This window comes from Carettochelys insculpta, chromosome 1 (genome assembly GCF_033958435.1).
Source record: "Carettochelys insculpta isolate YL-2023 chromosome 1, ASM3395843v1, whole genome shotgun sequence".
Taxonomy (NCBI): domain Eukaryota; kingdom Metazoa; phylum Chordata; order Testudines; family Carettochelyidae; genus Carettochelys; species Carettochelys insculpta.
In genome coordinates this window covers 310572689-310644777 of record NC_134137.1, presented here as the reverse complement: position 1 = coordinate 310644777, position 72089 = coordinate 310572689, and the positions used below count along the sequence as shown (strand labels likewise).

At 43.5% G+C, this 72089-nt stretch overlaps 1 protein-coding gene across 1 annotated transcript; it reads right to left on the bottom strand.

The window, feature by feature from the left end:
* Window positions 1-21211: 21211 nt before the first annotated feature.
* TSPAN8 (tetraspanin 8) lies at window positions 21212-52447 on the bottom strand. The gene is made up of 8 exons (XM_074984037.1): window positions 52388-52447; window positions 39127-39189; window positions 36120-36248; window positions 33729-33803; window positions 33529-33636; window positions 29708-29857; window positions 27562-27645; window positions 21212-21329 (listed from the first exon to the last, which is right to left on the bottom strand). The coding sequence occupies exons 1-8, from the start codon at window positions 52445-52447 to the stop codon at window positions 21276-21278; spliced, it is 723 nt and encodes a 240-aa protein (XP_074840138.1). The 3' UTR covers window positions 21212-21275.
* Window positions 52448-72089: the final 19642 nt, after the last annotated feature.

Here is a 72089-nt window from a genome sequence, read left to right as displayed (position 1 = left end):
TTATAAAAATCAAATTCCATCCAAAAATGGGCTGTTCACGAACACTTGAAGAAGAGCCAATTTTGACTCTGAGAAAGTGCTCGTGAAATCTTTTGTCCACAGTTTTGTAACTCTTCTGCATATCTGCCTAGCATATGCTCTATATTAAAGTTATGGCAAAGGTTTTTCTGATATATTGCATTTCAAATATACATTTAACAACTTGTGTTGATGCAATTTAACAAATGTAAGCCTCTGTGCACCCTTTGTTGGGTCTCAGTTCTCTGACGGGGACAATGGTAGCTAACCTTCCATGGGCATCAGCAGAAGTTCCACGTGTGGAATGAGAGGTGAATACTGCTGTATTGAGAATCACCTGGTGCTCTGTGACAATTTGTGCTTTCCTACTAACCAAATACACTAAATCTGAACCCTCTGCTCAGAGGTCACACTTAAAAGGTCTGTTGTGAAGAGAGACATTCCTGCCTTTAACATGGACCAGACCCTTTGAAAGGGGGATAGCTTTCAAAACAGAAGAAATGACTAAAATGTAATCTCCATAGTACAGTTTCATATCCTACATGGTGCACACATCTGATGAAGTGGGTCCTTGCTCACGAAAGCTTATGATCCAAAATATCTGTTAGTTTATAAGGTGCCACAGGACTTCTTGTTGTTTTCGAAGATACAGGCTAACTCGGCTACCTCTCTGGTACTGTGGTGCTGTAGTGTAATGGGTGTCAGTGTGAAACCATTTGCAATCTTTTGTTTCAGGTGATGAACATTAAAATCCTTGTACAACATTGTAATGCATTCAAAGGTCCCGTAACACTTCCTGTCAGATTAGCTCTTGAACCCTCCTTCAAGGTGCCTGAACAAATTCCAGGTCAAGTATGGCTATGGTCTGAAGAAGTGGGTCTGTCCCACAAAAGCTCATCACCTAATAAATTATTCTGTTAGTCTTTAAAGTGCTACTGGATGGCTTTTTTGTTTTGATAGTATATAAACTAGCACAACTCTCTCTCTGTTACAGCTCAAGTATCTGAGAGTCCCCTTGTAATTGCAACAGACGTTTACATTCACTCTTTGTTCTGAAGTGTTGTGTAGTGTTGTTGTGTGGTCTACTCCATCAGTTTGTCTGTCTTTCTATGTAGTCTCAGAGGCACATAACAACATATGATCTAAACAACCCCCTCCTTTAAGTGAAAGAGAAAGTAGTCGTACTTAATTTCTTACTTCATAGGAGAGTGCAAGGTTTTCTTCACTACTATGTGTTCACATTTATTATCACTTTCTGTGACGAGTCTAGTGTACAAGTCTCCTGGCAGATTTATTACCAGAAACAGCGACATATAAGCAAATACTACAGAATTTTGATGGAAAATGAATGCAGCACTTGTAAACAGAGCCATGTGCATGGGAAACTTAATCCAGTCAGGGAACAGAAATGAGTAATGTGATGCATCTGAGCGGTGAAAACTCAGCAACACAGCCCAAATGTCAGATTGTCATTACACGCAACTACTAGCAAACTATTTTTAGACCAAGAATTATGTAAAGCAATTATTTGACAAATATTTTTAGATGGCAAACCACAAATTGCTTACAGACAATTTGCAAATAAGGCAAAAGGTGGTGTTCACTCAACACATTGTTTATTCAACTGTAGAAGTGAGACCACACAAGATTTTTTTCCTGACCTTGTTTTAGCTTTAGGCGTGTAGAAATTCATACCAATAGTGCCAATGTTGATGACTCTAATGTTTCAGAATTTAGCCCATGCTGAAATTCATGTAATTAATGGAACAGGGACGGTTAGAAACACCTTAACATTGTAACGTTGTATAAGAACAAAGGAGACAGAAGCAACTGCAACAACTACCATGGAATCTCCCTCCGAAGCGTCACTGGTAAACTATTCGCTCGCGTCATCCTTGGCAGACTCCAGAAGATTGCTGAGAGGGTGTACCCCAAATCGCAGTACAGATTCTGCACAGAGAGGTCTACCGTTGACATGGTCTTCTCTCTAAGGCAGCTGCAGGAGAAGTGCAGGGAGCAGAGGAAGCCACTCTACATAGCCTTCATCGACCTAACCAAGGCCTTTGACTTGGTCAGCAGGGATGATCTGTTCAAACAGCTCCACAAGATAGGCTGTCCTCCACGGGTACTCAAGATGATCCAGTCGTTCCACGAAGACATGAGAGGAACCATCCAATATGACGGCGCATTATCGGATGCTTTCAGAATCAAGAGCGGCATCAAACAAGGATGCGTGCTTGCTCCAACATTGTTTGGGATCTTCTTCGCACTCCTCCTGAAGCATGCCTTTGGATCTTCAACAGAGGGCATCTTGCTGCACACAAGATCTGATGGGAAACTGTTTAATCTTGCAAGGCTGAAAGCTAAATCCAAGGTGCAGGAAGTCCTCATCAGAGACATGCTGTTCGCAGACGATGCTGCTGTAGTGTCTCACACAGAAGACCAGCTTCAAAAACTGCTGGATCAGTTCTCCAAAGCATGCAAGGACTTTAGGCTTACCATCAGCCTAAAGAAGACAAACGTACTCAGTCAGGATGTTGCTGAATCCCCATCAATCAGCATTGACAACTATACATTAGAGGTCGTCCATGAGTTCGTTTACCTTGGGTCCACCATCACTGACACCCTGTCGTTGGACACTGAGCTAAATAGGAGGATCGGAAAAGGGGCCACAACTCTGTCCAGACTCAGCAAGAGAGTGTGGAATAACAACAAGCTGTACACTCACACCAAAATGCAAGTCTACAGAGCGTGCATCCTCAGCACCCTCTTTTATGGCAGTGAGACTTGGACCCTGTATGCCCGCCAGGAAAAGAGGCTGAACGTCTTCCACTTGCACTGCCTCAGGTGCATCCTTGGAATGTCATGGAAGGACAGAGTGACCAACACCGCCGTCCTCAAGCAAGCTGGAATCCCAACCATGCACACCCTCCTCAGGCAGCGTCGGCTCCGCTGGCTTGGCCATGTCCACAGGATGAATGATGGAAGGATTCCAAAAGACATCCTGTATGGTGAGCTAGCCTCTGGCAAAAGACGTCCCAGATGCCCCCAGTTGCACTACAAAGATGTCTGCAAGAGAGACCTCAGAGAGGTAGACATCGAGCTGGACAACTGGGAAGATCTAGCAGACGACCGCAGCAGATGGAGGCAGGGGTTACACGAGGGCCTTCAGAAGGGCAAGATGAGGATCAGACAACTAGCAGAGGAGAAGCGAGCGCACAGAAAGCACACTAAGGACTTGCCAGACACCCACCACATCTGCAAGAGATGCAGCAAGGACTGTCACTCTCGTGTGGGTCTTCACAGTCACAGTAGATGCTGTAAATGAAGTCCTCAATTGAAATTATAAAGGGCGTGATCCATAGTCTATGCAGACTGAAGGATGCCTACTACTATGGTATATGGAAAATCTTTGCCAATAAAATAGAGTACAACAATATAGTCAATATTTACAGGTTCAGCCTGGATCTCTCTTATCTGATAAACCACTCTAGTACCAGGCACCAGGCAACCACAGAACAAGCATGCCTATGGGTAATGACAACTATTACTCTTATGCAGTGGTGCAGTGGACCACTCCAGAAAAGGAGCAGCAAAAGCACTTTAGAGGGGCTCTGCAGAACCCAACCAATAGGAGGAGGGTTTATTAGGAAAGCCAATCAGGGGAAGGCTTGTTGGAGTAGTCCATATATAAGGGGCTGCTCAAGAGAACAAAGCTAAGTCTCTCCACGGAGAACAAGAGGGACGGAATGGCTGCTTGAGGACAACTGCGCAGACAAAGCAATGCTGCGTAAGGTCAGTTCTAGGCTCATTGCCAAACTGAGACTCCCAATACATGGGCAGAGGAGGTGCTAGGGCTACGGGGAAGTGGTCCAGGGAGGCATGTGGCTAGTACAGGAAAGACTGAGGACGTCATTGTGTGGCTGCTGCTAAAGAGTCCCTGGGTTGGGACCCAGAGTAGTGGGTGGGCCTGAGTTGAGAACCTGAGATGAAATATGCTTTACAGATTGCATTACCTTCTCCAGATCACCCAGTTTTATCCCTTTCCTCCACCTCGGCATCACCTCTTCCCTCCATTCCACCCTGCTCCTCTCTTTGCATAGATTTTGGATGAGTCAAAAGGCCTGCAGAGGCTCTGGGGAAAGTGGGATACTTCTGTGGAGGTGACCGAGTCTCCACTTGGTGGAAGGGAAAGAGCTCTGCATCAGGGCCTAGGTGCATGATTTCCCCTTCCATGCACAGTTTTTAAGAACTGACTCCCACTGAAATCAAAGGGAGGAAAGGGTGCTGGCCAAAACCAGACTTGCAGTCATCTCTCAGCTCCGTAAAGAACAAAAAGATGGTAAATTAAAAACACTGCACAAGACCCAGAGGCATTCAGTGAAAGGGGCTTGGAGTTCAGGATGCTGGCATTGGAGGGAAAAATATCCCAGTTTATCTGGTTTATAATTATCATATTTATTTATATTTATCATAATTATTATTATATTATGAGATTATCTTGCATAAAATCAGAAGGAATCCAAACCTTTCAATCATTTCTTACAGACTGAACACTTCCCTAGTTCCACAGATCTTTGACACTTCCTGGTAGAAATGGATCCTCTGAATCTGAACTTTTGTGGGGGATTCAAATCTGAATCCCCAGACAAATAAGAAACTTTGGCTACGTCTACACGTGAAGCAACATCGAAATAGTCTATTTCGATGAGTAACGTCTACACGTCCTCCAGGGCTGGCAACGTCGATGTTCAACTTCGACGTTGTGCGGCACCACATCGAAATAGGCGCTGCGAGGGAACGTCTACACGCCAAAGTAGCATACATCGAAATAAGGGTGCCAGGAACAGCTGCAGACAGGGTCACAGGGCGGACTCAACAGCAAGCCGCTCCCTTAAAGGGCCCCTCCCAGACACAGTTGCACTAAACAACACAAGATCCACAGAGCCGACAACTGGTTGCAGACCCTGTGCCTGCAGTATGGATCCCCAGCTGCCGCAGCAGCAGCCAGAAGCCCTGGGCTAAGGGCGGCTGCCCACGGTGACCATAGAGCCCCGCAGGGGCTGGAGAGAGAGCATCTCTCAACCCCTCAGCTGATGGCCGCCATGGCGGACCCCGCTATTTCGAAGTTGCGGGACACGCAACGACTACACAGTCCCTACTTCGACGTTGAACGTTGAACGTCGAAGTAGGGCGCTATTCCTATCCCCTCATGGGGTTAGCGACTTCGACGTCTTGCCGCCTAACGTCGAAGTTAACTTCGAAATAGCGCCCGGCGCGTGTAGCCGTGACGGGCGCTATTTCGAAGTTAGTGCCGCTACTTTGAAGTAGCGTGCACGTGTAGACACAGCTTTTCTCTGTAACTGGTAGAAATATTAATTCAAATTTAATTAGCCACAAACCTTTCAGAATGGTTGAAATCCTGCCTACGCTAACTTTTTATCAGCTGAGTTTTCCTTCATAACAGAGAATCCTTGGTTGCACAGTTAGGGTACTTTTATTGGCATAAGGAGACTTAAACAGAACCCAGGATCTGGTTTCATGAACAAGGAGGTTGTGCAGTGATGGACAACATATTGCACTGATCTGTACAAAGCACAGTTGGACCCAAGTGTCTCAGAGGGGCTGATCAAAGAACTGGAAGAGATATCTCCACTAAGCATCGAGAGCAAGAACAGTATTTTGAAGGAGGAAGCAGAAAGAGTGGTGAAATGACTAAAGAACAAGAGCCCTGGAAATGATAAGATCATGGGAGAGACGATCAAATATGGTGGAGAAAGTATGATTCAGGAAATACACCAACTATGTAATATGACATGGAAAGAAGGGAAAGCACCTACGGAATGGAGAAGATCCATGCTAATGACAATACATGAGAAAGGAAATACATTGGAGTGCAAGAACTACAGAACGATTGCCCTAACAAGTCATCTAGACAAGGTGCTGATGAAGATACTGATGGAGAGATGAAAATTGCAGATAGAAGAACATTTAGCAGATGAGCAAGTGGGATCTGGGAATGCTAGAAGCGGCAGACAGCAGATATTGGCACTAAGACTGATAGTGGAGAAAGCTTGACGAATGAACAAGAACATCTACAGCTGCTTTGTCGATTTTCAGAAGGCATTTGGCAGTGTAGATCAGAAAGTGACTTGGGTAGTGTTGGAGTCATACGGAGTAGATAGCAGACTGATATGGTTCTTGAAGGATTTCCACAACAATGTGGATGCAGTGGAGAAAACCTGCAGAGAGTAGGGAAGTTGGTTTAGAATGAGTAGAGGTACCAGACAAGGAGAGCTGATATCACTGAGCATCTTCATCATGAACCTGGAGAGAGAGATGAACAAGATCAAGGAAGAGATAGAAAGGATATCTGTGCATGGGAAAAGAATTTACAACTTGAGGTTTGCGGATGACATAGTTATCATTGAGGAAGATGAGCAGAAGCTAGCAAAAACAGTGCAGGTGCTAAACAAGGAAGGGAAATGGTAAGGATTGATTATGAACATCAATAAAACAAAAACAATGGTATATAGTGATAAGAAAATAGGAAGGAAGATCAGTGTAGACGGGATTGAACTGGAGAAAGTAGAGAAGTTTATGTATCTGGGAAGCAACATAATATATGATCTAAACGGTAAGAAGACTAGAATAGTGACTAGAAGTGACTAGAATAGTGAAAGCAAGAGTGCATTTAAAGGCAATGGATAAAATAAGGAAAAGCAAAGTGATCAGCTTAGGAACGAAGCTGAGCATCTTGAAAATGAGTATTCAGCAACATGTTGTATGAAAGCGAGACGTGTGATAACAAAAGATTTGAAGAGAAGGATATGGGAGTTTGAGAGAAATTATTAAAGAAAGAACATGAGAATGGGATGGATGCAGAAGGTCACCAACAAGGAATTACATAGGAAGATACAGCCAACAGAGCACATATTGCAGAAGGTTATACAATGGAGGTTACAGCTATTTGGGCATATCTGTGGAATGAACGAAAAATCAAGACCCTGGTATTCGGCACAATGGGCGATTTGAATAGGAGAGGCAGACCGCACAGAGAGTGGGTAGATGTTATAGTAGATTGATGCAAACCTAGGCTACAGAAACTAAGCCACTCTGCACTGGACAGGGAAAGATGGAAGGAAATAATGAAGGAGGCATCAGACACCAATGCGTGCTGAGCCCATGATTGTTGATGAGGAGAAGGAGGAGGAGGATCTGGTTATTAATTCTGTGGTTTCAATCATATTTCAGGAACTAAACTGCTAATCCTATTAATTAAAAAATAAAATCTGCTGCTTCATTCAATCCATTTTTAAATAGTGGGTTCACATCCCTGGTTCCCTTCCAAGTGGAAACTTATTTCTCCAGCTGCCTGGGGATTTCCCTGGCATAACTGGGTGGCATGCGCTTGGCACATCTGACTCTGAACCCTCTTCCTCTCAAAGCCTGGTGGAAGAGTGATGCTGAGGTAAGACTGGAATTATTCTGTGATCCCTGCTACCAAGCGAATTTGGGGCAATCCTTGGTCTGCCCCAATTTAAGCTGTAGGTTGAATTAGCTCCAAACATCTCTAGGGAATGGAGAAACAGAAGGTGGCTTTAAGCCCACATTTCCTCACACAGAAATGAGCCCTGACAAGTCTGAAGATGTGACCCTGTATCTTGACTCTGACTTTTACTGGTTGCCCCATTTTTTGGTGGTCTGATTTTCCTTTCACTTCATTTCCACAGTCAGCATTTATCTCCTACAATACTATAATGTTGTGTTGTTATTCTTTCTTGCCAGGTGATTGGCATTCCAGCCTGGGACATGTTAATCAGCCCTTGCTTGTTGTAATGTTCCTGAAAAGGTTTTTCTGCCTCAGATTTTACTATGAACTATGAACCTTTCCTTTTCTTGTTGTGTATTTCTCCTCCCCAAAATGTTAATCCCAGCTGAGAATAATATGTTCTGCTAGAATATCTTTAACTAGTGTAGCTAATTATTATTTGGACATAGCCTGACCCATACTCAAAATCATGGTTGTGGCAATTAGATATTTCCTTTGGTTTTGGCATGATTCATCACTAGTTTATATTAAACAGACATGGCTTTTAGTTGAGTCTCAGCTTCTCCTGGAAAAGGAAGGGTTTTGTTGTCTTTCCTCTTACCACTCCTTGTCTTATGCACTGAAAACTTGTAATGATTTGCATGTATGTTTGCTGCTCTTCCAAAGGGCTCAATTCTTGGCCATGTATCTTTCCTCTGTTTATTCAACTCTATTGGGCCAAATAAGTATTTGCCATGACCTTGAATACACTTGCTGTCCAAAAATACAATGATTTATTGTTCCATTGAGGTTTTACTGTCAAGTGCCATTTTTGAATATTCCAGATGCTAAGATTAAGTAGTGGATGTGGTATCAGCGATTGGCCTCTTCTTGCTTTAAAAATTTAGTTAATTGCTAATGCAGAAATTTACTTTGAAAGAATATCAGGAAGGATCCTTAAACGAGTTGCTTGGCTGACACTGAAATCTCTGGTACAAACTTGTGGCTCTCCCATGGACATTGAAGCATGGAAAATGTAATCAAAACAACTCTCTAGTCAGAGGCACATCTATTAATGGGCTGAATTAATTAATTAAAGGGATGTTTGCCTCAAATTCTGGAATTAATGGAGTATTATAAGCAGAGTCTTTTGGTAGTGTTGTAGTTGTGCTGGTCCCAGGATATGAGAGAAGGACTGTGGGAGACAATATAAAAGATATTACCTCACTCACCTGGTCTCAGAAATGGTTGCCTCCAGCTACCCACTTTTCTGTTCCTACTTCCTTCAATGCTTTCAGCATGTAGTACCCAGAGGCACTGAGACTTCATCTGGGGTGAGTGAAGTCTCTGCTCTACAGCTTGGGCTGAGCGCTAGCTGGCCTTTAGCTCATGTGGTAGAGTGCGGGATGTTAAACCCTATGCTCACAAGCTCTATCCCTGGGGCTGGCAACCTGGGTCTGTTGGCATAACAACTGGTGCATTGGCCAGGAAGAACTGCTGGAAGGTCTCAGAAGCTCAGGAAGTGCTCCCTCAGCCCAGGGAAGCACGTAGACACCCAGAGGCACAAAGACCTCATCTGAGGTTAGTGAAGTCTCTGGTCTACAACCTCAGCTCAGAGCCAGGTGGCCTTCAGCTCATATGGTAGAGTGCCAGGGCTTTAGGCCCTATGCTCATAGGTTCTACCCCTGAGGCTGGCGACCTGGGTCTGTCAGTGTTACATGTATACAGATCTGTTTGTTTCTCATTTACTACAGTGGTCTCACTTAATGTCTGGTTATTTTCACCTTAGGTAAATAGATGAGACTGCCTAGCAGTATCTATAGCCAAACTATGTTTGCTATGAGGAGCACTACAAATACGGAAGTAGTTGTATTTAGTTTCATATATGAAAATAATAAGCAGGAGGTTTAAAACAAAGTATTTCTTCACACAATGCACAGTCAGTCTGTGGACCTCTATGCCAGATGATGCAAGGCCAAGACTATAACAAGATTCAAAATAGAACTAGATACATTCAGGGCAGATAGATCCATCAATGGCTATTAGCCAGGATGGGCAGGGATGATACCCCAGCCTCTGTTTGCGATAAGCTAGGAATAGGTAACAGGAGATGGATCACAGGGCCTACACCTACACTAGAGAGTTTTGCCGACAAAACCCATGGAGCACCCACACACAAAATGCCACATACGCGGTATGGCGACAAAACTCGGCTCTTTTGTCAACAGCCTTCTGCCCCTCCCCCCAACATCTTTTTCAACAGAATCTGTCATAAAAAAGGCTGTGTGGATGCTCTCGGGGCTTCTCTGTCGGCAGACAAGGCTCACAGGTCACTGGGCAACTCTATCTGCTGTGCTTCTGGTCAGCCACTCTGTCGAGAGGGGGCCGGGCTGTTTGGCCACTCTCTGTCGATGGAGTGGATCGCTTTTCCAATTCGCTTTCATGCGTGGGCGAGAGCTGCTGGCAGAAGTTTCTTTTCAAAGATCTCTCCCAAGAGTGACTTCTGTCAACAGATTGCTGCTGCATAGACATGGCCTGCGTCGGGGTGAGCAACCTGAGGCTCCAGGGCCGCATGCAGCTCTTTAAGGAATCGGCTGCAGCTCCAAGTGCTGCGGCTGCTGACTCCTCCTGTGGCTCCTTGCCCTGCTCCTGCTGAAAGAATGGAACTAGGTTGAATTGGTTCAGCGACCGCCATTAAAACAATTCAATTTAGTTCCACTATTTCAGCGGGGGCAGCGCAGGGAGCCGCCTGTGCTGTACTGGGGAAAGTGAGCAGCGGGAGGGGGTGGCCAAGTCTTCCAAAGCCCGTGCCACGCAGCTGCGCTAAGGAGGAAGAGGTGGGAGGGGCCTTCTGCAAGAACAGTTTCCCTCCCCGCAGGGCCAGTGCCACCTCCCGGGCAGTGCGGCCCCCTGCCCCCATCTCATCCTCACTCTGCAGCAGCCACCAGAGCCTGGAGCTGCATCTGGCAGTGCAAGGTCAGCTCCCCCAGGACCTGACCCAGCTCCCCTGCCCAGCCTCAGGACCTGGTGAGTCTGGCACCGGCGCCACTGGGTGGGGAGCGGCTGGGAAAGATGCAGGCACTTTCTGACCTGAGAAGTTTGAGGGAGAGCCAGAGCACATGCAGGGGGAGACCAGAGGGTGGGAAAGTAAGTTCTGGGTTCAGTGGGCAGGTTGGGACAGCGCAGCTGAGGCAGGTTAAACCTGGGGTTGGGGTGGGGATTCAGCGCTGATAGGGGTTAAGCCTGGACATTAGGGGGGGTAGAATGGGGCAGGTAAAGCTTGGGGATGGGGGAGGATTTGGGAGCTGAGGTGGGCAAAGCCTGGAGGTGGGGGTTACCTAATTTTCTCACTGGTACAAATAATTGTATGTTCCCTGTTCTTAAAATAAGGGTAATGAAAAGCATAGTTTGATGTTAACTATTAAGCACTGTCTCATAGCCAGGTGCATTGCGGCTCATAGAATCTTAGAACGCGAGGACTGGAAGGGACCTTGAGGGGTCATTGAGTTCAGCCCCCTGCCCTCATGGCAGGACCAAGTACTGTCTAAACCATCCCCGACAGACATCTATCTAACCTGTTCTTAAACATCTCCAGAGATGGCGATTCCACAACCTCCCTAGGCAAATTTTTCCAGTGTTTGACCACCCTTGCAGTCAGGAACTTTTTCCTGAAGTCCAGCCTAAACCTCCCTTGCTGCAGTTTAAGCCCATTGCCTCTTGTTCTATCATCAGAGGCCAAGTAGAACAAGTTTTCTCCCTCCTTCTTATGACACCCTTTTAGATACCTGAAAACCGCTGTCATGTCCCACCTTAATCTTCTTTTTTCCAAACTAAACAAGGCCAATTCTTTCAGCTTTTCTTCATAAGTCATGTTCTCTAGACCTTTGATCATTCTTGTTGCTCTTTTCTGGACGCTTTCCAATTTCTCCACATCTTTCTTGAAATGCGGCACCCAGAACTAGACACAATACTCCAACAGGGGCCTAACCAGCATAGAGTAGAGCAGAAGAATGACTTCTCGTGTCTTGTTCACAACACACCTGTTAATGCTTCCCAGAATCATGTTTGCTTTTTTTACAACAGCATCACACTGTTGACACATATTTAACTTGTGGTCCACTATAACCTCTAGATCCATTTCTACCATACTCCTTCCTAGACAGTCACTTCACATTCTGTATGTGTGAAACTGATTGTTCCTTCCTAAGTGGAGCACTTTGCGTTTGTCTTTATTAAACTTCATCCTGTTTACTTCAGACCATTTCTCCAATTTGTCCAGATCATTTTGAATTTTGACCCTATCCTCCAAAGCAGTTGCAGCCCCTCCCAGCTTGGTATCATCTGCAAACTTAATAAACATACTGTCTATGCCAGTATCTAAATCGTTGATGAAGATATTGAACAGAACTGGTCCCAATACAGATCCCTGTGGAACCCCACTTGTTACACCTTTCCAGCAGGATTGAGAACCATTAATAACTACTCTCTGAGTATGGTTATGAAGCCAGTTTTGCACCCACCTTATAGTAGCCCCCCTAAGTTGTATTTGCCTAGTTTATTGATAAGAATATCATGCAAGACCGTATCAAATGCCTTACTAAAATCTAGGTATACCACAGCCACCGCTTCTCCCTTATCCACAAGGCTCCTTATCCTATCAAAGAAAGCTATCAGATTGGTTTGACATGACTTGTTCTTTGCAAATCCATGCTGGCTGTTCCCTATCACCTTACCACCTTCCAAGTGTTTGCAGATGATTTCCTTAATTACTTGTTCAATCATCTTTCCTGGCACAGAAGTTAAACTGACCAGTCTGTAGTTTCCTGCATTGTTCTTATTCCCTCTTGATAGATGGGCATTATATTTGCCTTTTTCCAGTCTTCTGGAATCTCTCCTGTCTCCCATGATTTTCCAAAGATGATAGCTAAAGGCTCAGATACCTCCTCCATAAGCTCCTTGAGTATTCTAGGATGCATTTCATCAGGCCCTGGTGACTTGCAGACATCTAACATTCCTAAGTGATTTTTAACTTGTTCTTTTTTTATCTTCTAAACCTACCCCTTCCCCACTAGCATTCACTATGTTAGGCATTCCTTCTTAAGACTTCTCGGTGAAGACCAAAACAAACAAGCCGTTAAGCATCTCTGCCATTTCCAAGCTGCCTATTACTGTTTCTGCCTCCTCACTGAGCAATGGTCCTACCCTATCCTTGGTCTTCCTCTTGCTTTTAATGTATTTATAAAAAGCCTTCTTGTTTCCCTTTATGCCTGTACCTAATTAGAGCTCATTTTGTGCTTTTGCCTTTCTAATCTTGCCCCTGCATTCCTGTGTTGTTCGCCTATATTCATCCTTCGTAATTTGTCCTAGTTTCCATTTTTTATATGATTACTTTTTAATTTTGAGATCACGCAAGACCTCCTGGTTAAACCAAGGCAGTCTTTTGCCATATTTTCTATCTTTCTTATGCAGAGGAATAGCTTGCTTTTGGGCCCTTAATAATGTCCCTTTGAAAAACTACCAACTCTTCTCCATTGTTTTTCCCCTCAGTCTTCCTTCCCATTGGACCCTACCTACCAGCTCTCTGCGTTTACCAAAATCTGCCTTCCTGAAATCCATTGTCTCTATTTTACTGTTCTCCATTCTACCCTTCCTTAAAATTGTGAACTCTTCCACTTTCAGATTCTCAGTCAGTTCCTACCTATTTGTTAAAATCACATCTAGGACAGCTCCCTTCCGCCCCCGGTAGCTTTTTCAACCTTCTGAAATAAAAAGCTGTCTCCAATGCAGTCCAAGAACTTACTAGATAGTCTGTGTGTCGCTGTGTTAGTTTCCCGACATACATCAGGAGAGCTGAAGATTCTTCATAGTTGAAGAATCATGAAGTATTGACTTTGTAACTGATTTGTAAAAGTGGTTCTTCTCACTATTTCAGTTGCAGACCCCTGGACTAGGTGATTACCTGCTCTGTTCATTCCCTCTGAGGGCACTTAACTTTGTCCACTGTTGGTAGACAGTGTGACAAGGTAAGGCTGGGAGGGGGTGGGAACAAGAGGGAAAAGCAGGGCAGGCAAACAAGCAGAGTGTGAGCAGCTGGGGAGGAAGCCGCCCTGGGCCAATTGGGGCCAGCTGGTCCTGTCCCACTTAAGCCTGCTTTTAAAAGAACCCTTTGCCCAGTAGGACAGGGAGAGAGGAGAGTGACAGAAGATGTGACAGAGGAGAGGATAGAGAGTGAGAGGAGAGAAGCAAAGGCAGTTTTTCTAGAAGCACCAGAGGAGGAGAGGAGTGCTCAGCCACAAGGGGCGAAGGCCCCTGCCCAGGAGGCCCCGAGATTCGGTGTAAGGCCAAGCAGACTGACCACCCAGGAGAGGCCAATCCAGGAGGGAGAATGTGCTGCTGCCACTGCTGCCACTACCTGGAGGAGGTACGGGGGGTAAGAATCATCTGGGGAAGTGGCCCAGGGAAGAACTGTGCTTTTCATAACGAGGGGAGCCCTCCCCCACCATTAGCAGCCACAGAGGGTCCCTGGGCCAGAACCCGGAATGAGTGGGTGGGGCCTGGGTTCCCCCCAGCCCAGCATCCTCCCCCCCACTGTCTCAAGAAGGGCAACAGTATTCTGGCTGTGAGGTTAGCGGACTAAACAGAGGCCCGGAGCCCAGGCTACTGGGCTCAATGGAGCTTTGGTCTGACCCAGTATGACTGTTCTTATGTTGCTAGGTCAAATGCAACTGGCAAGCCTTTAAAGATGACCAGAATAACATTGTGTCTACAGATGAATAATCTACTGAAAGCTGTCTGGGGACTCATTGCAATTAAGAATCATAGCAACATATAATCACAACAGATGAATTATATTAGTAGATATTCATCATAGTATGAAGGGAATTTGTCCAGTTCCAATGAACCAATAACGGAAGATTTTCACCTTAGCCCTGTACTCAGCAATAACATCACTCTTGTCTCTGAAGGTGAAATCCTGGCCCCGTTATGTCAACAGGAGTTTTGCTATTGACTTGAATTGGGCAGGGAATTCACCCAAAGAGTCTAAAGGGTGTATTCTTATTTTGATGCAAGAATGGTTCCATGGGAATATCAGAATGTCTATGCGCTTGAAAGTTTGATTTTCAAACACAGAGGACAGTGCTATGATACAGCTGGTAAGCAGATCAGTGTGGAAGAAGTGATCATGTACTTGACGCTAGCTTCATTTATGCCCAGGCCCCAGCTTGAGCTGGCTGCAAAGTTATTAGAGAAAATCTGTCAGGTGCTGTTGGAACAAAGTCTGGACACCGTGTATGAAGCAAGCAGGAGGGTTTATTACACACAGCGCTGGTGGAGTGCCACTTTGCCTATCATGAGTCAGTGGAGTACTGCCAGACAATAGGTTACAATTGATTATATAGGTTATTGATGGGCGGGCGGAAAGCTACAGCATAGGAGTCACCCAAGTCTGGACAGGTCCTGACAGCAAGATGAAATGAGCACAATAAACCAATAATCTAAAAAAGTTACAGAATATCCCCGCCCATAGTTTATAGAACATCTTATCTCCAATTCAGGTGTTTTTCCTAACAAGTTATTAGAACAAAACAGACAATAACATATTTATGTCAGATAGCATAGATGATGAGTCTACAAGGGTAATGATGGCACCTCCATACTGGCACATTCAGGGGTGCTTATCTAGAGGGTTGAAGCAAAAGATGTTAACAGCATAAAGCAATAATATATTTGTTTTGAGTACCAGTCTGGGATGGCAGAGGAGAAAACACCACAATTATGTTCTCATATGCGGGGCCTCTCTTTGGAATGTGGTTGCTGAGGCAACTATCCCTCCCTTCAGACTCCGAGATCCTGACCAAGTTGGAACAACCTTCCCTGGGTCTGGTGAGTGAAGCAGGAGTCAGGGCAGGCAGCGAGGTATCTCTCCATTCATGCTAACTGGGTTTCTGAACTATAGGATTATAGGCCTACTACAGACTTTAGGATTCTAATAAGGGGTCTTTAGCAGAATACCATAACTTGCCTCAGAAATTTCCATCCTACAGAACCATATGATTTATTATAAATTATAGACATGCAGCAACTAACCCCTTCAAAGACTTAAGAATGTATCCAAATGTATTCTGGGAGGTGCTGAGACCTCCCCCCTGCTGAGACTGATACCTATGTTACTTCACTTTTAGTAATTTTCGTATATCAGCAAATTATATTTTATCTGTGCAAGACACAGCATGTGGCAATGACTATGAAAGAATGAATGATCTCTCAGTGTTGTGGCCTGGAGCACTGATTTCCCTGCCCAAAACAAAGAAGAGATTTCCTGGACAAGTGCAAGCTCCTATTGTTTCCAACTGATCAGCCCCTGGTGGGCTTCTTATTTTTTTTTTTGATTGGAGAAGCCTTGGCTTGGGCACCTCTCCTCTTGGAACAGTCCAGCATCCTCCAGGGCCAGTTGGAGGAATCTCTTTGAGCAACGTCTGTGATTTTTCTTGACCCTCACTGCGGTTGAAGTGTCAGGACCACTTCAGGTGCTATGGCAGGCTGTTGACCTCTGGCCAAACATGCAACCAAACTCCACCTTCTGTCCATGAGCACTAGGGTGGAATAAGACAACAGTGTCACTTTATCCAGTAAAATTTGATGAAAACACTAAAGAGTAGATGATGTGCAATGATCATCCATCCAGTCTTGCTGGCTTAATTATTTTTCATTCCAATTGACATCCCTCTGACTGAGCAGCACCATGAGCCTGCCTCAGCACCCTGAAAGCTGCCAACACCATGGACTGTGGCTCTTCAGCTGCGCAGTTTGCTTCAGGACCTGGGACCCAGGCAATTTCACCAGATCTGCCAGCACCTCCCAGAAGCAGAAAAGCAGACACTGAGTACCGGTACTCCATTTATACTCTGGAAGACCAGACCACACCACAGCAATATGTCGGGCACAGGCTGTGTTTATCTTTGGTTAAGCAAATCACCAGGCCACCGCCTTAATAAAGGAATCTGTGCTAGACCAGTTTCCTCCTGCTATTCTAAATGCTTGGCTCTCACATGCCACTATCACTAGAGTAGCAACTGTAGAGCAGCCAGAATCTGACACAATTTGATTGACACTGCAACTCTGGTTTTCTGTGAGTCCTCAGATCCACCTGGAAATCCTAGTTGACTGAGAGGGACTTGGACAATTTTATGAACTGGGATTTTGCAAAGGCTCAAGGAATTCCTACTCTGTGCAAAACCTCTCCAAATCTAGTGGAAACCTCTGATAGTCAGTCATTTCCTTGGGCCCAAGAGCTCACCAGGCCATTCTCCTTGTAGTTGTGTCTCTCCAAGATCTGAGTCTTTGCCATAGCACCAAGAAGCTCTCAGGTTTGGGCTAATTTAGGCTCCTCACTCTGTGGTTATACTCAGACAACGCTAGCTTGCTGCACGTGCTCGCTGCATCTGCTGGCACGAAGGTATGTTCTTACTCCCATCGTATTGCCAGAGCCCAGTAAGAGGGTTGGCACTCTGCAGCTCATGCCACAACCTAACGAATCCCTACACTAAGAAGGTGATCTCACAGCAGTTATACATTCCTCCTCTGTCCCGTCTGCTGCTTTCAAGATATCACTCAAATGTCACAACTTAGCTGATGCATCTGACAAAGGGACGTGGACACCATGACTTTACACCCAAGGTGTGACCACCTTATCAACCTCCCCACCAAAGCGGAAATCCCCTTGGCTGCGTGTATGGACTCACTGAACCAGACGTTCAAGCTCTTCTCACGTATCTTCCAGAGACTCTGCAGAACTGGTCCATCTGTTCAGCCACAGCCCTGGCAGGATCACCAGTATTCTTTGTAAAGACAAAGGATGAGTCCTTCAGGCCCTACATAGATTACGGAGCATCGAGCAAGGTCACTATCTGGAGTAGTCTATCTATACCCTCTTATTCCACAGCTCCTAGACTATTTGTGCTGCACCTGAGTTTTTATGAAGATGCATGGAGTCTATAGCCTCATACACATGTGAGAAGCAGACAAATGGAAGATCACGTTCCACACTCAGTCTGGCTACTTCAAGTACTTCATCATGTCTGTCCACCTGTACAATGTCCCAGCAACCTTCCAGCATTTTATAAATGACATATCCCAGCACATGCTGGATCAGCTCATCATTATTTACCTCAATGACATCTGTTGTTTTTAGAGAATTAGGTACATCATCACCAGCAAGCATGAAACATCTTGGAAAGACTTCATCTGGCTATGCCAAGCCAGTGACAAGCCATTTCCAGCCAAAGGGATCTCAACAGTAGAGCTTCTTGGCTATGTTATCAAAGTACTGGCTATGGACCCAAATGAAGTGGCAGCCATCATACCCTGGGCAGCACCAAAAGACATACATGGAATGCAATGCTTTCTGAGCTTTGCCTTTCTCCTTAGGTGATTTATCAAGGGTCTCTTCAGTGTGGTTGCCCCTAACTCTCTCTTCCTAGAGAAGACGGCCTTGTTTGGTCTCTACAAGCACAGACTGCATTTGATCACATAAAGCAGAGATTCATATCAGCCACCAAACTGATCCACCGTGGACAGATGCTTCCCACTTTGTAATCCTCTCCCAGGTGGTTGATTCAGCTTCTCCCTTCTGCCTTCCATTTGTGCAAACTTACCCCACTGGAGCAGAATGCTGACATTTTGGGCAGAGTTATTGGCCATTAGAGTGGCTTTTGAGGAATGGCAGAATCTCCTGGAAGGTGCTAAATTCTCAGTCCAAGGTCTTACTAATCACAAGAACATGGGACTCCTAAAGACAGCCCAGCATTTGAACCAGTGGCTGACCCACTGGTCTCCTCTGCACACTTCAAATTTGTGATCAATACCACCCTAGAATAAGGAATGGATAGTGAATGCATCATCCCCAAAGGACAAGTAATGTGAGTCTAGCATGGAAACCCAGTGCATGATCCTGAAACATTTGAATTTTGTTGTTGGTACCACAGCCTATACCTCCCTATGGTCTCTGCTTCCCAATGATCCCTGGGTCCTACTTCAGTCCAACCCAGCGTTCACACTCCATGATGGAACCCCTTATGGCAAGGGAAGCATCTACATGCCCAACAGAACAACCATAATCCTATGTACCATGACCTGCCTTTGGCAGGCTACTTCAGCTGATTCAAGACCCTGGACCTGATGTCTAGGTGCATCTGGTGGCAGGCCCTGTGTGCTTCCATAACAGTTTATGTGAGATTCTGAAAGCTCTGTTCTTGGACAAAGCTCTCCACCAAGCCTGAGTCTTGTGACTGTGTTGGGTCTCCTCCAGCCATTGCCCGCAGCACCTTAGCCATGGATTTATCATGAAACTGCTCCCCTCCCAAGGACATGGCATGAGTCTAGTCATAGTGGACCTTTTGACTAAAATAATGACTTCATACTACATTGAGGGCTCCCCAACACCGAAGTGACAAGCCTGCATTTTTGAAGAAAATGTCTTTTGCCTCCATTCATTACCAATGAGCAAATTGTCTGAATGGGGATCCTAGTTTATTTCCTGTTTCCCATAGTAATTTCCAGTGCCTTCTGGGAATCAACACCTGTTCCTGGACCACTTACCACCAAACACCAACAGTCACACAAAATTGGTCAGTCAAGCCCTGGACCAGTACCTACATGACTTTCTAAATTACCATCAGGATGATTGGTTGCTGCTTATCCCCCACAGAGTTTGTCTACAATAATGCCACATACATCTCCATCCAACAGACAGACGCTTTTTTGCTAATTATGGATTCCATCTTTTCTTTTGCCCCAAGTTCTCCACCAAGTCTCCATTGACCACCATTGCTGACCTCATCATTTACATCTATCAGCTGCATGAAAAACTTGACCTCTGGTTAGAAGCAAAGACAGCATGTAGATGATATGGTAATCATCACAGCCAGCCAGCCCCTAGCTTCTCAGAAGGGGATAAGGTCTGGCTGGTGACCCAGAACCTTACTCACCCATTTGAGAAGCTGGACCACTAGCACATGGAGACCTTTCAAACTACAGAATGGAGTAATATAATAACCTTCAGGATACAGTTACTAGAATCTCTTAAAGCCCACTCCATATTCTTGATCTCCACATAACAGAAATCCCTTCTCACACAGTACCACTCTGCCCTGCATCAGGTCTGGCTCTCCTTTGGCTCCTGCCTTTCTGGATCTATATGTTTCCGCTCTGGTTACCCTCTAGCTCTGGCATTTGGCATCTACCTTTCTGTCACTGGTCCTTGGGTTGTTCCTGGACTTGGCTCACTGGAGAGCCCGCTTTAACCAGCAGGCCAGATTGTCTATGGCCTGACCACTAGTACTCCCATTGATTTCAAGTTTCTTTTTGGAATCTCCTGAGGTGCCTATCTGCATCTCTAGATACATAAATAGCCTTTCAGAACAGTCACTTAATGCCAGTTACATTTACTTACTGTATTGAATCTGAATGCATGTATCTTTTCACATTCTTTCTCTTGCCAAACAGCTTTTGAAGAACCAGCTGCCTTTCTTAGACACCACAGATGAAATACCAGCTCCCTGAAGTCAATGCAAGTCTTGCCATTGATGTCAAGAGGTAACATGATATCACTCTTTATGCAAACTGAAGAAATACTTGGACCTCATTTCAACTTCTCATTTGGGAAAGCAGCACTGAGACCTTTCAGTACCATGTTACACTCCAAGGTGTCAATTTAAATAGTCCTCAGCGGACATACATTTCCTATTTGACAAAGAATTGGACTCTGTGATTCTCCAAAGTGACAAAAACTTTTCCATAATACCTTATGTGGGGTCAAACTGAGCAGTGAAACTAACTGTACGGCTACGTCTACAACAGCTCACAACTTCGAAATGGTCATGCAAATGGCCATTTTGAAGTTTACTAATGAAGTGCTGAAATACATATTCAGCGCCTCATTAGAATGCCGGCAGCTGCAGCACTTCGAAATTGACGCGGCTCGCAGCCGCGTGGCTCGTCCAGATGGGGCTTCTTTTCGAAAAGACCCCGGCAACTTTGAAATCCACTTATTCCTAACAGGAGATAGGAATAAGGGGATTTCGAAGTAGCTGGGGTCCTTTCGAAAAGGAGCCCCATCTGGACGAGCCACGCGGCTGTGAGCCACGTCAATTTCGAAGCGCCATGGCTGCTGGCATTCTAATGAGGCGCTGAATATGTATTTCAGCACTTCATTAGTAAACTTCGAAATGGCCATTTGCCTGGCCATTTTGAAGTTTTGGGCTAGTGTAGACACAGCCCACAAAAAGCACTGACCCATAAGCAATACATCCTGGAATTATACCATTCATAGCATTGGCCTTTCATTGTAGTGTGGTTTGCAGATTTTTCTGAGAACTCTGCTGTGATTAGTGCAGCGCTATGGAGACACATAGCCTGATAAATGCACATTTTCAGCATCGCGCAAATGAAAATTCTCAACCTCACTCAAAGTAATCTACATCCAAAGTGAGCTCATCAAAAGTGTAAATAAAGACATTTATTGCAAATAAACATCCAGAATCACATAATTAAGCTCATTTTTTAAGGTGATCATTTTACACCTTCTGAAATATACCTCAGGGCTGCTGCTTTTATCAAAACAGCTGCTTGTGACACTCGTGTTTATTTAAACATGGCAAGCCAAAGACTTATCTAACTATAAGAGTTTTGATCTGGCTGACGACATAGTTCTGACACTTTTGTTGTTTTATTTTTTCTGGATCTGACAGTACAGGCTCATCGAAAACCCCAAACCGAGAATCTGGAAAACAAAGACATTTATGGAATTACTTGGCAGTCCTGGAAACCCCTGCATAGAATTGACAGAGTGAGAACATTTTGTTTGCAAATGTCTTGGATTTACATGTAGCCTGAATCTGCTGTGCAGTAGACTTTTTTCCAATGACTCTAGCTGGAAGTATGACTCTAGAGTATTGGGATTTTAATGAAATCAGCATATACCACAGGTAGGATTGCAGAGAAGATGGAAAACTTAGGCTTTGTTTAAAAAGATTATTGCCCATGTGGATGGGGGACTCTTCTTCAGATACAGGATTTTTATATGCAGCTACTCATTTTTATTTTTTAAATTGCTGGAATAATTTTTCAGCTTCAGTTGTATACCAAGATTTTAGTTTCTTTGACTTCTTTTGTTTTTTCTGTGTTCACCTTTTGTGTGATGCACTAGCTTTTATATTATATCAACACACACACACACACACACACACACACACTATCATTTGCTAAATACTTACATTGCAAATATTTTAAATTTACTATTAACCTAATCAGGCCAGAAATGTTGCACCTATTAAAGAAATAACTGAGTGCAGTCTGAGTAGGGTGCAGTTTTGATCCAGGAATTTACAACGGAAAACTTGAAGAACATAGAGGTCTAAAGCAAGAGAGGGAGACAGAGTTATCAGTGGCTTATGCTGTGCAGAAATGGCACATAGTGCATATTCACTTGTGCCTGTATTAATGTTGGACCAACATCCTCAATTCAGTGATACTATGGTCTAATTTATATAAATGACACCATCAGTAAATAGTTACAGGCTGTGTCTACACTGGGTCCCAACTTCAAAGGGAGCCTGGTATGTAGGGCATCGGGAGATTATTAATGAAGTGCTGTGGTGCACGTGCAGCACTTCATTAAGCTAATTCTCCCCCACAACAATTTCGAAGCTGCAAATTGTGCCAGTTTGTGTGCCCACCAGTACTTCAAAGTACCAGCGGGTTAGCCTCAGCTACACACGAGCCAGCACTTCGAAGTTCAACACTTTGAAGTTGCCATGGGGGAGAATTAGCATAATGAAATGCTGCATATGCACCACAGCACTTCATCAATAATCTCCCCACATCCTGCTTGCCATGCTCCCTTCGCAGTAGGGAGCTAGTGTAGACACAGCCACAGAGAGGTAACTGCGTTAGTCTGTATCAACCCCATTGACAGCTCTGTCTACATATTTACTCTGGAGGCACCATCACTGGATCTAATCACATCAGTTACACGAACAGGGCCTCATTCTCCTGTTCCTCCATCAATGATATATGCCAGCAGTGCCCGTCTGCTATGTTTATTGGACAAAATGGACAATCAGGTCACCAAAGAACAAATGGGCACAAATCAGTCCTTAGGAATCCAATTACACATAAACTTGTTAGTGAGTGTTTTAGTGAACCAGGCCATAGCATCCAAGCCCCAAAAACCTGCATACTAAAAACAAACCAGCATTCATGTAGCACTTTAAAGACTAACAAAATAACTTATTATATGATGAGCTTTTCTGGGACAGACCCAGTTCTGCAGATCAGGTGGGTCTGTCCCATGAAAGCTCACCACCTAATAAATTGTTCTGCTAGTCTTTAAAGTGCTACATGGCTGCTGCTTTGTTTTGTGAAGATACAGACTAACACAGCTACCTCTCTGTGACTATGCATCCTCAACCAAAGAGACTTTAACACCAGATTACAAAGACAGGCATCTGAATCAGAATTTATTTTCAAGTTTGACACTTTACGCCTTGGCCTCAATAAAGATAGCAATTACCTTATGCGTTACAAGGACAGTTTCCCCATCTCTGATGTTTGTAGAGACCTTAGGTAACTCACTTAACTTACAAGACACTTGCAGTAAGTAATTTTCTTCCCTGCCCTTTGCCCCACTCCTTCTGTCCTATGTAGCTGATTCATCAGTTTTCATTTAATTTTTTTCGATCTTTCCATTAAATGTTCATTGTGCTAGTTTACTTTTACAAAATTTCAGATCTGAAGAAGTGGGTCTGTCACACAAAAGCTCAGCACCTAATAAATCATTTTGTTAGTCTGTAAGTGCTGCAAGACTGCTTTTTACAGTCAGTACATGTATCAGTAAGCCAATAGTAAAAAGAAGAGACAAGGAGATGCTTTGTAAGAGCACTTGTTGAGTTGCAGAGGGGAGGGGTTGAGATGGGACAGCTAAGCAAGTGCCCTTTTAATGGCAATCATTTGAGGTTCATAATACATTAACATCTTGGCAGCAGGTCCTCAGCTGGCGTAAAATGTCATAGATTTGCACTAGCTGAGGAATTTTTCTTTAGATTTTTTTTGTTTTGTTCTTCAATCCTCTCCTGATCAAGAGACAGCACCAACAAGGAATACTCAAGTAGAGAACAGAGGCAGAACATTGGCCAGATGAAGCAACACTCAGAGGCTACGTCTACACATGCACGCTACATCGAAATAGCTCATTTCGATGTAGTGACATCGAAATAGGCTATTTCAATGAATAACGTCTACACGTCCTCCAGGGCTGGCAACGTCGATGTTCAACTTCGACGTTGGGCAGCACCACATCGAAATAGGCGCTGCGAGGGAACGTCTACACACCAAAGTAGCACACATCAAAATAAGGGTGCCAGGAACAGCTGCAGACAGGGTCACAGGGCGGACTCAACAGCAAGCCGCTCCCTTAAAGGGCCCCTCCCAGACACAGTTGCACTAAACAACACAAGATCCACAGAGCCGACAACTGGTTGCAGACCCTGTGCATGCAGCATGGATCCCCAGCTGCCGCAGCAGCAGCCAGAAGCCCTGGGCTAAGGGCTGCTGCACACAGTGACCATAGAGCCCCGCAGGGGCTGGAGAGAGAGTGTCTCTCAACCCCTCAGCTGATGGCCGCCATGGCGGACCCCACTATTTCGATGTTGCGGGACGCGGATCGTCTACACGTGCCCTACTTCGACGTTCAACTTCGAAGTAGGGCACTATTCCCATCCCCTCATGGGGTTAGCGACTTCAACGTCTCGCCGCCTAACGTCGATTTCAACTTTGAAATAGCGCCCAACACGTGTAGCCATGACGGGCACTATTTTGAAGCTGGCGCCGCTACTTTGAAGTAGCGTGCACGTGTAGACGCGGCCAGAGTGAGAACTGAGGTAGAGTAAGTATAGTCACTAAATTGATTGTGACTACAAACCTAACTTTTCACAGACAACTTAATTCACTATTACATGTTTGCTACCTTTAAAAAAGTTCCTTTTACATCTTCACAAATGATCTATTTTTCCTCATTTGTGCTTTGCAACTTCCAGCTAAGTAGGACAGAGATCTGGTCCACCATTGGTATCTTCCTGAAATAATACCCAGCTGTCACAGGCAGGCTGGTTCTTTAGTCAAGCTGAGTTCAGCCTGGTTTCTGGCCCTAGCAGTTGCCCTCAGCCTTGTCCCAATCTAGCCATGTAAGGGCAATTAGTGATGTCAACTCGATGTAATGAAGTGAGAGATCTCAGCTGCCGAGGTTTACTTTAAAACAGCTCAGTGCAGTTGAGTGGAGAAGGCTCAGGAGAGACAACATATGGTGTTTCCACTCTCTATGAGAAGTGGTTTGAGTAGGTAGACTGAAGAAGGCCACAGTGAGTGACTTGATTCCTGTAATGGGGCCAGGCCCTGGAAACAGAGCTAGATCCAGTGAGAGATCTCTGTTATGGAGACAAACCCACAGAATAGGCTCCTGTGCACTAGAAGCCTGGTGCAAGGGCTTCTACATCAAGCAGAACACTTCAGTCACCCAAGAGGGCAGATGAATTATTCAGATATTTGGATTTTCATTGTGATTACCTTTGAAGGGATTTGAACTTTATGTGACTTGGTTGTAGAATGCTGAGGTATGAAAGAGCCAGTAAGAGGCAACAGCCACTGAGCAGTGCTGGAAATGAGGACCCTGTATAGCGCTGCACCCTGATACAAAGGTGTTCTACTTGTGGTGAGTATATGACCTTATTCCAAACGCTAAGTACAAGGCTCCTTTCAAATCACATTGAGCGCTTCAGCTGGTTTGAGTCTTTCCTGCTCATGATTACTTTCCTGGACATGGATTTTTTCACATGGGGCTTCTGCCCACTTTCAGGCCAGGAAGAATAATTGTCTGCCAAAGCAGACCTACAATTTAAAATCCTTTTCAGTCTGAATTAAGCATTCAAGATTGTAAAATACTCTCTGTCATTCTGTGTTTACCTCAAGCCTCTAACTTCAGGATGGAAAGCTATAAAGCATACAAAAAAGTGAAATAATGGATTTAGGCAAATTGATTAAGCCCCTTGTTTCTTAGTCAGACCTAATCAAAACCTAACATTAGTCAGTTGGTTAACTAGATAACTCACTTCTTTGTTCCTCTTCCCTTTAGATCAAACGTGCCATTGTTTAGCAAATGAAGAAACAATTGAAATAAGTTGTCCAAAGGTTCCAATCTGCTCTTTGTGTGTTTAAATCTCTCCTATGGGGAACTGTGTCCTCAGAGCAATAATTCCACGTCATAAGCTTTCTATTAAGTGAGGGTTGCAATTTAGTGACAACTGAGATTAATGTAGCTGACCTTCATAAAAGAAGGCTTTCCTAAATCTGAAGAAGTGGGTGTGTCTCACGAAAGCTCATCACCTAATAAATTATTTTTTTAGTCTTTAAAGTGCTACTGGACTGCTTTTTTGTTTTGACAGTATATAGACTAGCACAGCTATCTCTCTGTCACTAAATCAATGTACTTTGAAAGACAATATCGATTAATTTTTATGGAGCTGATCCAAAGCCTTTTGGAAGATCACTTGATTTCAGTGGGCTTCAAATCAGGGCCCACTAAAGTAATTTAAAAACAGGTTGAATTTCAGGCTCCAACAAGTAGTAACAACTTGAGAAGGTTCAGGATGATAGCCTGGTTAAGATGAATATCCCAAAATTCTGACCAGCTTCTTTGATCTGAACAGCTGGGCTGGTAAGCCATAAAGATGAGTTTGCTTGTAACCACAATTTCCCTACCATCCCACTTAACTTATTTATTTCTTCCATAGGTCCTATTAATGACAGGTGACTCTCCTCCCCACCCCCACCTCGACATTTACACACACATGCACACACACCCTGGACTCTTAGTTTTACTCGGAATGGATGAAGTGGGTATTACCCAGGAAAGCTAATCCACAAAATTGTTAGTGTTTAGAGTGTTGCAGGACTGATTGTTTGTTTGTTTTTGTGAAGCTGGTCATGGACCAGCATCTGAAGAAGTGAGTCTGTGCTCACGAAAGCTCATGCTCAAAACTTTTCTGTTAGTCTATAAGGTGCCACAGGACCCTTCACTGCTGAGACTAATGTGGCTCACCCTCTGAGACTATTTCCATTTCCTTTACCCATTTGGGATAGAAATAGAACAAGAAAAGCCTTCTTGTGGTGTCTTTGGCGCTGCTACTTCTGCTGCTGACAAAAACCAGAAAATAAAAATACACATGAAGGTAAAAAGAAAAACAACAACAAAAAACTTGATGCCGGAGGAGAGCAGGACCTACTCTCTAGATGCATCTAGTGTGAACAAGTAATTAGGAAAGAAAGACATGACAGGAGAATCTCTCCTTCTGCCACCTCAATGCCAGACAGCATGCATGGAACTGGAAGGAACCTTCCGGGTCATCAAATTCAGTTATTTGCTATTGCAGGCAACCCCGTCGTGTTATCCCATTCAGACTCCATTTTAAAGCTGTTTTTTGCCCCATTACTCCTACTGGGAGCTGTTCCAGAACCTCAGTTTTGGGGTGATTAGAAACCAGTAACTTGCCAGTCACACAGTAAGTAAATTATTCTCCCAGCAAGAGAGTAAATGGGGGAGAACTATGACTCAAGGTGCCACTGGAGTTATGCAGTTACGTAAGATCTCTTGCTGAGAACATATCGTAAAGTTATGATTTAGCCCTTAGGCTGTAAATTCCTTGCAGGACGTGGTCCATGTACCGGTCTGTACAGGGCCCACCACAGTAGGGTTCTGATCCTGGCCAAGGTCTTGAACCTTACTGCAATATAACTAAATATAACTAAATGTTAAATGATAGTACCATTAGGGATGAGGTAAAAGCCAATTCACTCTTGCCTAATAATTGAGCAGTGCAGGCATTTTAATTCCAGTCCCAGCATAGTTTCAAATAAACCTGTGCTTGTCATTTAGTAAATATTTTAATGGGTTATATGGCTACCTCAATGCATGCCAGTCCAAATGCGATCCCCATGAGTATGATCATATGGTTTTTGAAGAAGTCAATTATCACAGCACCACAGGTCTGAAAGAAAAGATTAATAGTGAATAATACAAGCTCATTAGGAGTACAGCCTCTAAATTCATTGGCTGCATGAGTTAGCCCTGACCAAAAAGGTATTTCACCGTGTGCAAGAGAAGCTATTTTAATTTGTTCCCGTTTGTTACAAGGAGTACATCTGCAACCATCCAGTGCTCTGGAAGAAATATCTGGTCTTTGTCTTTCCAAATATGAATCTAGTATCCAAATACATAATAAAGTAAAGTTTCAAAATAAAAGACACTGCACTAGTGTTTATGGTTTGTGATACTGTCACATACAAAATACAGTAAAAATATCAGTTACTCCTATTTTCTCTCTATAACCCCTTCTTATGATGGGAACTTTCTGAGTCACTATAGGGGCTCATCTGCATACTTGGCTCAATCTAATTCTTGACCTTCCCCCCGACCCCTCCACTCTCTGATTTGCTCACCTTGATTATCTTTTTCTGATTTGTCCTCCTTGCTTACTGTTTTTGGTTCTCTGTGCCTTAAATATTGAGTCTGTTCTGGTCTGGCTGTGGTCTGAAGAAGTGGGTCTGTCCCACAAAAGCTCACCTAATAAACTATTTTGCTAGTCTTTAAAGTGCTACTTGACTGCTCCTTCTTACTAGGGACCTAAGCTGCAAAGTTCGGGTCTGGAAGTCAGTCTCAATTTCCCATTTATCTGATCTTTGGATTTGCTATTTCAGGTCAGGTTTATAAGGACACACTCAAAGCAGGATGACTAGATATGGAGCAATATTTAAATTCAAACTTTCTCAGATGCTTAAAGGACTCAAGCTTAGGCTCGAAGTGTGATGGAATATGCAAGTGAGAACTGAAGTTCCAGTTTGAACTCCTCTGTATTTGATAAATGTATACATGCCCATTCTTATCACAGAGAGCATGTTTAGTTGCTGCCATGTCTGGTATGAATGTGGAATGCAGGCAGATACAGAGAGAACTTCTGGCTCAATACAGCAGCAAGCCTGAGAATGCTTGGTCCACCTCACAAGGGGGACACAGAGCCCATTTAACATTTTTGAATTTTAGGCTTTGACTCTGCTACCCCACCCATCTCCTGAATAGACCCTGATTCACAAGCAGTCTTTCTTTCAGTGGCAAGGAATGAATTAGTACTCCACATAAATAAGGGTAGTCAAATCTGGCAATGAACACCGAAATCTATAAAAATCTAGCCCCAAAATTTGATGTTTGTAGGAATCAGCTATATAATGGAGGCAGCAAAAAGATTCAGACCAAAACTGGAGAGGCAGCTGGGAATGCAATTCAATTGTTCCAAGATTTATCTGTCTCATTGTGTGGCAATTATCTGGATTTCCAGAGTTCTAATTTCCACATAATGAGACAGATAAATCTGGAAATAGATATATTGAGTTCCCTGCTGCCCACCCTCCAGTTTTTGTCTGCATCTCTCTTTGCTGCCTGTCATCACGTGCCTTGTCTTGCTGTTATAATTAAATGCTGAAAGCTTTTCCAAGCAGGACAGCTGGGGGAAATGGCCCCTCAAGTGTGCTGTCAAAAAACATGCAGCATTTCCTTCCAGAGGATTCTGCAACTGAGTGTGAACCTTTGAGAAAGGGATTAACAATAAAAATATCTTACACTGAAGTCTTCCATCCTGGAATATCCTTAAGTACTTTAAAAGCTATAGGTCAAATCCTGGGCAAACATGTCTGACAACGTAATTGTCTTACTGTGTGGAATGCTGAGCCAGAGGTGCGTAATCCCACTAGCAATATGGGGCTATCACTGAGAAGTCTCTCTGGTGACCACAAGCTGGGAACCCAGGCAGGTTCCAGAGGTCCTTAGGGCACTGTACAGCACTGTGGAAGTGTTTGCATGGCAGTGGGAGGAGGCAGCAGCTAACAAGCATGCTATACTTCACATCTGTTGGAGATCAACAACATCTACCATAGGAAAACAGGGCAAACCCATTTTCTTTTCAAAGTGCCAGTGGCACTTTAATGGCTCTGCAAAGCAGATAGAATCTTGTTCTGAACCTCTTTTTGTAAAGTGACTGTTACATATGACATTCTTACCTTTTTATAAAGGTATTTGCCATTTGTGAAGCTGCAGAGATCTGTATTTTCGTCAGCCTTTGTACATTCACAAATCTTGTAATTACCCATAGGAGTATTAAAATTTGTTCCCCAGTCTTGATACCCCTTCACCAAACCACAGCACTGATTCTGAAAAAGACGAGAGAGAGAGAGATGTGAAAGGGATGAATAGTGACTAAAAATGACACACACATCCATTTCATGCTTGCAAACCTTACCAAGACATGGTACATCTAAGAGGGCCTTTGTGTGCATGTGTTAATGTCTTCTATCAATAATCAGAATGGAAGGTGAATTGTAGTCAATAAATCAAGAGGGTGAAGAAGGAACAGATTTCCAATATCCAATGTGGAAGTATAAGAGTTATACTGTAATGTAAGAAGTATAAGAGTTACATTGTAAAAATTACACTATGATACAATGTTGCTTCTGAGCTCAAGAAGGGTAAGTTATGTCGATGCTGTGTGTAGGAATGTAGGGTGGGTTTGGATGGAGCCAGGTGTGCCTGGGAAAGCAGGAACCAGAGCAGTATGTGTTGGATGGTAATTAATTAAGGTAACCAGAGAGTCATAAATAGGAGATTGCTGAAGGTGATATGGAAATGAAGATACATGACTAGTCTCAGGGGCTATGTGGGGTGGGTGTGTGTCGGGTTTTTTTCTTTGTTTATTAACTTTCCTTATTTTTGTCTGTATAAATTGAGAGACCTGAGCCCCAGGTGGGGGCTCACATTTTTCTGAATGTATTAGCAGAGCAGCTCTACTAATAAACAGAGTGGTCTGACAAATTGAAAGTCTCAAGTCTAACTTTGACACCAATAAGGAAATGTCAGTTACATAGCCTTGGATTAATGACTGCATGTGTCAGAGCATAGCGTATAAAAATGTTGGATGATTTCAGAATTATGTTTTCCCCTGCATTTTATATTTGTATGTTAGCGACAGCTGAAGTATTTCACCTATGAAATAAGCCAACCTGGAAAAAGATACAAATGTATAAAAATGTGACAGCTTGAAAAACAACCACCTTAATGGATGGGTAGCCCATGAAACTAGTCATGGACAAAAGAAGGGTAGGGATCTATGCTGAATTTAAAACCCTAAACCAGATGAGGGTTTGAACCGAGTCTCTATTTTATCCAAACCATCCAAGTTCAGGACCGAAGGGAGGGCTTCACAAAGTTCCGGCTTTAGTATAAGCCAAGGGAAGGCAATAATTTTGGCATGGGTGGGGGGCACTCCAAGCTTTTGGTAAGTGGCCAAGTGCTGTGCATTTCTACAGAGGGTGGGGTCTGGGATGGAGGTTGGGTGCAGAAGAGAACTCAGAGTAGGGGACTGGGATGTAGGAGGGGGTGGGAGGTATGGGAGTATGGGTGAAGGAGGGGTTATGACCTGGGACAGGATAATGGGTGCAGAAGAGGATTCTAGCCTGGGAGAGGGATTTAGGAGCAGGTGCAGGGTCTGGGAAGGACTTGTGACCTAGGGTGGGAGGGAGGAGGGTGCAGAGAGTTTGCATGGTGACCTGGGGCAGAGGATTGGGGGCAGGGTCTGGGAGGTGGTCTGGGTGCCGGTGAAGATTTTGGCCTGCAGGAGGGGTGCAGGCCGGGGTGGAGTGTCAGAGGCAGGCTCTGGCCAGGAGGCACTTACCTAAGCAGCTCCCAGCCAGCAGTACACTCAAGAAGTCTTTCCTGCCCCAGACTGCTCAGAGCAGCTGGCTGTTCCATGTGGCATTCTGCACTGCGGGGGGAGGGAGGGCTTTGGGCGCTGTCCCCACCCACAGCAAATGCTCTCAGCTCCCATTGGCTGGTTTCCCTCTCTCCACTCCTGGAGCATGCAGAGCCACAAGGAGCAGCTGCTTTGAGAGGAACTACAGGGGTGGGCCACAAGCCAGATTAAAAGGCTCGAAGAGCAGGATCCAGGCTGTGGGCTGTATCTTGCTCACCCCATCATAAACAATGATTTGGGTTAGCGATAGGAGGGAGAGGCACAAGCTGTCTAAACTCTGTTTTTGGCTGCCATTTCACTAGCACCCTTTGCAGGGTTAAGAAGACGAGCCCTGAAGCTTATCCCCAAAACTCATGTGCTCTTCTAGACCAAGCAATGGACAGCCAGGCACCGTCAGAATAAAGCGTTCTGGGCACCTGCTGCGCTGTGGTGAAGGCCCTCCTATCTGATGTAAATGGGAGTTGAGACCATTCTGCTCTTCTCAGGAGGTGTCCTTCAAGCTCAGACCCATGTTGAATGTCCTACCTATTGGTGTTAGGAATATGAGCCTAGCTCTAAACCACAGAAAGGATTTCTCTTTTTCTCCCTTTTTACTTCCTCTTTTACAATAACATGACATGACTTCGTAGGAAGGGAGAAAATATTTCAAATGTGCAACACCTGGGGAATCTTCCATGAGATATGGTCAGTTTTATTTATGACTTACATAGTACCAGACTGTCTTCCTTGTCCCAGAAGTAAGTTTGTCACTACAGACTGGTGAACTATTTTACACGATAAAAGCTTATCACCTCAAAACCAATGTGTGTCAGCCCTCTTTTAAAGCCTCTTTTCTGAAAGGCAACGGGGTCACTGGGTGACATTTGATATAGCAAAATAATATCTGTCACTCTCTGAGTGCTGAAAAGATTACACAGATAGCATGTCTAGTGGCTGCCGTGGCTGGTTTGAATGTGGAATGCAGCCAGATACACATCGCTGGTGGGGGGTGAGGGGCTTTTAATGCTGGGTGCAGTCTCTCCCTTGGTGCAGGAGGCTATCACCTCTGAATTTTTGCCTCATTAGAGACCTGTAAAGCCTCATTTTTAGGTACATGGCAGAATTTGTAATCTTTGAACCAGGGATTTGGCTTATATAGCTCAAATTTAGGTTCTTTGAACCAGGCAATTCAATTTCTGGATCATAGATACATAGCACCCGGATTGTATAACGCTCATGGACTTCAAGTGATTTACAAACTTCACATGCAACTTTGAAGCTCAAATTATTGTAATAAATGAGTCAACAATGAAATCTAAAATACAGCTCAGTAGTTCTGAGAGAAAACAGATGGCTAGAACAAAGTTGGAATTTCTACAGAAGCAGATACGATATTCCTTAAAAAAGTCTAATTACTGACCTCTCTTTTGTCTTCAAATGCTCATGTTGCTGGCCTCCCTGGATTTGCTGCTTGTGTTGTCCAGAGCATGCACACATCCACTTAATGTACTCAGTAACATATGCTGAAGCCTCTGCCCTTATTAGCGTCCCACTCCCCTGATTATCAGCAGGTATGGGTCATCTCTGTGCTAACCCCCTGCTCCCAATTCTTACACAAATGTCTCTGCAGCAAAATCATCGCAGAGAAGAACTCCAAGCCACACAAGGGCTACAGCTACACTCGTGAGTTTTGTAGACAAAACGAGGGTTTTGTTAATAAAACTCACAGAGCATCTACACACAAAATACATTTTGTCAACAGAAACTCTCAACAAAAAGGCTGTGTAGACACTCCCAGGGGCCCTTTTGTCAGTGGAGTGGGTCAAAAGATCGATCTGCTTTTATGTGTCGACAAGATCTGTTGACGGAAGTTTTGTCAGAACATCTCTCCCAACAGTAACTTCTGTAGACAAATGATTCTAGTGTAGTCATAGCCACGGAGAACAGAATCCCTCCTACAGTTTTTCAGCTTCACTTAGGGGAGATTGTGCTTTTCAGAAGGGTGATATTCAGCCAGATGTCAGTGTAGTGATAAAACAAGGATTAACATTGCATCAAATTCAACAGATTGGACAGATTACTCCTGCCTCTATTTACCGCTTTCTCAAACTTCTGAAACTTCTCTTGAAATACTTGAGCTTCTTGAGTGACATCCTGCAACAACTTTGCCTCCTCTATGACAGTCTTGTTAAAGGTTTCTTCTATCTGAAAATCCAAGTGATGATATATAATATTAGTTCATACTATATGTAAAATGTTGGACAGAATGCAGCAAATATGATTGAACCGTACAGTACCTGTGATTTATACACTGCTCCTAAAATACCTGCTGCAACCTGAAGGATCAGGATCAAAAGCAGTCCAATAAAAAACTAGCAAGAAAACAAAAAAGCTAAGTTAAAACTTTTAACCATCAAAAGATCATTTATTCTAGTTTGGTGACAAATTATTATTTACATGTATGGAGTCTTTGGCAGAATAAATTTACATCCTGGTTTGAGCAAATCAAAGTACTCATCATAACTCAGTTTGACAACAAAAATTGGCCTTTTTTGGTACACAGATGCCCTGGGCCTGCGTAAGGAGAGGTGGTGTTTCACTGTTCCAAGGCAGCATAGACAGCCATTATGTCTCAGACAGCTACAATCTCTCCAGATGCTGCTATGTTCACATAAAGACTGAATATTGTGTTCTACCTATTGGCATAGTGTGAATGGCTGCGCTTCACAGTAAACATTTTTTTTGCATAGCTCCCTATACCACAGTTTATGCAAATGATGTAAGGACCTAATTTGCCTATTTGGACAAACCAGTCCCATAATCTTCAGTTTGTGGTTAATATACTTGTGTTCCAAGCAGTGTGGGATAGGATGTACTGCTGTGGTTAAGGATGCTGGGTAGAGGGTGGGTACTGGGTCAGGTAGCTGGATAAGGTAAGCTGCAGAGGAACTGTCAGGATGTGACTGGGGGCTGCTTGAGGTGACTGGGTGAAGGCAGACCTAATGGTGTGAGAGAGCATGTGCCCTGGCGTCTGGCAATTGAAAGGGGCCAGTGACTCCCAGACACTGCCAGAGCACTGGAGCCCTTTGAATCACCACTACAGCACCACTCTTCACACACCACACAGCTCTATGGACCCGGGGGGGGGAGGTACAGTTATTGCTAAGGGCTGGCTGCCCCCAGCCCCGTCTCTTTTGCCTGAAGCCCCGTTCCTTTTGGGGGAAGGGAGGAGTACTGGCCTCCCCACACCTTGCCCCAGAGCCCCTGGTGGCTGTTGGCCCCACTGGGTGGGGGTGGAATGGATGGGCACCTTGGAGATGATTGACAGGGGAAGTTAAGAAGGAGTTGGCTGGAGAGAAAGCTAGGGGCTGGTTAGGGACTTTCTGGACCCAGTACTGGGTCCCCCTCCCCTTCCATTCCTACGTGATTGCCACCAGCGGCTCCTCCCACTCTGGGATCCAGAAAAGGGAGAAGGGTGGAGGGAACACAGTGGCCACAGTGGCTCTGATAGACAGGACAGCTTCAGGCCCATCCCTGCACCTTCCTTAACATCTCCACAGGGCTGCAAGGAAGTCTGACAGGGCTACCAAATATGAGAGTGTCACATCAGATACATGAACCTTGGCAGCTATGCCCATACACCAGCCCTTCTCTCTCTTTTGGGATAATGTCTTCCTGGGGGTGAAAGAGTTAGCAGGCCCCAGAGTGAAGGGACTGCTATCATTGGAGGCCAATAAGCAGCCACAGTACAGGAGACCCTCCCAACCCTGCTTCTGGAGGTTGGGTTTGTCAGACAGTGGCTACGTCTACACGTGAAGCCTACATCGAAGTAGTCTATTTCGATGTGGCGACATCGAAATAGGCTATTTCGATGAATAACGTCTACACGTCCTCCAGGGCTGGCAACGTCAATGTTCAACATCGACGTTGCGCAGCACCACATCGAAATAGGCGCAGCGAGGGAACGTCTACACGCCACAGTAGCACATATCGAAATAAGGGTGCCAGGCACAGCTGCAGACAAGGTCACAGGGCGGACTCAACAGCCAGCCGCTCCCTTAAAGGGCCCCTCCCAGACACACTTGCACTAAACAGCACAAGATACACAGAGCCGACAACAAGTTGCAGACCCTGTGTATGCAGCATGAATCCCCCGCTGCAGCAGCAGCAGCCAGAAGCCCTGGGCTAAGGGCTGCTGCACACGGTGACCATAGAGCCCCACACGGGCTGGAGAGACAGCGTCTCTCAACCCCCCAGCTGATGGCTGCCATGGAGGACCCCACAATTTCGACGTTGCGGGACGCGGATCGTCTACACGGTCCCTACTTCGACGTTGAACGTCGAAGTAGGGCGCTATTCCGATCCCCTCATGAGGTTAGCGACTTCGACGTCTCGCTGCTTAACGTCGAAGTTAACTTCGAAATAGCGCCCGACGCGTGTAGCCGCGACGGGCGCTATTTCGATGTTAGTGCCGCTACTTCGAAGTCGCGTGCACGTGTAGACACAGCTAGTGAGAGGCATCCCACCTTGCACCGGATGGAATGGGTCCAAGCAGTTAACACAAATAACCATTTGAGCAGACAGAACTGCCCCAGCCTACAACTAGTCTCATTTGCAAGGAACTTAGCCACCAGCTCTAAGTTTAGTTTGAAAAGTTTAGAGGAATGTTTTTCGTTCCATGATCCTACCAAGAGCAGCATGCACTGACTTTCCTTCATTGCACCGCAGCAACCCAGGAAACCAAGGACCATAATGATGGAGCCCACTGCTATCATCAGGTCAACAGCTGAAAACAAGCTGCTGTCTAACTGGAGTTCCTGTAGAGAGAGAAACAAACACTCAGCTGTAAGAAATCCCTTTCCAGAAGGGTAGATTGTTAGATCATATGGTCAACCTCTCCCTCCCCACACCACTTCCCCATTCCCCTGAAAGAGAGGGATTGTAGTTCAGGATAGAAAACTATTATCAGTGCCATTGATGGTATGGGAGGGGAAAGAGGACTGTTACCCCGGGGCCTGTCAATTTAAAAGTGCAAGTCCCCTGAACCCACCCCTCTTCCAGCCACACACACACCTTACCTAGGGCCTGGCAGAGCCCGAACTACGATGTATCGATTAAGCAATCAGGATGACATTCCCTCCTGATCAGAGGACACAGACTAAGGCCTATGCACCCATTTCAACTCTGTTCTGAGAATTTAAGTAGGATTTAGCTGCTAATTGTCTGTGCTGGCCCACTGCCCATGAGTGAGTTTTATCCATAGTGAATAATCAAAGATCTTTTGTCTTTAATATGATTTGTTCTGCTTTCAGCCATGAATACTGGTTGTTATTTATGTAGAAGAATCTAACTGGAAATGTTCTATGTTTTTTTTTTGTGGGGTGGGGGAGGTTGATTCATGGCAATCCCAGAAATGCACTCACTCAGTTGCACTTCCTGTGAGACCACTAGTCAGAATAATCCTGGATGCATGAAAGGGCATGGTAAGACATATTTTTCCAAGGCTTCCCTTTGTTTTCAACTAGCTCCTCAGTATTACTCTAAGGGATGGTGTCTGTGTTTGATGTGTGTGATATTTAAGCAAACAATTCCTATATTTCAATGTAATGACATGTCAATTCATTCAGTTCCCCTTGGGCATGAGCAGGCCTTAGGCCAAAACTGAGCAAAAAATGTCATAGAACATTTTCAAATCACCATTGCCAAGATTAGTAAGGATGTCTGGAAGTTGTCACATTTATCTTGTGATGGAAATAGAGAAGGTGCATATAGGCTAGAACAGTTGGAGGAACGTAATACACATTTCTTTTCCAAATTGAAGTGAACATCCTATTTAGTGTTAGAGAGCTGTATTCATCTGCAGCCAGATCCTGAAATTGTTACTCAGGTAAAACTCAGACAAAATGCACATTGACTTTGAATGTGAACTTTGCCTGAGTGAAGATTGGAGATGGGATATAAGTATTTCAAGATTTGGTTTCTAATTCTTAATTCTTCAGGCAACAACTGAAGTGGTTCAGCTATTTAGAATCAGAGATCCAATTCAGGAAAGCACACAGGTGCACACTTAAATGCTGTCCTGAATAAAAATGTTTTCCTCACTTATTTTGCCCTTGCAGAGCAGGTGTGATTAAGGTGTCCCAGGTACTTAAGGTCATTTGGGGAAGCATGCAGTAGAAAGTCAGTCAGACACATGTGGCAATTTGAGCCTCTGTGGAAGATTGGGAGATTCAAGACTGGACTTGTCTTCTATGCTCTATGTAAATAAGAGATTCAAATTTCCCCATTACCCATGACTTTTTATATAATATGGCCATGTTTCATTCTCCCAGGGGACTCCACGACAGATATTCAGTGTGTTCTTTCAAGTCCATATTCTAGCAATTCACTGGCTGCAACACAGCCAGCCAGCCAGCCACCAGCAGCAGGACTCCAAAATCTTTTTTTCAAAAAAAAAAAAAATTGCAAAAGTAAAACTGTTGATCAAAGACATATTGCTCCTGATTGATGGGGAAAACACCCTGGCTCACAGTATGGCAGCGGACTGGCAATCACACATCTTGGCACTTTAATCAGCCCTTATAAATTCAACCTGGAAGTTGGAAAAAAAAAATGTTTCTAACATGGATAGACTTTTTTCCATGTCTGGAATCAGTCAGAAAGCATTTTGGGACCAAAATTTTCACAAAGTCTTAAATCCATTTATCTCCCTCTGGTCCAAATTCATGCACTGAAGAAAAAAAGTTATGTTTCTCAAGAATCTGGTGCTGGATATTTTACTCCTATCAATAAAGTAAAATCTTAAAAGTTCAGAGTTCTTAGCGTGACTCTTATGGAACTCTGCTGTCAGGGTCTATTGACAGGAAGTTGAAGGGGTCCCTAGAACCTCTGAAGAAGCAAAGGGCCTACACACAGAAGGCCTTGCCCTCTGGTTGCTTCTTCAGGAACCTTAGACCAGGGAGGGTGAACTTCCTGCTTATTTTGTAAGGTGAGATGATGGTAGGTGAAAGTCCATTAGGCTGATCCAGATAAACTCCATGAAGGGAACCTCAAGCAGTTTTCCTCTCCTTTCCTCTCCAGCAGGATTTGTTCAGAAGGCAATTTAAACCTTTGAAAGGACTTCTTGATTTGGCTAGCTGAGGGCCGAGTACTGCAAATCTTTACTCATGCAGTAAAAAGGGTCATAGCATCAGGTGACATATTGTTACAGTTCCATTGGAAACATGGAGAAAATATTTGCCTATATGTAAAGATTAAAATTGCTAAGACAATAGACTCCCACTTTAGAGGAAGGCTTAGAAAGGCAGAAATTCACTGGAAAATTCAAAAGCTTTCCTTAGTGTACTTAATACTTTTTTTAAAATTTGGCCTGACTTTTGAGGGCACTATTTGTTTGTACTGAACTTTCTCCCACGTTGAAATCAATAGCCTAGTTCCCTCTGATTTCAACAGGAGCAAGATGAAGTCCATGTCACACAACTGAAATCTAAGCAGCTTTGTAAACCTATATAGCATTAATAGTAACATGTAGGAAATCTCAGTATACACACACCTCTGCAATTGCAGCTTTCATTACACCTGACTGATCCCTCTTATTTAATGTTAGAGATCATAATTTGGTTATTATAGACACACAGCAGTCCCCTCAGTGAAAGGCTAGCCAGCTCAGGGAAATTGCTGTGGAAATACATTTACCTCCTGAGCAGATTTGCTTACACGCATCCAGATAGAGACTCCAAGTATAATGCAGCCACACACCTGCAGGTAAAATAAAAAAAACATGAGTAATAACAAAGCTCTCTTCTATAGCACTTTCCATTGCTAACAGAGTGTTTTATGGAGAATACCAGTATTATTAACCCCATTTTACAGATGGGGAAACTGAGACAGACAGCGGCAAAGTGACACCTGTGTTTGCCCAGAGAGCCAGTAGTAGAACTGAGTCTTAATTTAATGGTAGTCCATGATCCGATGATGACAAAGAGTCTTAATTTACTGCCCTCCCAATTAGGTAACATCATCTCCCTGTATACATGTTCAATATCCCAACTGCATCAGATGCCTACAGAAATACCGAAACAGATGTACAGCAGAGAAAAGAAAGAAGAATGGCCTACAGCTCAGGAGACAGCTTCACGCCCAAGAAATGTCATTGACGGTAGCTGAATTTCCCTCATGCACCCCAGTGGTGCCATGTGCTGTGCACCAACTGCCTGATGTTCCAATCTCAGAAATGCCGACAGCTCAGTGTTGACAAATGTCTATGGTTTGGGGGGCACTTTGTGATCCTCTGAGATGAGGGTGTGCAGAAATGTACAGTGTTATACGAGTTGGAGAACACCATGTATTCCAGAGCTGTAAAAAGGATCATTTGTCATATCAGGGCCATCCAGCTGGAGACCCCCTTTCGAAGCAGTTTTTTGTTCCTTGGCACTGTTTTTCTAATGCATTACCAAGGACTGCCTCTGCCAACAGCCTCCTGCAGGATCACAGAAGGGAGGATGTGCATCTTCCTCTCCCCCCACCCCCTAAGCACTTTAACCCTTCCACTCTTTCCACTTAGCTTAATGAATACTTAACCCAATCCAATGGGTTCCAACTCTACAGGCAGCCCTCCACAGGCTGGTAGGAAGTGAGAAACGGTTCTGGGTACGGGACAGATGCATTACCACAGACCAAATACAGTAATAGTAGTAGTAGTAGTAGTAGTAGTAGCAAGCCATAGGCCACTGACACCAGTCGCCAGCGTCCCCTGTCTCGGGTGATCTGTTCCACTTCTGACCAGGTATATCCCATCTTTTTAGTGTCGCCTTCAGGTCTCTCTGCCAGGTGTTTCTTAGCTGCCCTCCTTCCTTGTGGGTTCCAACTTAAGGTTTGCCTTGTGATGTTGGTATACAGCCCGCTATTAATGATCAATTGTCAAATAATAAAGTCCTCCTTTGCTTTTTATTCAGGTAAACTTGCATTGATTTCACTACAATTTTTAATTACTTCCCTGTGAGTCTGATTGGTCACTGAGTAAAATCCAAGAAGCACTTCAGGATTTGACTCTGAGTGACTCATCCACTCCGTATTTTTTATTGGCTGCAGTGGTTGACTCCAAACCGTATGAAGATCCTGGGTTCCAAGAATAATATCCACATTGCCTATGAAGCAGGGATGTACTGTACCAAACTGGAGACATAGAATCATAGAATCCTAGGGCTGGAAGGGACCTTAGCACATGCCCTACTAGTTGCTCTGGCCTCACAGAGCTGCCTTCAAGATATGCTCCTCACGCCAGAGAAGACCGTAATAACTGGATGAAGGATTAGGAGGCAGACAAAGGGCCCACCTCTCCTGTCACACTGATGAAATTCAAAATTACTGAAATAAAGATAGTAATATTGGTGTAGGAGGAGAACCACATCCAAAGAATGTACTGGCTTGGAGGAATGGAGATGAATGGATGTGGTGAGAAAAGGAGAAGGAAGAATCATTTAAGGACAGACGTACACACTTACTCAAGTTCAGTACTACCTTGCTGTATCCTGTTAGTGGCCACTATAAGTAAGGGGGATAGAAGATGGACTTTAAATTTTGAGAGAGATAATGATGATGTAGCCATCTCAGTAAAACTGTGACCATTTCTGGACATTCTAAAGGAAAACTGATATTTTTATACTGTTTATATAATTTTCCTTTAAAAAAAAAACCTTTACCCACTAAGGCTGCGTCCACCCTAGCAAGTTCTTTTGAAAATACAGGCCTTTTGCAAAAGAACCCACGGAGCATCTACACACAAAATACACTCATTTGATCTGAGATCAAAAGAACACAGCATTTTTTCTGGAGGCCCTCTTCCTCTCCCAGGTGAGGAAGACTGCCTTTCTCCAAAGGATTCTTTTGCAAAAAAAAAAAAAAAACCAGAAAAGATTCAATATTTAAGGCATAGAGAACCAAAAACAGTATGCAAAATTGACAATCAGAAAAAAATCATCAAGGTGAGCAAATCAGAGAGCAGAGGGGCCCAGGGGGGAGGGGGGAAAGTCAAGAATTAGATTAAGCCAAGTATGCCAAAGGGCCCCTATAATGTCCCAGAAAATTTGCATCCCGGTTCAAACTACGTCTTAATGTGTCAAATTTGAACATGAAACAGAGTTCAGCAGCTTCTCTTTCTAAAGCAGACTGAAAACTCTTTTTCAATAAGACGCAAACTCTTAAGTCATTAACAGAATGGCCCACTCCATTAAAATGTAGACTAACTGGTTCGTGGATCAGGAATGTTTTGATGTCTGTTTTGTGCCCATTAACTCTTTGTCTGAGAGAGTTTGAAGTCTGTCCAATATACAAAGCATCTGGGTATTGTTGGCACATGATGGCATATATGATGTTAGTTGAGGAGCATGAGAAAGTGCCCGTGATTCTGTGAATAACCTGGTTAGGTCCAGTGATGGTATCACCAGAATAGATATGTGGACAAAGCTGGCAGCGGGCTTTTTTGCAAGGAAAAGGACTGGTATTCCTGCAGTATAGACTGTGGCTATTGGTTAGAATCCTCATAAGGTGGGAGGTTGTCTGTAGGGGAGAACAGGCATATCACCTAGGGCCTTCTGGAGAGTGGCATCCTGATTAAGGATGGGTTGTAGGTCTTTAATAATGCATTGAAGTGGTTTGAGTTGGGGGCTGTAGGTGATGACCAGTGGTGTTCTGTTCTTGGCTTTTTTGGGCCTATCTTGGAGTAGCTGGTCTCTGGGTATTCGTCTGGCCTTGTCAATTTGTTTTTTTTATTTCTCCTGGTGGGTAATTCAGGTTTATGAATATTTGGTAGAGATCTTGTAGTTTTTGGTCTCTGTCAGTTGGATCAGAACAAATGTGATTGTACCTAAGGGTTTGACTGTAAACAATGGATCTAGTTATGTGTGCAGGATAGAAGCTAGAGGGGTGTTGGTAAGTATAGTCATCAGTGGGTTTCCAGTACTGTGTGGTACCGATCAGGCCATCCTTGATTTGTACTGTCGTGTCCAGGAAATGTATCTCTTGCATGGAGTAATCGAGGCATAAGTTGATGGTGGGGTGCAGATTGTTAAAGTCTCTGTGGAATTCTTCTAGAGTCTCTATACCATGGGTCCAAATCATAAGGATATCATCAATGTATCTTAAGTAGAGGAGGGGTAATAGGGGCTGAGAGCTGAGGAATTGTTGTTCCAGGTTAGCCATAAAAATATTAGCATATTGTGGGGCCATGTGGGTACCCATAGCAGTTCCACTAATCTGGAGATATAAATTGTCCCCAAATTTGAAATAATTGCGGGAGAGAACAAAGTTGCAGAGGTCAGACACCACATGGGCTGTGTTGACATCAGGGATGGTATTCCTGATTGCTTGTAATCCGTCTTTGTGTGGAATATTAGTGTACAGAGCCTCTACATGCATAGTGGCAAGGATGGTGCTGTCAGGAACTTTTCTGATGTTTTGTAATTTCCTCAGGAAGTTAGTAGCATCTCGCAGATAGCTGGGAGTGTTGGTGACACAGGGTTTGGGGAGGGAGTCGACGTAACTGGATAGTCCGGTGGTGAGTGTGCCATTGCCCAAAATAATAGGGCGTCCGGGATTTCCAGGTTTGTGGGTTTTGGGAAGTAAATAGAATAATCCAGAGTGGGCTCAGATGGTGTGTCTGAGAGAATAAGGTCCCGGGTAGCAGCAGGGAGTTCCTTAAGTAGTAGTTGTAATTTCCTTTGGAATTCCAAAGTGGGATCAGAGGAGAGAGGTCTGTAAAATGTGGTGTTGGAGAGTTGTCTGGCAGCCTCCTGTTCATAGTCTGACTTACTCATGATGACAACAGCCCCCCTTTTGTCAGCTAGTTTGATTATAATGCCTGGGTTATTTTTGAGACTGTGGACAGCATAGCGTTCAGCATAGTTGAGATTGTGTCTCATTTGGCATTGTTTGTGTATAATGTACACCTGAGCATGGTTGTGGAAGCATTGCACATAGAAATCCAGACTTTCACTACGACCCTCAGGGGGGAGTCCACATAGAGTTCTTCTTCTTTTGTTTTTGGTAGGGGGGTTGAGAGAGTCAAACTGTTGTTCATAGGTGTGCTGGAAAAATTCCTTTAGGCAGAGGTGGCGAAAGAAGGCTTCCAGGTCACCACAGAATTGTATTAAGTTCGTGGAGGAAGTAGGGCAGAAGGAAAGACCCTGGGATAAGAGACATTCTTCTGCTGAGCTGAGTCGGTAGCTGGAAAGGTTAACAATGTTGTTAGTTGAGCTGTCGTTATTGTAGTTGAAATATCCTGAGGTATGAAGTAATGTAGAAAATGTATTCTCTTTTTTTTTTGTAGAAAGTGGAAGTGTGTTTTATAAATTTCCTGTCTAGCACAGGTAAAGCCTCATTCTGTAGGGCCATGAGTGGATGCCTGATTGTTGATGATAATTTCAAGTTCAGAAAGTTCATTTTTAATTATCTTTTGTTTATTGAAAAGGATTTTGATCAAGTGGTTGTGTTGCATAGATGCTTGCTGTAGTCGGTGTAGTATGTTGATTCTAATGGGTTTTTCACTGTCAGTCCCTTGGGTACAATACCCATGTTCTTGCATTTGGAGAGAAAGATGATGTCTGTCTGGATCTGGGCAAGTTTTTTCATGTAGTTGATGGATCTCCATTCCAAACGGCTAAATGTAGTGCCTTGCATGTTGAATAGTAACAGAGAGGGAGCCGTGCTAGTCTATATATTATCAAAACAAAAAAGCAGTCAAGTAGCACTTTAAAGACTAAAGACTAAAGACCATAGCCATACCAGAACAGACTCAATATTTAAGGCATAGGGAACCAAAAACAGTAATCAAAGTTGACAAATCAGAACAAATTATCAAGGTGAGCAAATCTCTTAAGTCATGCCACACTCCAGAAGACCCTAGGTGACATGCCTGTTCTCTCCTACAGACAACTTCCCAACCTTATGAGGATTCTAACCAATAGCCACAGTCTATACTGCAGGAATACCAGTCCTTTTCCTTGCAACAAAGCCCGCTGCCAGCTTTGTCCACATATCTTTTCTGGCGATACCATCACTGGACCTAACCAGTTTTTTCACAGAATTATGGGCACATTCTCATGCTCCTCAACTAACTTCATATATGCCATCATGTGCCAACAATGCCCAGATGCTTTGTATATTGGACAGACTTCACACTCTCTCAGACAAAGAGTTAATGGGCACAAAACAGACATCAAAACATTCCTGATCCACAAACCAGTTAGTCTACATTTTAATGGAGTGGGCCATTCTGTTAATAACTTAAGAGTCTGTGTCTTATTGAAGAAGAGTTTTCAGTCTGCTTTAGAAAGAGAAGCTGCTGAACTCTCTTTCATATTCAAATTCAACACATTAAGACGTGTTTTGAACTGGGATGCAAATTTCCTGGGTCATTATAGGGGCTCTGTGGCATACTTGGCTTAATCTAATTCTTGATTCCCGCCCCCACCCGCCCCCTGCTCTCTGATTTGCTCACCTTGATAATTTTTTTCTGATTTGTCCTCCTTGCTTACTGTTTTTGGTTCTCTGTGCCTTAAATATTGAGTCTGTTCTGGTCTGGCTATGGTCTGAAGAAGTGGGTCTGTCCCACGAAAGCTCACCTAATAAATTATTTTGTTAGTCTTTGAAGTGCTACTTGACTGCTTTTTTGTTTTGATAGTGTATAGACTAGCACGGGTCCCTCTCTGTTACTTTTGAAAAAAAGTGAGTGTAGATGCTCCGCGGGCCCTTCTTTTTTAAGGGCAGTCCTCATGGTGCCAGATTTTTTTATCCCTGGCCTATTCTTTCAGAAGAGCGAGGGACACGTGGATGCTCTCTATGGAAAGAGCAGATCGATCTTTTGATCCACTTTTTTGTGTGTGGACGTGACCTTTCAAAAGGAGTTTTTTCAGATGATCTCTTCTGGAAGAACTTCTTTCAAAGGATGGCTGTAGTGTGGCTGCAGGCTAAAAGAGCTGGTATAATACTCAGTCTCAAAAATCCATAATGACTTTAACAGATTATTTGATGTGGAACATAGCCAAAAGGCAAACCTGCACACTACATTTTTTGTGCTTATATTATTTTTAGTACTTATATTTGAACAAGAGCAAACAATGCAAAGAAAGAATATTATTGATTACAGTTATATCACATTATCAAATTTTAACTACAACCTCCATTGAAATCAATGGGGACTTTGGCTTTAAAATTGATGGCATTACATAAACTCATCTTCAGGCTCAGGATTCTGCCAATGAGTAAAATATCTATTAGGCTTTTATAGGCTTTAGTTATTATTATAGGCTTTAGTCACATTCACATCATTAGCACTTCTCATGAGAGAAAGTATATTTGGCCCAGACTCATGCCACAAAAAAGATCCATAACAATAAAATGAATAATGGGCCAGAACTAGCTTTTCTGTTTTGTGGGAACCCCAATTTCAAAATATTTCCTTTTCAAAAGTGAAGAGAGCCAAACAGTTGTAGTTTCCTCCAAAATGAAATTCAACCCAACCACATACACACACACAAATAGTTTCAGATCAAAATGTTTTGGTTTGAAAAAGTCTACATACTTGGCTCCAGCTTTGACTTTCTTCTATATAACACAATTTTTAAAAAAAATCTGAAACTAAAAGTAGTTTAAAAATAAAAAACAATTTGAAACATTACATTCTGAGAATATCAAAACGGAACGTGTCAATCTCATTGGAATGGTCCACTGTGGTTCTTTTTTTCCACATGAAATTTTATCAGAATCAATATGCGTTGACAAAAATGTTTCACTTTGAACTAATCACCATTTTGGATGAAAACTGCCAGCAGAAAATTTCCAACCAGTTTGACAGGTAACAAACAGCAAATAACTGAGGACTATATTAGAAGCCCTGACCAAGGGCCACCCAGGTAACTGCACTGCTTGAGGAGCAGATTACAGCCCAAAATGTGTCTCACTGAGTCAGTTTGGTGCCTAGTTCCCCACCACCATCATCAACATCAATAACTGTGGGCTCAGGGCCCATTGGTGTCTGATGCCCTTCTCACTATTTCCTTCCATCTTTCCCTGTCCAGTGTGGAGAGGCTTAGTTTCTGTAGACCAGCTCCGCACCAGTCTATTATATCATCTATCCATTCTCTGTGGGGTCTGCCTCTCCTATTCGAACCATCCATTATGCCAAATACCAGGGTCTTGACTTTTCATTCATTGTTCATTCTGCAAATATGCCCAGATAGTTGTAGCTTCCATTTTACAACCTTCTGCAGCAGGTTCTGTTTTGGCTGTGTCTTCCTCTGTAATTCCTTGATGGTGACCTTCTGCATCCATCCCATTCTCAGGTTCTTTCTTTAATAATTCCTCTCAAATTCTCATATCCTTCTCTTCAAATCTTTTGTTATCACCCATGTCTCACATCCATACAACATGCTGCTGAATACACATGTTTTCAAGACACTCTGCTTCATTCTTAAGCTAATTGCTTTGCTTTTCCAGATCTTATCCATCGCCTTCAAAATCGCTCTTGCTTTCGCTATTCTAGTTGCTATTTCCCTCTTACAGTCTAGATCATACGTTATGTTGCTCCCCAGATATGTGAAATTCTCTACATTTTCTAGTTCAATACCATCGACACTGATCTTTCTTCCTATTTCCTTATCTCCAAATGCCATTGTTTTTGTTTCATCGATGTTCATAATCAGTCTGTACCATTTCCCTTCTTCGTTTAACACCTGCACCTTTTTTGCGAGCAGTTCCCCACCTTATTCCTTCAAAGCCAAGTTGAGTGATGAGTGCCAGCCTTACACTTGATGAAGACTACTGCAGATGTGCTGACTGTGACATCTGACTAGAGTATTCAAGCTCCACCACTTCCTATGCACACGGGTAGGTGGGAATGGGTAACAATCACATGGAGATTGCAATGCTACATGCACTGCAGGCAGCCAGGGTAAAGACGCAAGAAGGAAACTTACATAACTTTATTCCCTTTCACAGATGCATAGGCTGTAAATTAGTTTTCTAACCCTGAGAGAAGTGAGGTTCTGGAACAGCTACTAGAAGTTGTGGGGGCAAACAACCTAACTTTTCAAAGATGAAGCTTGATACATTTATGAGTGGGATATGACTGACTGCTTGTGATAGCAGGGGATTGGACTTGATGACCTAGGAGATTCCTTCCCTTCTTATTGCCTTCCCAGAGCCCTCAAGAAAACACTGTCTTGATTCAATATACTAAAAAATGGCAGTAGCTCTTCTGAGGCTGAGGCTACCATGACTTCCTGTTATAAGCTTGATTTTTCAGCCCCGCATTCATGGGTGACAGGTGACCCCCATTATGAGGAGGGAAGCCTGCCAGACCTGTCCCATCTGCCCAAGGCCCTGCCGCTGCATGCTGAAGCCCCCGCCCCACACCCTGTCAAAGAAAAAGCCCTAAGGGGACCCTCTGACTAGAGAAGCCCTGGTCTACCCACCCAGCCGCATCAAGCTGAACTGCCATTGCCAGCCCATCCCAACCCACTGCCCCCTGACAGTGCCCCACCAAGCCTCTGCTCCCCTGTTCCACCAGCACTGGGCTGACCCCAGCACTGGCTGATCCTACAGCCTCCCCAAGCACTGGCTTCTTCCACCCTGAAGACACCCTTCCCTGGCCCCCCCAGGAAGAGGGTTCAGGGGTGAGGGATAGAGAGGAGAAGGCAGCAAAATTCTTAAGGAATGGGAGAGATGCTGTGGCCCATTTTTCTAGCAGTGGGTTGGCAGTAGTGCCAGAGAGGGCAACACCTTCTCTAGCCTATTATAGCAAATGCCCATGCCCACACTGAACCTTGTGGCTGGTTAGTTGAACTGTCGGTGTTTTCAGCAATGCTAGTAGACCCAGTGCTTTGCCCGCTCCTCGACAATGCTAGAATGAGTGTGCTGGCTTTGGGGATACTGGCTGAAAGGTGCAGCAACACCAGCTGCCCCTTGTGCTGCATTTTGAGTGCTTCCACAGAAAATGTGGTTATGGCAGAAGTGCTAAATGACTCCTTTGTTTCTGTTTTCACCAAAACTGTGAGTAGCGATTGTACAGCTAACACAGTGAATGCCAGCGAAAAGGAGGTAGAATCTGAGGCTGAAGTAGGGAAAGCACAAGTTAAAAATTGTTTGGAAAATTTAGATGTCTTCAAGCTGGCAAGGAGATGACTGAGGAGGTGTCTGAGCCATTAGTGATGATCATCGGAAAACTCATGGAAGATGAGAGAAATGTGCAAAATACGTGACTGTATAGGGCACCCAAAAATTTGGGCCTCTGCTCGCATGCCGAAGGACAGCCCTGCCTGGCCTCTTCTGCTGGGTTCCTCTGTCCCCTCCCACTCACTGCTGTCTCCCAAAGGCTGCAGGGCTTCTCCCTGCCCCCTCCTCCACGGGCCCCTCTCAGCCAGCAGCTGGCAGCTAGTGAGGGCTCTCTCCTGCCAGAGTAGGGATTGAGATGATCCCTCAGCTATGTGGCTCTGCTCTGGCCACTGTGAACCTCCCAAGCTCTGGTAGAAGCTGTGCTGGGGGAAGGTGGGAAGTTTTTGAGGGGGAGTTGCCCCAAGTGCTGGCAAAAACCACACAAGTGGATCAAGGCCTTAGTTGCATAGGGCCCCATAAAGTGTAAGGACAGCTCTGTCTGGCTGAAAACAAGCTAGAAGGGCATATTAAATGTGGTCCTGCAGGCAGAGCCTTCCTGTCCCTAGGAATGTCTGGGGCAGCCACCCCTGTCCTTGTGCTTTGGGAGCAGCTACCTCAGGTATCCAATGGACAGTACCTACTGCAGGGCCTGGTGCAGGGGGTGGCAAGGGTTGCAGCAGTGGGAGCTGGAGTGACCTAGTAGCCCGTGCAACTCTGCCTCCCATCTCCCAGCCCCCTGTGCTTTGCTTCACCACAGCAGTGGGAAGCAGCGCACCTGGCCCCAGCCCCAGCACCAAGACATTCTGCTTCTCAATACCATGATGAAGTGGAACTCTGAGGGCTGAGAGCTGAGCAGCGAGGCAGAGTGGAGCCGGCTGCTGGGTCACCCCAGTTCCTGCCACCACGGTGAGTTCAGGGGGCCCAGTCCCTGCTGCTGCTCTGTTCCAGGGCTGTCAGTAGTCTCCTGGCTTGTCTTGTTTTGGGGAGGGGGCATCCTGCGAGGGGTGCAATGGAGGCAGGAAGGGACACAGCAAGGGCAGGGCTTGGGAGAAGAGATGAAGTGGGGGACAAGCAGGGTCAAAGCAGAGGTGGGGCCTGAGGTGAGGGGGCCTAGAGCATTGGGTGGGTTACCCCAGGCCTCACACCCACCTAGGGATGGACCTGACTGATGGGATGTCTTGGGTTTGGTTCTTCAAGACTGATTTAAATAACGGACTAAAGAGTACAGTTACCATGTTTACAGATCATACCGAGCTGGGAGGGGTTGCAAGCGCTTCACAGGACAGGATTTAAGTTTAATATGTTCTGGATAAACTGCAGAAATGGTCCGAAGCGAAAAGGCTAAATTTCAATGAGGAAAAATGCAAAGTACTCTACTTAGGAGAGAACAACCAACTGCACACATACACAATGGGATATGACTGGCTAGGAAGGAGCATCGTAGAAGAGGATTAGGGAGTTATAGTGGGTCACCAGCTAATTATGAGTCAACAATGTGACACTTACACAACACAAACGTCATTCTTGGATGCATTAGCAGGAGTTATATAAGTAAGATACAAAAAGTAATTCCCCCCTTCTATTCTGCACTGATCAGGCTTCAGCTGGAGCATCGTGTCTAATTCTACACATCACGTTTCAGAGATGTGGACAAACTGGGGAAAGTCCAGAGGAGAGCAACAATAATGGTTAAAGATCTAGCAAACGTGACCAGTGAAGAAAGGTTGAAAAAAATGTGTATGTTTAGTCTAGAGAAAAGAAGACTGAGGGGGGGGTCATAACAGTTTTTCAAGTATATAAAAGGTTATTACAAGGAGGAGGTGGAAATGTTTTTCTTAACCCCCGAGGACAAGACAAGAAGCAATGGGCTTCCACTGCAGCAAGGGAGCTTTAGGATGGACATTTAGGAAAAGCTTCCTACCTGTTAAGATGTTTAAGCACTGGAACAAATTGCCTAGGGAAGTTGTGGAGTCTCCATCATTGGAGGTTTTAAGAACAGGTTAGACAAACACCTGCTGAGTTATTACATAGCTCTACTTTTAGTACAATACAATGGACCAGGTGATTGTTGGGGTTCCTTCCAGTCCTATGCTTCTGTGTTTAGCAACCTGTAAGTATTGCTGTGCAAAAAGTTGAGCTTAAACTTTACATATACTCAAAATCAGTGTGGGCTAGGTCTGAGTTTACAAACCAGCACTTACTCATTAGACATTTATACATAGGATCCTCAAACTATCAAACGTTTTTGCAAGCTAGCCCCAAACTTTCTGTTTGTGCTTCCTTTAAGCTTTCTATTCTGTTCATTGGACAAGAAAGTCCCATGGTGTAGCTGCTCATTCAACTTCTGGTTTCACTGTCCCCTGTGAGAACCTGTCACTTCTCTTGCTTAGGAATTGACAAGAATCAGCCATAAAAGACTGGTTTGATTTGAACTCAAACATTTCAAAAGCTTCCAGGTCTGTAAAGAAGTTAAGACACAAGTACAGAGATCTGTTTCTAACCAACTTGGAAAGCTTCACACTACTCCTTTAAATCAGGCTGGATTCTACTATTCCCCATACAGAAGCAATTGGTGCTGGGATTCTATAGGGGGCCCTGACCAAGTGGCCCTGCCCTGCCCTTTCCCCACCCTTGCTCTGCCCCCACCCATCTCTTCCTGCAAAAGCGCCATGACGCTTCTGGTGGGTACAGGGCAGGCCCCCTTCCTGGGCTATCCCCTAGGAGTAGCACTTTCAGGCCACACCACTGTGGGAGATGGGTGGGACTCATCAGAAGTGGTACAATGAGTAAAGCAAGGAGCATGTGGCCCCCTGCAGAGCCCCAAGTGTCGCCCATGCTCCCATACTCACCCATTGCACTATAATTACCCCATTGCAACTCCTTGTAACTTGTCAGCCTGCCAAAGCCCAAATGTGAGTGTCAATGAAAGACGGAACCAAAATAAGACAAGCAGAAATTTCCTTCTCCCCTCTGCTCTACCTAGTCACAACCTCACTGTAGTTTTCAAATTATATCTAACTAGAAGATTTACCTGCCATTGCTCAGGTCATTAACACAATTATGTTACTTTTTGTTTTCGGTTTTCTTCATTTAAATCATTGCTCAGGGCTGGGGGTGGGGATGAGGGATTCAGTATGCAGGCTGACCTGGGCAGAGAGCACTACCCCAGCCCTCTCTCACCACAGCAGCTTGGGGCTAGGTAAGAAAATCCTCACCATGGCTGCTGCAGCTCCAGTGGGCACAGCCAGGGGGAGGGGTGCATGTTTCCTGTCTGGGGAAGGTCCAGATTCATCTGCCCCCTGTGCTCCCCAGCCACAGTGAGGAGTGCGGCAGACTGTGCTCTTTCCTCTTGCTCCTTAATGAAGGGGAACAGCCAGCAATATTCATGTACAAATCGTGAGGGGAGAGCTTCAGCCCACCTTAGAGAGTGCCTGGGGTGTGGGAGGCTTGGGGCTGGAGGGGCAGCCACTCCCCAACCTTCCCCTTTCACCTGCCTAGCAATTCTGTCTCTTTTCTGTGTGGTCTTTGAGAAGCAATCTCATTCCAAGCACATCCCATTTTCCTAGCAGAACCAAACCCTTACCTTGCTGCAAGGTATGGGAAGAAGAGGCTGTATACCAAATTGGTGGTTCTAGCTTTTACTACGTAAGAGGAGTTCCTGAACAAACAGGCAGACACACACAGGCTGACAGACACAGACAAACTGTCTCAAACACATAGTAGAGTTCCTTTATACTTGATGTTGCCATATTCCTTCAGTACAGTGGACTCTTTCCCATGCTCCTATTAAAAATAAAAATCAACTTACCCAGAACAAAAAGTTGAAGATGAACATGGAATATTTCATACAGCTGCTCACCCCTGCCATTATCAAAAGCAATTGTAATCAAAACTACAGAGAAAGCTATTATAGGAACCTTTCTTTTTAAAAAAATACTCCTCAAAAGGCTGGCAGGCTGTGTTCTGCGCTCTGACACCAAAAGTCTGGGAGGAACACATTTAGAATTATTTAATTATTATGTAAGTCCTGAGTAAATATTAACCAAGCACGCAAAAGCACCACCAGGCATTATCTCACTACACCACCAGGCATTATCTCACTGAGAGAATGGGCAAGGACTTTGTCCCAGAGTAAATAACTGATAATTGTAATGACTACTTTAGTTTCTTTGATACCCCTCCAAAAAGGCTACATCTGCACGAGACGGTTTTTCCAGCAAAATGTGGCTTTTGTTGGAAAAACCTACAGAGTGTCTAGATGCAAAAGGTGCTTTACCAACAGTCTGTTGACAAAACATCTGCCAGCAGCTCTATACCACTCCACATTCAGGTATAATGCCTTCCTCAACAGTTTCCTGTTGACAAAACATCCATGCAGACATTCTGCGGCCCTTTTGTTGACAGACAGGGCTTCCGTTCACTGGGCAGCCCTGTTGGCAGAAGTTCCAGTCAACCATTCTGCTGAAAAACGGCCTGGCAGTCTAGCTGCTCTCTGTTTACGGAGCAGATTGCTCTTTTGATCTGCTTTAATGTGTAGACGCAATCTGTCGACACGTTTCGCTGGGAAATCCCTTTCAACAGTAACTTCTGTTGACAAAGGCTTCTTATGTAGATGTAGCCAAAGATATTATGAACTGAATATAGATATCAAATTGTTTAGCCTTCAATCTGTTTGCTACAGAAACCCAACAAAACAATCCCAGGGGGTGAAAGACAGCTAGGAGTTACATTGTGTTTGTCACGGAAAGAAAACTTTAGTTTGCAACTGACCTCACAGACCTTTTTGCTCGTAGAGGCTTGAAGAAGGCTACTTTGAATCAGTTTGAGGCCCAACCATCCCGCCACTTTGTTGGTAGCCTGTAATGCCTGATTTTTTCCAGGCATAAGAGGCTGCTGACAAAGGGGGGTTTCGCCAGCAAACCAAGTTTACACAGCTTTTTTTGAGCTGGCAGCAGCATCTGCCCATGATCAAATATGCAAATAAGTGTCCATTTGCATGTTGAGACCATCCATTTGCATACTGCTGCTGGCAATTCAGGTCAGTATAACCATAGCCAAGTAGGTTAGTGTGGAGACATTTTGTGTGTTCTAAAGAGGCGCCATAGGGCCAAAGCTAGCCCCGCTCCCAACTTCCTGTCTCCTTTGCACCACACTGGATTACAAGCAGTCACAATGCTGATGTAACTGGCTATCTAACTCCAGAGATTCTCAGATACTGGAATGGCTCTTTTGGGGGGTGTTGCAGTTGGGAACAACTTACCAATAAAACTGGGCAAGTTACATTTTGAACAAATCATTACTTATGGAAACAAGGACTTGAATCCAGATCTTCCACACCCAAAAGAGCACCTTAACCACCACAATACTGACTCTTTCTCGCTGTCACCCTCTAGTCCAATAACTATTCAAGGTTTTTTTGTTTGTTTTTGCTTTTGTTTTACAGAGTAGAGCAGCATCAACAGAGAACTTGAAACAGACCCAGAGTATAATAGCCAACATCACAGTGGTTAGAACATGTTTCTGAGAAAGAAGAAACCCAGGCTCATAAAGCAGGGACTTAAGCCCAGATCCCTCAGATACCAGTTGAGTTCCCTGATGACTGGTCTATTAGGTTAAGAGGAGTGGCAACACCACTTCCTCCTCCAGTGAATCTAGCACTTTGCTTTTACTTAAAGGTTGAAATTGTCCAGAAGTGACATGAAATTGGTCTGTTTCAGTTTGAACACGATGTTTTGTTTGACTCCAAACAATTTTTAAACTGCCAGGAAACAAAAACACAACAAATCTGTTATTATTCACTAAGCTCCATGAAGATCAAGCCAGAGGTCACTCCACAGTATGCCAGGAATAGAGTCAGTTTCCCTCACTGCCGTATTTTCACTTGTGCAGGGCACAGGATCAGTGCAGTTGCAAATCTCACACTATGAAATATACAGCTTCAGTGAGGTTAGAAAACTGAAAAAGTTTAAACCTTGGATTTTAGTCAGACCTCAGCTATTTTTTTCAGTATTACAGAAACAATTTTATACTGGGAACCTGCAGTTGCTGACGTAATTTACCAGAACCTTTGGGATTTTACTTCCTTATTCATAAAAAAAAAAAACACTTATCAATTATCACAAGCAAGTCCCAGGGGAGTCTCATTCTCCCGTAAACTGGTGAGATTTCTCTTGATCCCTTCCCTTTTTCCTCCCTGATCTCATTGAGAAAGCAAAAGTGAACTTTCATATGACTTGTTTGCTATATCTCATCTGTGATTGATAAAAGGGAATTGGGCAAAGTTAAAACACATTCCCAATGAGGATTAAATGCTAATTACAAATTCAGCTTCATGTATTCCATAACCTTGTCATAACAGTGATGTTTCAAACCTATGTGCCAAGGAACATCAAGTAAATATGTGCAGCATGTGATTAGAAGTTTGTGAATGCCTGTCATTACTGAGAAATGTTGAGTTCTGTTCTGTTGTCTGTTCTGTTGTCTGCAGAAGATAGCAACGCTATAATGTCAGTTAACCTTTCTTCTCTGCAGTTGCAGATATGGAGTATCCTTGGACATTATACATTTATCTGCAGTTACAGTTGGATGTCTAAAGACCTGATGTGCTGGTGTAACTCACTAGTTGCAATTCAAAATAGGTGCAACTAACAGCACAAGTAATTCTGCCTAAAGTTCTGTTCCCATATTTAACTGTGTGTGCCAAACTGCTCCCACAATCCTGGAGACTCTTATGCAACATTTGGGCACTTATGTACGTCTACAAAAAATAAACACTTTCCCACAAATCTCTTGGAAGCCTTTAACAGTTAAAGAAGTTGAAAGTACAAATTGCAAATAAGGGAAAACCAGCACATTAGCAGTCACTCATGTGTACAGTGAATGGGTGAGGCTAGCATGCGAACGTATGGCACAAGCTAAATAAGAATAAAGGTGAAATTCTGATATCATGCTGATCTTTCAGTTGAATCTCCAACTGAAAGATAAACCTGAGACTGTAATGACTAGAACTGTTTAAACATCCCAGGACACTGTTTTGCAAGAGAAGGTGTACTTGCCCCCTCTCCCCTTTTTCCTCTCTGAGTCATTACACTGTATTTACTGTGCTCTGGGCTTTCAGTGGGATACAATCTTCTTCATTTCCTGTCCCTACTATTGTGTGATGCTACTGTAAGCAGCTACAGAGCTTCCATCTGTCTTCCAAGGGTGTGCCACACATCAGTTTGGGTGGGGTGATTCCTATATATAATCTGTGCTGAATGCGCTCTGGGGTTCATCAAGAAAGAGAAAAGATAAATTAAAAATGGATTTCAAATTGAGATCTGAAGTCAAACCCCACAAAGCATGCAGAAGTGTGGATCCGTGACTTTGGTTATCAAGCTGGAGTAACTTGCAATATTTCAGATGTGTGTTCAGCTTTTAATCATCTACAATATTTCATGGATATCACATCTGGGATTTTGAGGAGTAAAGGGACTTTGAAGTAGCCCAGGCTGTTTGAAGTACCGGCAGGTGAGCCACGGCTACGCACAAGGCAGAACTTCGAAGTTTGCCACTTCGAAGTTACCGTGGGGGGGAATTAGCTTAATGAAGAGCTGCATGTGTACCACAGCACTTCATTAGTAATCACCCGACACCCTACTTACCATGCTCCCTTCGAAGTTGGGAGCTAGTCTAGACACAGCCATTAAGTCCAACTTTAGACTGCAAAAATGTTTTAAAAGGGGCTGTAACGTAAATGAGAACTTGGCCCTGAGTGTTTATATTGTGTTAGTTAACAAACACTGTCGGTATCTATAACAGCAACGAAGGGTCCTGTGGCACCTTATAGACTAACAGAAAAGTTTTGAGCATGAGCTTTCGTGAGCACAGACTCACTTCATCAGATGCTGGTCGGTATCTAGTGTAGAGAAGATCATAAGGAATAGCTCCACCTCATTTTTGGCATTGAGGCTCCACAAATAAGGAGCAGCAGAACTCTCCCTCCCCACCCACCCACCCACATATTGAATGCACATGCATAATGAATTATTTTGTTTATCAATGCCTGGCTTGGACAAGAGTTAATGACAGGAAGATGGAGTCCTACTGCTGAGATGTGAAGAGAGTACAGTTAAGGAGAACATGGACATTACTCATATCTCAGTTTGCAACTGTGCTTTGTTAGCCACTCATTCTTTTATTTGATCTTCCCAAGGGTTGGGAACTAAAGAGAAGGGAGTTGATAAGAAAGAAAAAGAGACAGTCTGGCAGCTTTCCCACTTGGTCTCATTCCAAACTTTGATTAACAATATATGGAGTCATGTATCTAATTCTTTAATCGCATATACACCAGTGCTAGGATCCCGGGTGTATGAGAACATAAGAACTGCAATACTGGGCCAGACCAATGGCTCTTCTGACTACTCTGCTGTCTCTGGCAGTGGCCAGTACCACAGCCACAGTGGAATTGAAAAGGACAGTCTCAGAAAGGTAGCCATGTTAGTCAGTAGCATCACCAAAAAACCAAAATTGTTATTTTTTTAGATGCTACAGGACCACTTGTGTTTTGTGAACAGAATAAGGCAATTTTGGACAGATCCATCTGTATCTTCCCTTCCCAGCTTCTGGCAGTTAGAGGGTTACAGTCATCTCAAGCCTCCCTGCCCATCTTGGCTAATAGAGGTCGATGGACACATCCTCTGCAAACTTACCTAAGTCTTTTTCTTCACCCAGTTATGCTTATAATTGCCACAGCTTCCCTTGGCCTTGAGTTCCATAGGTTAGTCATGCATTGTGCGCAAGAGCATTTCCTCTGGTTTGTTTAAAACCTGCTGCCTATTAATATCAACAGGTGACCCCCTGGTTCTTGTGGGAAAGGATAAAGAATGCCTCTTTATTTACATTCATATTTTTATAAGCCTTTATCACATTGCCCCTTAGTCTTCTCTTTTCTAAGATGAGTCGCTCTAATCACTTTAGTCTGTCCTTGCCTGGAACTTGTTCCATATGCTAGATCATCTTTGTTGCTGTTCTCTGAACCTTTTCCAGTTCTACTATACACTTTTTGAGACAGGGTGACACAGTAGGTGAGGTGTTGATGCACTGTGGATTTAGATAGTCGCATTATAGTCACTCTTTCCTGAGAAAATGGGATTGCTCATTTATGAGCATATATTTGACCTAACTGGTTATACTGAACCTGGTGGGAAGATCTGCATGATTGGAATGTTAAAATGATACTTATAATCTATTTACAAGGACTGAGTAGGTGAAACAGGAGAGGAAAAAAGGAGTGGCCCTATGGCTTTTGGATCAATGTAGTAAAGCCCAAAATGGAGTACTAGATGGCTCTGCAGACCACCAGATCTCACTGTGGCACAGGATCACCAGCTCCTTAGACATGTTTCTGTAATGTGTGAGGGGGAAAAATCAGCATTATCATCAGAGACTTCAATCTGTGTGGTGGCATATGCTGGAGGCCTCCATAGCCTCAGCGTCTCTAAATAGTATAGATGACAACACAGTGCATCCACCATGGGAGAGTTCTACAGCAGACTTCACCTTGACAAATAAAGAAGAACTGATCACAGAATAAAAATGTGTGGGGTTTTTTTTGTTTTGGTTTTGGTTTTTGGTTTTGGTTTTTTTGCTGCAAGTTATCATAACTTGCTCACGTGTTGTGTACAAATCAGAATAAAATCCAAATCTGTAATATTCAGACTTGGGCTACATCTACACTACCGCAGAAGGTCAACCTGCACAGGGGTTCTCCTGGGGTTTCATTTAAGGAGTGTGCAAAATTGAGCTCTCGGGGGTTACAGTCAACTCCTGTCCTCCTTGTGACAGGTGAGAAGTAAGGTAGGTCAAAGGGAGTAACTCTGTCATTGACCTTCCCCTGTTAAGACAGACAAGTTAGCCAAGCATAGATACGTCGATTTTAGGTATACAATTGGCATAGCTAAAATAGCATATCTGCAGTTGACTTCTATGTCTACTGTAGACATAGCCTTGGTCATTTTAAAAGGTCAGTTTCACAAATCTGAGAACAGCTATGAGTCAAGTCAGATTGGAGAAAGATTTCAAATACAAAAAATGTGTATGAAAATTGGAAGCTATTTAAGAATACTTTCTTAGAGAAGACTATACTGGTTAAAAATAAGCCTCACTGAGGCCTGGTCTACACTAGATATGCATAGCTAGAATCAACACATCAGGATCAACTTTGTTCCCTGTTGTAGATCAGGACTGTTCAGGGTTGCGCTGATGTCCCTTACTCCACGCAGCAGCGTGGACTACCAGGGTCAATAGCTGAGCCCAGAGATATCAATTTTACCGCTTCTTCACACACATGACAAAAATCAAACCCTGGAAGATCGATCACAGCACCTTGAACCCCACCATAAGTACAGAAGTAAAGTTAACTATAATTATATGTATATATATTGTTTTTTTATTTTATAGCTAATTTTGCTTCTATACTTATATATAATAGAATAAAATAGATATTTTATATATTAGTATAGAAGTAAAATTATCTATAAAATAAAAACCAACATAATAGAAAAAGGGGAATTTATATAAATGAATAAGCTAAGAACGAACAATTATAGACAATTGATAAATGATGCAAATGAACACAAGGAGAGATCTATAGCTAGCAGAGTTAATGAGAATAAGAAGAGACATTTTAAAGTATATTATGATCAACACAAATCTTAACAATAGTATCAGTCCATTACTAAATGGAAATGGTAAAATTTTCAATAATAAGGCAGAAAAGACAGAAATGTTCAACAAATATTTCTAGTCTGTATTTGGGATAAAGCCTTGTGAATTCATATCAGATGATGATGATGGTGATGAAATATTTTCCATTCACCAGCAACTCAGATAGATGTTGACTGCAGCTACTAAAGTTGAACATTTTTGAATCAGTTGAATCAGCAGGTCCAGATAATTCGTATCCAAGAACGTTAAAAGAATTTATGGAGGAGTTCCCTGGATTATTAATGCTAATTTTCAACAACTCTTGTATCTCTGGGGAAATTCCTAAAAGAGAGTTAATGTTGTGCCAATACTTAAAAACAATAAAAGGGATAACCCAAGTAATTATAATCTTGTCAACTTGATACTGGCTCCCGGCAAAATAATGGAATGGCTGATATGGGACTTTCATAATAAAGAATTACAGAAAGGTACAAAAATTCCAGTCAATTTAGGTTTATGGAAATCAGATCTTATCAACTAGCTTGATACCCTTTTTAAAATAAAATTACAAGTTTGAATTGTAACAGTAATAGCGTTGATGCAATATTTTTAGTCTCTGTAAGGTATTTGACTTGATACCATACTACTTTAGAAGAAACTACAACTGAAAATTAACATGGCACATATTAAATAGAGTAAAAACTGGGTAACTCATAGGTATGATGATGTAACTGTAAGCAAGAAATGAAAATTGGGTGTGTAACGGGGTCTCACAGGAATTAGTTTTTAGCCCAATGCTACCTGTTTTATTAAATGAGCTGGAAGAAAACATTAAATTATTACTGATAAATTTGCAGATGACACAACAATTTGGGTGCAGTAAATAATGATGCAGATACACTGGTACAGAGCAGTCTGGATCAATTTGTAAGTTGGGCACAGTCAAACACTATGGCTAGAGTTACACTCAGCTGAAATGCCAGCAGCAGCATTCAAATGGAAGGTCTCGAAAATGCACATGGCTGCTTATTTGCATATTCACTTGCCAGCAGAGGCTGCTGCCAACAGAAGAAAAGTAGTGTAAACATTGTTCTGCCAGTGAGACCCCACTTTTGTCAGCAGCCTCTTATGCCTGATTTTTTTCAGGTATAATAGGCTGCCAACAAAGCACACAGGAGGTTCCACCAGCAGAACCACATTTACACTGCTTTTTTAGTTCTGGCAGCAGCCTCTGCTGACATGCAAATATACAAATGAGTAGCCATTTGTATTTTCAAGACCTTCAATTTGCATTCTGCTGCTGGCAGTTCAGCTCAGTGTAACTGGAGACTATGTCTTTTAATGTGGCCAAAGGTGAAAGCACACATCCAAGAACACAGAGTGTAGGTCATATTTACAGGGTGGGGAACCCTGTCCTGGAAAGTAATGCCTCTGAAAAAAACTTCAGGGTCATGATGAATAATCATGTGGACTTCTAATGGAACTCTGTAGCCAAAGGGGCTAATTCCATCCTTGGATGTGTGAACAGGGCAATGTAGTGTTGGACTAGAGAAGTTACATTAGTTCTGTATTTGGCACCAAGGTAACCACTTTTGGAAAACTGTGTCCAGTTCTGGCCTCACAAATCAAGACGGATTTTGGAAAACTGGAGAGTGTTCAGAGAAAAGCCATGAGAACAATTAAAAGATTGGAAAACTTGCCTTATACCAAAAGTCTCAAGTGAGTGCATCTATTCATCTTAACAAAGAGAATGTTAAGGGGCGACTTGATCGCATGTTATAAATAACTGCACAGGAAACAGAAATTTGATAGTAGAAGACTCTTCAGCAGACCAAGGTATAACAAAACCCATTGGCTGGATGTTGAAGCTAGACAAATTCAGACTAGAAATAAGGTGCACATTTTTAACAGTAATAGTAATTAGCCATTTGAATTACTCACTCGTAGTCAATTGCTTGTGCCTGTTCTGTGACTGCAACAAAAAATCCACTAAGATTTGGTAAGGGGCCAATCATTCCCTTACAAATTAAATATTCTAGGTCCCATTTGGAGCAAAAAATCCAACCGTCTAATGGTTAAATGTGAGTGATTTTTACACTACAGCCCTAGAACAAGAATGTCCATTGTACATAAAAAAGACCATACATCAATTGCCCCTTCATGGACATACACTGCACATCCTACAACACCAAGTTTAGTGATCCCATGGGAGTTCTCTTCCACATGTGTGCAGTCCTTTTACAGGCCAGAGTGGGTTTTCTCACATCACATCCCTACCTGTTCTCTATACTTACCATTCCTGCTGACATGAAACTTCGCTGACTTCCCACATTCCATGGACACTGTAACCTTTTTATAAATTAAAGAAAAGTAGTTCCTTTTTTCTAATGAAAACCCCTCAGGCACAGTAATTTCATTTCTACCTTCCAGGATTTTTCTTTTAAGAGCTTCAGTAGGAAAATTCTACCTTTTGCAGCCCATAAACCTTTGGTAGCAAACACATGCTTTTTATCTCCCAGTTATATTTGTCTCTCAAACACTAGTCATTTTTGTCCTTCATATGCATGAAAAGTCTTTGCTCTCCTTGTGTTTTCCATTCAGCCAATGTGACAGGAAATGAGCTCAAGATAACACTTTATACTAACTACTGAACCAGAAAGATTGGTGGATTTATTGAGGGCACAAATCCAGATCTATAAGGGCTTGTCTACAGTACAAGCATAAGTTGAGTTAAGTTACATTGACATCCACCCACCACAATAATTGCCAGGCTGACGCGTCCACACCATGCTCACTGTGTATGTGGAGTGTGTCCTCATTAGCAGTGTTCCGTGTTTGCATCAATGCAGAGAGCAGTGCATCATGGATAGCTATCCTGTAAGACAAGTAGCCACAGTGGGGGTTGAAAACTGCTTGCAGTGCCTCATGGGACCAAAGAATTATCATAGTGGTGGGATGGGAATGTGGCTTCAACCTCCATTTTAGCACCTTTTTTTTTTAAGCCTGACTTATCTGCATGTGCTTTATAGTTTGAGAAGCATGGACTCTGCTCCACTTTGCGCTGCTGCTGTGAGCACTGCCAACATCTCACACCTTATCCTGCGGAGTGTCTGGAGTTGAAACAAGAGTTGCCACACAGAACATTGCAATGTCATTCAAGCAGCACTGTTGCAAGCCACAGAATGAAACAGTTCCCAGGCTACAGGTTACAGCAGAGGGTAAGAGAAGGGACAAAGGTCAAAAAGCTGGGTACAGACCTGGCGCTTATGCTGCTAAATTGTGTACCACAATGATGCCAGCACAATCAATACTGCAGTGGCATAGGAAAGGGTTCTACCATGGTGGAAGAAATAAGACAGTCCTCTCCAGAAACTCTCAGCAAAAGATTTCATAGTAAATTCCACACAAATTTCCTGGAAATCTCCTTGGAAGATACATAGGCCATCCCCATGCACACAGTCTTTTCCAGGGGAGGGGGAGCCATCCTTTGGGTAGATGGTTCTGTCACTGGGAAGCAGGTACTCACCAGACTTCACTTTTTCTTCATAACAAATATAAAATATGAGAGCACACAACCCCTTCAGCTTATTTGAAATTGCTGACTAGGCAGAAGTGCCTGCTCTAGGCTATGATGCTTGTTGTACTGTGAGCTGGACTGCTCCAGAGTTAAAAATAGCTTTTTTATGTCTCTCAGGCAGAATGGATCTGCTGCTTGCCTGTTTCCCATTCTCCTCTTCCTCCTCTTACAAAACCTCCTCCTTGTGGCCTGATGAGACTCTGGACTCAGACTCCAGTGAGGTATTCACTGAGCTTGTAAGACACTGAGGGGCTCATGTTTGCTACTAAATCCCCTCAGGCTCCACTGACTTAAAGGGGATTTGAAGGTGCTCAACAGTTTTTTGGAGGATCTCAGCACAAGACAGGATTGGTTCCAATATTTTGACTTCTACAGTTTCAGCCTACCACAAATATTCTGAGATCTCTCCCAACTCTGCAGACAACCTATGGGTTGGATTAGGTAGCACAATGGTAGGAGCCTTAGACTGGGTGACGACAAGTAGAAGAAACATGGGTGGCTCTTCATTCCAGTTGCAAGGGTTTCCAATGGATTGTTCCATTAAGATGGAAGGAAATTGTCCCTCTGGAAGAAACTGATCCACACATCTGCCTAGAGACCAATTCAGCCACTCAGAGACCCAGTGCTTTAGGACACTGATCCAATCTGGACTGGGCAATGCAATTCCATTCTAGTTCAGCTAACAGAAACTCCCGGACTGCCAACATCCATGAAACCATCCCTAAGTGCTCTGCTGAAGTTAACACAATTCTTATTATATTCCAGCAGCCTTCGTGAACCTGTACTTCATCTGTCTATATTTTTTTCTCCCCCTTCTCTACTCCTGCAAACATTCAGAATTCCAGGAACGTTCGTGCTGGCCCTAGGACAGGGAGCAGGAAAAGTTTCATGCAGTAGTACTCTGCCCTTTACTGTGGGCAGCAGTGATGAGCCCAGGCAAAAATAAAGGCAAGTTAACATTTTGGTGATCAGAGCTGTTATTACAAATCTGTGCCCCTGCTAAAGCATGTATCCGCACCAAAGCCAACATTTCAGGCTTCATCTACACTGCTGCTGGTGCATGCAGTGACAACATATGGGGGAGGGGATTGTAGAGCATGTAGCTGATTGGCATTGCTTAAAAGGAAAAACAAAGTTCTTTTTGACAGAGGACATTTTCAAAAGAAGGCAATGATACTGAAAGGCACAACAGGGTGAAAACAACATGGGAACAAGAGAAATCTAAATGTTGCCATTTCATGCGTCCTTTGAGCATCATTGCTTTAATTTTCAACAGTTAGGCTAACGAGGGATCTTTTCCTTTTTAAGACTGTAGATGCTACAACAGTATGTGGTTGACCTTTGTGCTTCCTCTGCACTAAATCATTCGTTGCCACCACATCAAAGTGAATGATTCTTTGACTCAACCCTCTCAAGACAAACAATAAAGAATGATGTTTGTCCTGAAACTGTCATATAGCATGAGACTTCCACCCAAGTATGCAATTCCAGCTTCCTAAAACTGTGCCAAGATCACCTATATCTGTACGCAGGGTTTTCACATAGACAATATATCCAGGGATGCATCTGAACAAAAAACTATGGATCCAAGCGCACCCCCATCTATGTTGAAAATCAGGTACAAAGATGTGATCTTTATGGCTAAAGATGTGTCCCTCTCTCTATAAAGAGGAAAACTGAAATCCCAGAGCTGACCACCACTCACGTACTGGTGAAGTACAAATCTCTAATCAGCTCTGAAATTTGCTGTTCAGATCCATCCCTGGTTCTATAAATGTACAGGACACAATTAAAGTTTATTATACATGAGCTGTGTCTACATGTGCACGCTGCTTCGAAGTAGCGGCACTAACTTCGAAATAGCGCCCGTCGCGGCTACACACGTCAGGCGCTATTTCGAAGTTAACTTCGACGTTAGGCGGCGAGACGTCGAAGTCGCTAACCTCATGAGGGGATCGGAATAGCGCCCTACTTCGACGTTCAACGTCGAAGTAGGGACCGTGTAGACGATCCGCGTCCCGCAACGTCGAAATTGCCGGGTCCTCCATGGCGGCCATCAGCTGGGGGGTTGAGAGATGCTCTCTCTCCAGCCCCTGCAGGGCTCTATGGTCACCGTGGGCAGCAGCCCTTAGCCCAGGGCTTCTGGCTGCTGCTGCGGCAGCTGGGGATCCATGCTGCAGGCACAGGGTCTGCAACTAGTTGTCGGCTCTGTGTATCTTGCGCTGTTTAGTGAAAGTGTGTCTGGGAGGGGCCCTTTAAGGGAGTGACTTGCTGTTGAGTCTGCCCTGTGACCCTGTCTGCAGCTGTGCCTGGCACCCTTATTTCGATGTGTGCTACTTTGGCGTGTAGACGTACCCTCGCAGCGCCTATTTCGATGTGGTGCCGCGCAACGTCGAAGTTGAACATCGACGTTGCCAGCCCTGGAGGATGTGTAGACGTTATTCATCGAAATAGCCTATTTCGATGTTGGCTTCATGTGTAGACGTAGCCATGGTGTGTTATTATTTAATATTGTTATTGTGATGCCAAACTGATGTCTCAGTCAAGATGGGAGTGAGGTGTACTAGATGTTTCTTAAGTGTATGAAAAGATTAGTAAGAGACAAGCTGTGCTCCAGTGAGTCACTGACAGGAATAAACTGATGTGCTATATATATTATTTCAAAAAATCAGAGTCCTCTGGCTTTCCCAAGTTGTAGGTCCAATGCTTGCTTTCTTACCTTTTGAATTGTATGCTAAATATTTGCCCATTTCACTAAGTCTGGGAATGACAATCATAGACAATAAAGGGCAAAATCTCATTGAGTATAAATTGTCTCATCTTCAGTGTATTGATGAGAATTTACACTACAGGAGTGACTGTCCCAAAGACTAAATATTGCTATATAAAAACACCATGATGCATAAGTCAATCCTGAAATGACTCATAGAGGGAAAACATTGAATGGAGATATAGATAGGATGTTTACTCTAAAACCACCATAGAAAAATCTATGTGAACTATTTTGTCACAAGGCATGTCAACAGGCAACAAATGAGGATTATCACAGTCACAAGCCCTCACTCAAACCACCTAAGAGCTACATCTGTAGAAGAAGGAAGAGCTGTGTTGCTGATAATTGGTTCAATTTTTCATAAGTAACATTTCACATCCATTTGCAAAATGTCAAATACACGTCAGAGATCAGAGCCTTTTGGGAAATAAAGATGTATCTAAATAGCATTCTCCAACAAAACAACGCCCATGGATTGGAAAAGTACCATTTAATACAGACATGTATGCTCATACTTGTCTACCAGATAAGCCTCCAGCTGAAAACCTAACACAGACATGAAGACAACCTTCCACTAATTGCTGCTGCAACAGTGTTTGTTTGGATTACTGGTGCATAAATGTGGTTGAGCTCTTTCACCATCAAACTGGCCATTCATGTGCAAATATGAAGTGAAGCATCTCCCAAATAATGACAATATAGCACATATTTTAACAATGTGTTTATGAGTCTTCTGATACTTTGGAAATGTGAGAGCACTGAACCAGACCCCATTAGGTCTGTTTTGTACCATTTTAACTCAACTGAGAAACCTAAAAGTGTGTTTAAGTGGTCAGGTGAATATCCCTTTTGCAAAGAACAGTTCTCCAGTTATGTAGACTTGGCATAGTCACCTATACACCACCTCCCTCAGAGCATGGCTGAGGGAAATGGGCCAAGGCTGGAATGCTGCTGGGCTCCAACAATGAGGCACAAATTAGAGCAGCCTTGACTTTATATGACTTCATATTGAATGCCCACTCCTAAGGTCACTGGGGACATACTTCCAACTTTACCCCTCTGGGTATGTCTACACTACCAGGAAGATCGACCCTAACTGGGCAGGGTTGATCTTCCAAGTTTGATTTCATATGCCTAGGGGAGATGCCTGTAGTCCTTGATATCAAGAGGAGTGAGGGAGGTTGATGAAAGAAACTCTCCTGTTGACCTTCCTCCGTGTGGACAGTAAAGTAAGTTGATTGCAGAATAAGTTGATTCTAGCTACGTAATTGTCATAGCTAGAATTGTATATCTGCAGTCAACTTAATTCCCTATTGTAGATCATATCTCAGGAACTGCACTGAGCTAAGTTCATCTGGAATCAAGAATCTCTATATCTTAAAGCTCCATGTGTAAGAGTTTTAAAAGTCCCATATTCTTAACCAAAAAAGTCCTGAATAACATATTCGTATTTCTACTCCATCAACATGTAGCTGTCTCCTACGCACACCCTGACAGCGTCAGGACACTCTGCAAACACTTCTTGCCTTTGCTTCCCCAGTCAAGGAGATTCTTCAAATATATAGAAATCCTTTTGTCCAAATGCAGAACTTCTGGGGTTCTAGTTTACTAAATTAAGTTCATCCTTTTGCCTTCCCATTGGGTCAGTCCCAAGCCTTTCCTGCCCCTAGTCTTACTCCCCACATTTCAGGTTGCTCTCCTGAAGCTCTCAGTAACCTTTGTGTTCCCATTCTGTTCTCTCTGAGGATTCTCTCTTTGTAAGACCAGCACCTCACTTCTTCCTGCCATTCTTTATGGGAGGGTCAGATGATCCTTGCCTAGATGTGCCTTCTTAGTATCCAGGGTTCGTTGGCCCACAAGCACCTAACCCTTAAGGACCAAACTCAATAGTTATGTACTCCCTTTTCGCACATCTTTCCCTTTTTCTCTACTTCAGGCAAGTCTTCAGGTTGTAGTATTCATCCTATCCCTCTCCCCAACACCAGGAAAAATTCTGGCGCCCACAAAGATGGTGCATCTTTCATGAATCCATTTCACCAGTGGGTTATCTTTAGAATGGCCAAAGCTTTTCAAAGTTGTTCTGGTTTTGTTGTGGTGCTCAGAGTATACTAATCCAGCCACAAATCCCAGAATTCCCAAGGCTGTCACACTATTCCCAACAATAGAACACATACAACATATGTTATGCTGTAAATAGCATGCCCCTGCAAACCTTTACATGCTCATAACCTTCCATTGTGTAGTCAGCCCAAAGAGAAAGACACAATATCTTGTGCTGAAAATGTTCAAATCAGGTTTAATAATGGAACAGTTAATTAAAATAGGTATGTGTGAAGGCACAGTCTCATGCACACATTCCTTGGAATGTGGACAATGCAGTCTAAACATTCAAAACTGGAAGTCCTAGTTTGAGACTTTGTTCAGGCTTAGCCACACCTTGATCTGTTAATTAATAATATGCAGGTGTAACAGTTCATTTTTTGGTACAATTCATGTTCTGATGCAGTTCTTCCTTACGTTCCCACTACATATTAACTACAAACACACCTTGAGAGCTGATAAGAATGTGCAGATATAGTGACTGTATATCCGTCGGCAGTTGGTACATTATTGATAAGGAAAACTCTGGTTTATATCTGATGAAAGAACAAGGAGAAAAAAGGAACACCCTGGCAGATATGTGCTACAGAAACGTTGAGGGAATACTATTCCAAGCAAGTGCTATGGGTTCCTTTCCCAAAGGGGAAACATTCATATTATTATGTGATACATAATAAAGGCTGACTGAGTGCTAGTCAAAAATTTTCCCCTAGGCTGGCTTTTTTTTCAACAGAAAATTGGGTTTTTACTTCCAAAAAAATTGTGAAGTTTAGAAAATTTAGATTTTTCTTTTGAAAAATGAATGTATAAAAATGTAAAAGTCATCTTCATTCAAAGCCACTAGCAATCTATTTCAATTTGGAAATGCTGTCATTGTGCTTCATGGGAGTTCTGACAGTTTTCTCACAACTCTAGTCTCTTCTAGGGGCCAGATTTCCCAACCAGACTTCATGGCCAATGCTACAAAACAGTCATAAATATCCTATGATGCATTGCTTTCAGCCACCAAGAGAGGAGACCAGGCTGCATCAGGGGAGACTTATTCTGACCAAGCAGCCTGACTTTGAGAGGAAAATGGAAGCGAGAGGCACCTATATAACCCTAACTGCAATTCACATGAGATATTGTGTCAGCATTTCTGAAAGGAAATATTTAAGGTTTTGATTTTTTGCTGGAAAGAGAAGAATTTTTGTTAAAAACAGTGTTTTTATTTTTGTCAAAAATGTTTAAGAAAAAAAGTCTCTGTATGTATTTATATTCCAGCTGCACGCACATAGAGGCCACAACTGAGCTCTGAGCCCCATTGTGCTTGGTGCTATACAAACACATAGTAAAACAGATAAAGAGGGTGGGGGGGAGTCATAAAAAGGCACGAACACCTTGCAGCACCTACGGATGTCTCATGTTCACAATCACAGGTGAAATCCTGGCTCTAAGGAAGTCACAAAAATTAATACCCCTGCATCCTCCCACCAGAATGAGGCAGAAGCGTGGAAGGTTAATAGGGAATGCAGAGGAGTTTCTCTGAGGCCCACAGCTGCCTTCAGCTATTTCTAGGTTGGTGCACCCTATATATTACCTCTGGCTCTAGGCCATACCTAAAGAGACAATCTAACCCACAGAAATGGTAGCTAACAATTGGGGTGGAGAAATTTTGTGCTCTTGAGTAAGGAACCTAGTTGATAATGTCTGAAAAGTACTGGTGTGGGGCATATGCTTTTTTTCATTCAAAATAAACAACCTCTAAGAATGTCATCCTCTGTATTTTGAGATACAAGACAAGGATTAGGCAACATGTATTGTCTCCACTTTTATGACCAAAATAGTTCTGCCAAGATAAAAATGTTGATTAGATATGCACAACACGCCATAAAAATAATCTTTAGCAATGCTAGAAAAATGTCTGGTTTGGGCTTAACTAAATGTTTGTGGTGAGAGTAAAAGCTCAAGGAATCTTATGGAGAACTTTTGCACTGCAAAATCACACATGAATATGGAGTGCCCAGTGAAAGCAGTAATCATTAGAAACAGTAAAAGGTAAGCTAATTGGAGAGGCCTAACTTAAAGGGATTCATTTCTCAAACAAACAGAAACAAGGACACAAGAACAAATGGAAGGTAAGAGAATGGAAGATGCTGGAAAACATGACTTACTGCTTATTGTGTGCTGCAGCAGAGACAAAGGGGAATCCCTGTCAAAGCAAAAGAGAATTGTATGGGGTAAAACACAGTAGCTCAAGCAATGACCAAGGTGCCCACACATTTGTTTTCATGTTTCTAATGCAATATTTATAAATAGATAGAGGAGGCTCAAAGGGCCAGACAGAGATAAAGAAATCTGTTTGGGAAATTCTAAACCAATTGATTATGAAATACACATAATACTAGAGCTCTTTCCACATACCTATGCACAAAAATAACTTAAATGAAATAGTAAGAGAGAGGGAGCTGTGCTAGTCTATATATTGTCAAAACAAAAAAGCAGCCCAGTAGCACTTTAAAAACGAACAAAATAATTTATTAGGTGATGAGCTTTCATGGGACAGACTCATTTCTTCAGATCATACCCATACTAGAATAGACTCAATATTTAAGGCACAGAGAACCAAAAATAGTGATCAAGATTGACAAATCAGAAAAATATGATCAAGGTGAGCAAATCAGAGAGCAGAGGGGCAGAAGGGGGAGGGAGGAGCCAAGAATTAGATAAAGCCAAGTTTGCAAAAGAGCCCCTATAATGAGCTAGAAAATTCCCATCCTGGTTCAAACCACATGTTAATGTGTCGAATTTGAATATAAAAGAGAGTTCAGCAGCCTCTCTTTCCAAAGTAGTGTGAAAATTCCTCTTCAGTAAAACACAAACTTTCAGGTTGTTAACAGAATGTGCCCGCGGATATGTGGACAAATTTGGCAACGGGCCTTGTTGCCAACTTTGTCCACATATTTATTCTGGAGATACCATCACTGGACCTAACCAGGTTATTCACAGAATCACGGGCACATTCTCATGTTCCTCAACTAACATCATATATGCCATCGTGTGCCAACAATGCCTGGATGCTTTGTATATTGGACAGACTTCAAACTCTATTAGACAAAGAATTAATGGGCATAAAACAGACATAAAAACACTCCTGATTCACAAACCTGTCAGACAGCACCTTAATGCAGTGGGCCACTCTGTTAATGACCTGAAAGTTTACGTTTCACTGAAGAGGAATTTTCACACTACTTTGGAAAGAGAGGCCTGCTGAACTCTCTTTTACATTCAAATTCGACACATTAACCTGTGGTTTGAACCGGGATGTGAATTTTCTAGCTCATTATAGGGGCTCTTTTGAATACTCAGCTTTATCTAATTCTTGACTCCCCCACCCCACCCGCCCCTCTGCTCTCTGATTTGCTCACCTTGATAATATTTTTCTAATTTGTCAACCTTGATTACTATTTTTGGTTCTCTGTGCCTTAAATATTGAGTCTGTTCTGGTATGGCTAAGATCTGAAGAAGTGGGTCTGTGCCACGAAAGCTCATAACCTAATAAATTATTCTGTTAGTCATTAAAGTGTTACCGGACTGCTTTTTTATTTTAAATGAAATAGTAGGAACAAAAATGGTAGCTTGCTTGCCATTGTTTCTTCAAGTGCCAGAAATGAGCATCTTTGCCATACATACAGTTTGTAACTGAGCCACTCACAGGAATTGGGAACATTAGCTCTCAGCTGATTATGAAAATAAAAATGAGCAGACTGCCCGTGCAAAGTGTGATACAATGCAGGACAGCTTACAGTCTGCTAGATGGGTAAAAAAGGTTGCAGCATTTTACCCTGGCAGTCTTTGCAGTTATTTACAGCAGAGACAGCAGGGATGGGGTGCAGAGGTTCATAAATACCAAAGGACCTTTTGTTTGATTCAGACAGAAGCCTCCAGCAGCACTGTATGTGGAAACAGTCTTCAACACTTGGACTGCCTTTGGAAGGGGACAATGGGCACTCCCCAACACAAATGCTAGTCCTAGGGATCGTGGCATCACCACAGCTTTCTGGGTGGTGTCTCTCAACGGAGTACAGTCAGCTTTCAATCTGCGAGTATATGGTCACAGATTGCTGTTACCCTTCGCTCAGGTGCAAACATGGAGGTATGTGTCCCTTTTTAAACTCCACTGGAGCACCCATTCAAGACCAGCAATTAATTCCTTCATTTATCCTCTTGTTCAATAGCCAAGGAAGACATGCCCTATCTAAAACAAGTAAACAAAGTGGAGAAGCTTTCAGTTTCTGGTCAGTCTGACCTATCAGTAGCCCTGCTCTGACAGAAGGATAGCCCTACCAGAGGGAGGCAGCTTTCCTGGGGGTACACGCTGTCCGCTTCTTTGCA

Excerpts from the sequence above, each read along its gene's own strand:
- TSPAN8 (XM_074984037.1), bottom strand. The coding sequence starts at position 52,447 with ATGGCAGGGGTGAGCAGCTGTATGAAATATTCCATGTTCATCTTCAAC. Across the intron at positions 36,249-39,126 it reads TAAGCAAATCTGCTCAGGAG|GAACTCCAGTTAGACAGCAG; the intron begins GTAAATGTATTT and ends CTCTCTCTACAG. Across the intron at positions 33,637-33,728 it reads GAGCAGTGTATAAATCACAG|ATAGAAGAAACCTTTAACAA; the intron begins GTACTGTACGGT and ends TTGGATTTTCAG.